Genomic DNA, 72,089 nt, shown 5'->3' with positions numbered 1-72,089 from the left:
TTATAGCCACGCACCCAGCACGCCCCCCGATCGCCTGAAACACTGTGGGCAGAGATCGCTTGTGCTACAGCTGCGCGGCATGGTAATCGCTCGCAGTCTCGCAAGCAAGCGTGTCGTTTTAGCTCGGCCTAAGGAAGCGAGAATCAACCACCATTCAAAGACCAGTATATGCGCTCTCTTTTGGTGTTGAGATTGTTCTTGGGCTTTGCAGAAGTATTGCTTCAGTACAAACTGTGACCCCACTTTGCATTTCAGATCGAAGTAATGCACGATTATCAAGAGAAAAGGAACTCTGTGCAATTTTTTATTTCGGAGAGTGAGGACAGCCTGGATGTACTTAAAGGGTATTTATTTTATGCTTATAATTTGTTCTCCGGTCGAGGTACTTCTGGGACGTATAAGATGAAATACAGATATACAGTACATAATGTATTTAAAGCATTTAGAAGAGGGGGTTTTGATAGCTTTTCTTTTTCTTTTCAATCAAATATGATTTAAAATATTTATGCTTGTCTTTGTTTTAACTTCACACTGCCATGAGTACAATTTTGCCCAGTTAAGGGTTCAACTTTTATATTTTTATGGTACATTTTAATAGCTTCTCCCACAACTGTGCTTGCTTTTTAGTTGTCCTGTTCGGTAATATTGTTGGGGCTGCTTAATCTTTGGATTTGAATTTCAATTAAATCTGTATATTTTATGTTTTTATTCCAGACATGTCATCCATGAGCTAATAGAAACTGAAAGGATTTATGTAGAAGAGCTGTATACTGTTCTGTTGGTAAGAACGTGTAATTAAAGCTCCTCTGCACCTTGCAGACTAGCCACACCCTGTGCGGACAAACTGTCTTTATTCCCCTTCTTCTAGAGCAGGAGTGGCCAACTCCAGTTCTCAAGGGCCACCAGCAGGTAAGGTTTAAAGGTTATCCCTGCTTCAGCACAGGTGGCTCAATCAGTGGCTTTGTCAAAGACTGAGCCACTGATTGATCCACCTGTGCTGAAGCAGGGCTATCTTTAAAACCTGACCTGTTGGTGTCTGTCCTGGAACCAGATTGCACATTTTCCCTGTTCTGAGTCTGCTAACACTCCTCAGTGTATTGTTGCAACAAATGTAACTTTCTTGTTGGCTTCTCAGCCAGTTGCCATGGCAGCCCCCCCTGCATTTCTCAGTAAGATGGTCTGCTCCTTCATTCCCCTGCTAGTTGGCACTGTCTAATTGTATTTCCTGTTCGTCCAGACCAGCATGCTTTCCTTTTAGATCCAGCAGCCATCGTTGTTGCCCAAAAAGAAACACTTCAGCAAATAAGAAGATTCCCTTGCTTGATATAAGGGATTGGGTTACGCTACCTGCCTCTACTCACTTGCCACAGTGAGCTTGAGTCAGAACAGTGGCCCTTGAGGACTAGAGTTGGCCACTCCTCTTCTAAATTGTGGGGGTAGGGACCCTCCTTCCTTAAGTCTCAGTTTGCCTTAACCGTACTCTTGTCATACACTGTCATTGTCCTTCCTCCCACATGTTACTACACTGTGGAATATGTGTGCGCCATACAAATAAAAGATAATACTGTAGTCTGCCCAATAACCTGTGCTATTTTCCACTTCCACGTCGATCTGCTTTATTTTCTCCGCCGATCCATGCTCACATTCCTCGGTCACACGGTGATTAGGCTTTTCTCATTGTGCTCCCTTTTTTGGGAAGGGATCCTGCGTGTGCACCTCTGTGAAATACATTCTATTCACGTGTTGTTTGTTCTTGGTGTTGTACACTGTACTAAGAATAGTTAGCATATTGGTGATTGTTTAGAAAGGACTTTAGGTATACAGTATATAACTTGACTGGCACATTTGCTTAGTTTGTAGTCCTGTATTGATAATATTTGTTATCTATGTTGATCATTTTTACACTAACCTGAAATAGAAAATATCCGCCTTCTATGTATCAGATGTTTAAATACTTGCCAAAAAGATTTAAAGTCGCAGTGTTCCCATATTTTATCAGCCACCATAAAGTATCGTGTGCAAGGCTCCCTGGACTAGAGGTTTCACCGGGGCCTCCGATGCTGGCAGCCTTGCAAGCCACTCCCTCATTTTTTTCCTCCCCCCTTCCTTTGCACATTTCCTTGCTCTCTAACCGCCCTCTATTTATCTCCCCTTATTACACTCGCCCGTCTCTTGCACTCACCTCCCCCATGTATTTGTCCCCATCTGTCGCTCACTCCCCCATCTCTCTCACTCTTCTCCTCTCTCTCCCCCTCCCTCTCTTACATTCCCTCTCTATCACTCAATCCCCCCCACTCTTACAATCCCTCTTTGTCACTCAATTCCTCCCTCTCTCACTTACACCCTCCAGTTTCTTTCATTCTCTCATCCGCACTCTCACTCTCTCGCTCGCTCGCTCTCTCCCCCCTCATCACTCACCCTCTTCACCCCTCCTCGTTTTCTCCCCCTTCCTTGTTTGCTGCCCCACTCCTCACTTGCTCCCCTCCTCCCGTTCTCTCCCCCCACCTTGTTTGCTCCCCCTCCTCGCTCTCTCCCCCCTCCTCGCTCAGTCTCTCCCCCTCCTTGATCACTCTGTCTCCCCCCTCCTTGCTCACTCTTCCCCCCTCCTCGCTCACTCCCCGTCCTCGCTCACTATTTCCCCTCTCCTCGCTCTCTCTCCCCCCTCCTTGCTCACTCTATCCCCTTCTTTGCTCACTCTCTCCCCTCCCCGCTCACTCTCTCTCTCCTTTCCTCGCTCACTCTCTCTATCCTTGCTCCTTGCTCATTCTCTCTCCTCATCCTCGCTCTCTCTCCCCCCTCCTTGCGCTCTCTCTCTCCCCCCTCCTTGCGCTCTCTCTCTCCCCCTCCTCGCGCTCTCTCTCCCCCCCCTCGCGCTCTCTCTCTCTCCCCCCTCCTTGCGCTCTCTCTCCCCCTTTTCGCTCTCTCTCCCTCCCCCCTCCTTGCTCACTCTCCTCCTCACAAGCTTTCGAACCTCATGAGGTTACGTGTTGGTCCAATAAAAGGTATCATACTCGCTGTCCCTCCTTTGTTGCTACGTGGAATGGCACAAACTATGTAACATTTGCATAATTACAGTTGCATAGGCTGTAATATGCAGTGTTCTCATTTCAGGGGTGGTGGAGCTGAGCCTGCTCAGTTCTTTAAGGCTACCAGCTTGCTGATTTTTAAGATTTTAGTGACTTACACAAACCTAACTAATTATCCCTGCCTTAATTGTCACTAGGTAATTAGATATGCATAGCTCTAAACACCTGATCTATTTGTACAGTAGACTATGAGGGCTGAACGCTGGCACACCAGCATTAGAGGAATGGCTTAGGCAGGGAGAAGGAGCGGCTCAGTGAGTAATGACACTGACTGTAAACAATGAAGCTGAGTTTGTATCAGGGGAACCTAGTTAAATTCCTGGTGTCGGCTCCTTGTGACCTTGGGCAAGTCACTTTATCACAGGCACCAAAAACATAGATTGTAATCTCCTCTGTGCAGGGGCTGTGTCTGTAACATTCCTATGTGCTGCGTACCGCGCGCTATACTGTAATTGTGACGCGCTTTGAGTCCCATTGGGAGCAAAGCATTATATGAAATAAAGTTATTATTATTATTAATGCCTATAACAATCCTTAACTGTAATGCTTTCTCTTTTGGAGATACAAAGCATGACTATATACGCTATACTGTAATTGTGACGCGCTTTGAGTCCCATTGGGAGCAAAGCATTATATGAAATAAAGTTATTATTATTATTAATGCCTATAACAATCCTTAACTGTAATGCTTTCTCTTTTGGAGATACAAAGCATGACTATATAATCCATCCATTATTTTTCAACAAGATCCGCATTTTCCCTGTGGGATGCTGAAATGCACATAATAAATCAAAAGAATGATTTTGAAGAACAATGAGCAGAAGTACGTCGAGCTTGTCTCCGTGTATGTGACACAGGCTTTGCTGTGCGGCTGCTTGATCGTAACAGGTTATTTACTCTGTGGAAATATACTTTATCTTTCAATTCTGCTTGTTTATTTTGTGTCACAGAGCAATGGCTTTGAATTAACCTTTTGCAGTGTGTTACTTTTAATCTCCGTTGAAATGGATTTCCCGTGGCTAATGTATCAGGTTAAACGCGTTGGGGTTTTCATCTACAGGGATACCGATCTGAAATGATGAACCCAGCGATGACCCGTTTCATGCCACCCTCACTGAGAAAGACAAAGAACATTCTGTTTGGGAACATGCCAGAGATATATGAATTCCACAACAAGTAAGGGATCACCTACAAATATTAATCTGTGACAATAATATGAAGGGGAAAACAGATCCATACTACAAAGCTTATGAGCTCTGAAGGGCTTGGTACAAACATTTATCAGCACCATTGTTCTTTGTTTTGTTAACATTCTATTTGTTCCTCCTCTTGGCCATATCTGATAATGGCTGCATAGAAAAATATGAGGCTAGTTGGCTATTGATGTTATAGACAATTGTATATGTAGGAGGTCATTTTAAATTCATCAAGAACATTACAATGGTTGTAGTATAATATATATTCAATTAATGTATTGTTTCACTTGCCTACCCCAGGTAAGAGTTCATGCAAATATGATGTGAACATATAATTCTGAAGTTACAAACAGTAGGCTCATGTTTTGTCTTTACACAGAGTTTTTCTACTAAACCTTGAAGGCTGCATTGGAGCACCAGAAAAAGTTGGCTTTTGTTTCCTAGAAAGGGTATGTATGTATATCTTTATTTATAAAGTGCCTACAGTGAACTTGGTGCTTTACAAAGAGACAATACAGTACGGGGAATTATAATAATAATAATATAATAGGTGCAACAAAATCAGACAATCGGAAAGAAAATCCCTGCCCCGGAGAACTTGCAATTAATAAGTGGAATATTGGGAGAGTTACAGAGACGGAGGTGAGGGAATAAGTGCAGTAGATGGCAGTGCTTGGCCACAATGGTTGGTAGGAGCGACTATGACTATGTGGGATAGTAGCCATTAGTATAGGCCAGCGGTGCACAAAGTGGGGATGCAGGATTTTTTTGGGGGGGCGCGGACGCTTGCAGGGACCCCGCGCTCTTCCCTGAGGCATTAAAATTATATGCCGGGGGATCGCGTGAGGCCTCTGCAACAAACTTACCGGGGTTTAGACTCGGCGTGACATGTCGCCATGGCAAATGACGCCGCGGTGTCAAGCAGAGTAACGTCACACGACCGTTTCCATGGTAACGGGGTCACGTGATTTGACGCCGCCGAGGGGGTGACAAAGCGAAGGGGAGCAGGCAGGGGGGCGCAGCGCCAAAAGTTTGCGCTGCCCTAGTATAGACTATAGGAATGTTTCATTTAAGAGATGAGTTTTAAGGTTTGTCTTAAAGGTGGGGAGAGTGGGTGCTTGGCGTATTTATAGTGTGAGGGAGATCCACAGGTAAGGGGCAGTGAGGGAAAAGGGTTTAAGGCGAGAGAGAGCAGTGGAGGTGAAAGGGGAGGAAAGGAGACAGTTATGGGCAGAGTGCAGGAGATGAGCAGGGGCATGAGTAGGGTAGATAAAAACATGTTCTCCATTGTTTATGTTTTGTTAACAAAAAAAACCACTCCCATTTCAAGTCTATAATTCTAGCATTTGACTTTGTGCCTTTGATTTCCAGAGAGAAGATTTTCAGATGTATGAGCAGTATTGTCAGAATAAACCGCGGTCAGATTCTCTCTGGAGGCAGTTTTCAGACAGTGCATTTTTTCAGGTATAACTGCAGCTACAGAACATTAACCATAGCTCATGCAGTGCAGCACAGGTGTATGCTTTTATTGTGCACAGTATTCACACAGATCATCAAAAGGCTATGCCAGGGGTTCTCAACTCCAGTCACCCACTCCCCAACAGGTCAGGTTATGCAGACAGTCCAGCTTCAGCACAGGTGGTTCAGTCAAATACTGAGCCACTGATTGAGCCACTAGTGCTGATGCAGGGGCCGATTGAGCCACCAGTGCTGAAGCAGGTATTTTCTGAAAACTTGACTTGTTGAGGGGATCTTGAGGACTGTAGTTGCGAACCTCCCGGGCTATGGGTTTCAACATATAAATAAATCGGTGAAAACCTAGTTATGTGTGATAAATATATGCCGATGGAAAGCCGTGACTGGCTATGCTCGTTACTCTTGTTGAACTTTTCAACATGTCATCATTAATATGTTTTTATCATTACTGTGCTAAAAAAAAAACTACAAATTTACAAAGCAATCTATTGAAAGAGTTCCACAGACGTAACAATTGCTGAACTTGCCAGCTGGAAAATTGCAGGAACTTGCAGTCTGGAACCTCAGGATTCTGCCGGCAGCAAAACATTCTCTGTTGGGTGTTCCAATCGTTAGAACGGACCCCCTCCCGCAGGCATCCACGGCTGTTACTGTCCCTGGGGCCGCAGCGTTTTGCTCCCCCCCCCCCCCGTGGATCTAGTAACATCTGTAAATACTGTCATTCATTTTTGTTGAATGCGTGGAAAACATCTATTGCAGAAATAACTGTGACGTAAACCAATGGAAGAGACATGCTGCCGTTCATTTAACCACAATGTGTTGCAAGCTCATCTGGCAGAAAGGGGCATGAATCAATGCAAAATGATACACATTATATTTTATCACAGTTTATTGCCATCATTTGCAGACAGTGTATCAATTATTTTGTATGCTACAACCAATTCAAAGGGTGATGGAGTGATAACATTCTGTGGAAAATTCCATCCGAACAGACCATAACAAGAGTGATGGTATGATTTTTAATAAGTGATGCTAAGCTGTAACACATAAAAACCAAAAAAGGCACACACTGATTAATAGATAAAACGAAAGAGTCACGGAATAAGCCAAAAATGTAATAGCGGTAATAATAGAACAATAGTTATCACACAAATATGGAAATGCTACACGACTATAAATGCAGAATATATGGATCTTAAAAAGCACAAGAGTAGGGGGGAGAGACACGGGGAAGGGGAGTGGGGGAAAAAACACTAAAGGAAAAACTGCAAAAAATAAACATAGAATAAGACAATGGGAGAGGGTAAGAGGGGCAACGATTCAGGGTAACAACCCTTTCCTCAGGCCCGTTCCCTTGGGTCCAACGGAACCACAAGGTACTTCCCTTAACCCTACCTCCCCCCTACAAGACACAAAGTAGCCAAATAAGAATTAGATGCAAAGTTCTGTGGGGAAGATCATGTGACCAGGCAGTCACAAGATACAATTGGTGCACTGCTAGAGAGAGGGCAGGGCTCAAAAAGGGGTGTGTCGGAGCCTGTTTCAGAAGAGGAAGGGGATGTGACTTTGTAAATGGTTGCTATATAAACAAAAAATGCTTGCTGCATTATAATACATTAAAAATGTAATTCAGAGGTTTTTTTTAAATGCTACAAGTATTTTCTCATAGTACAGAACTGATTTATTAAAAAAAAAAACACATGTAGGATATTGCTTGGTCTGCAGCTTTATAGAGGTTTTTTTAGGTACCCATCTTTATTTCCTCCACCTCTTTCTGTGTTGCAGGAATGCCAAAGAAAATTGGAGCACAAACTTGGGTTGGATTCATATTTACTCAAACCAGTACAACGTCTAACAAAATACCAGTTGTTGTTGAAGGTAAAATAGATATACCTGCTCTAGCCAATGTCTGTTGTTTTGTACATGGTGTGTTTACTCACAAGAATGTAATGCTGTGATAAATATTATTCTGATACATAATTCTACTTCTAAATCTTTATAAAAACATTTTCTAAATGCTATTGCTAACACTTGCAAAAATGTATCCGTTACTTTAAAATTGGCAGAAAATGTCTATTTTCTGGGTTCCTTAGGTAGCTACGTGAGTTTTAAAATGGGTGCACTTGTATATTGTTTATTAATATTAAATTACTTATTTTTAACAGGAGTTACTAAAGTACAGCATTAACTGTGATGGAATTCAGGAAATACAAGAAGCTCTGGTTTCTATGTTAGATTTATTAAAATCAGTAAATGACTCAATGCATCAGATTGCTATTACAGGATATAATGTAAGTATGGGCATTACTCTTTTATTTAAACTTCCCATCTAATATGAATATTTAACTAATAGAACACAGAACATCTGATCAAATGGTTGTTATATTATCTTTAATGCATGACCATTGTTAGCAAAACAAATATATTATTATTGATGGTTACTCAATATTGACAAATTTGTCAACATTTCAATTAGTGGGTATTTTAGGAAAATTGCAAGTACTGTATAGTGAAAAAAATATATATATATATATATATATATATATATATATAGTGGATGCATTTAAATTGAAACAAACCCTTGTGGCAATTTTTTCTGAACTCTGATGAATTTGCAAATCTTAACAAATGCGGAAAAAAAAGTAATTTGCACAACGAATTTGAATTTTTTGACAATTAATATGTCAATCACCTTTATATCCTTGTAACAACACCATTTAGAAGCATAGCACATTTGTACATTGCTTAATTAAAAGGCAAGTATATATGATCACACAGCAACGCATTTATTTTCAAGTGATAATCTGTGTTGCCATTTTTTTTATAGGGGGATATAAATGATCTGGGGCGGATATTAATGCAGGGCTCTTTCAGTGTATGGATCACACACAAAAAGGGCCCCACGAAAATGAAAGAGCTCGCTCGCTTCAAGCCGATGCAGAGACACCTCTTCCTATATGAAAGGGCTCTTGTTTTCTGCAAGAAAAGAGAGGAGCATGGGGACAGACGGGATAAAACTCCTTCATACAGCTTCAAGCACATTTTAAAGGTAGGGGAACTTCATACATTCAACTAAATTTACCTGTTGACTATATAAGCCAGGGATGGGCATCTCCAGTCCTCATGGGCCACCAGCAGGTCAGATTTTAAGGTATCCCTGCTTCAGCGCAGGTGGCTCAATCAAAGAGTGAGCCACTGATTGAGTTACCTGTGCTGAAGAGCCACCTGTGCTGTCTTTGATTAAGCCACCGATTGAGCCGTCTGTGCTGAAGCAGGGTTATTCTAAAAACCCAACTTGTTGGCGGCCCTTGAGGACTGGAGTTGGCCGCCCCTGATCTAAGCACTCACCAGTACCTTCGTTTGAAACTCCTACATTCCGTAATTGTGCCATTATCTGTCAAACCTAGAGACGAGTAATGGCGCGCAAAGACGGCGCTGGTTACTATCGTCCCATTGGCTTCATTACAACAACAAATATATTAAGTCCCTTTTGTTGGGATGCTTGGTTCGTTTTCTTCTTAATAAAGAAAAAGCAGTCCGTAGTACAGTACCTTAAATCGTTGTAGAAGCTGTATTGGATATACTTCATCTGATCATCAATCAGCAAGATCGTCTATCAGGGCTGGGAGCAGAGGGATTTATTTATTTATAAAAGGTGTTACCAGGAAGTAATACATAGAGAGTTACCTCTCAGTTTCAAGTATGTCCTGGGCACAGAGTTATAACAATACATGGTTACATTAAAAGAACAGAGGTTATACAGTCATTTCACGGACATTTCATGGACAGATAGAGTTGGATAATAGGGTACAGGGGATAAAAGGCTGGTGAGTTTCAAACTGAAATAGAGAAGTTTTAACATCACCAACAATCAGAAAATGACTCACACCCTTTGGCTGCCTTTTGGCTGTGCCAAAGGCTGTCTGCCTTTGGGGCAACGCAGATGTACACTGAAGGGGTTCAGATTGAATGCAGCTGCGAATACAAAGTTCTTTGTCCTCCTGGCTCATTAACATTCCAGTGGGTGGAGTTGATGTTCCACCAAGTACAAGCAAATATTAACCCTTAGCACGCTTGTCCTGTGCAGAGGGGAGCAGCTCTTGGGGAGCCCCACCAGGCGTCACAAGATAGCGGCAATCCCTGCAGCTTTGGCAGCCGCTGCTACCTCTGGTAAAGGCCTCAGGTACTCGGCGTCTGTATATGGGCAATCTGCCCTATTGATCCAAATAGTGGGTACTTCGCATCCAGTTACTTGTAGTATATAATTTCACAGACTTCCAAGGGACATTTAAGGCCTGCGAGCTGCTGTAAAGTACACATATGCAGAAAGTTCCAAGCAGCACACTGCCAGAGAGAGATGAAAACGGCTTACATAGCAGTGGCGGAGGCTAAGAAATCCATCAGGATTTTTAATCTGGTTTCACTCAAGACTGAGCCCCTGTGAGCCTTCATCCTTTACTGCTGCCTGATACAGATACATAATAATGAAGTACAGTTACTTTAACAACTGTTATTCGCAACAAATAAATAAGAAACCACTCCTTAAATTGTAATTTCCAATCCTGGCGTTGGCCCGGCAGCCGGGTTTACTCTGGTGGAGATCATTCACTCTACTCCAAAGTGGCTATATGGTCAATGGGGTTTTTGGGGGGGTTCGGAAAGCGCCCAAATGGGCACGCCGGTATATATAGAAATACCCCCTTGATGGTAACAGGAAACTTTTATCCTGGCTGGGAGTTCAACTTTACTAGTTCTGCTATATGTCAGGGAAGAGGGTAATCTTTGACTTATTACAAAGATCACAAAGTATATATCATACTCTGTTTCTTGGTAGATGAACGCTGTGGGCATCACCGAAAATGTGAAAGGAGATAATCGCAAGTTTGAAATTTGGTATAGTGGACGAGAAGAGGTTTACGTTGTACAGGTTTGTTCTTCCTGATGTTTTTTTTTCATCATGTTGTCCTAAAAAGCCCCGGAAACACAGCATTTTTGCTGTGTTTTCTATTACAAGCTGTTAGGTGCATATTGGTCTGTGATTTTCACATCCAATTCAATATGGTGACAAGTAGAATAGTGAGGAGCTCATGCATTAAATTGAAGTTATTACATGGTTAACTGTGCATTACCTGACTTCTTACCATATTGAATATGGGCTTCAGTTTGTTCTAGTGTTGAATCATCTTGTACAGGAAAAATAATGGGGTGAACTTGAAGAGGAACATACATAAACAATATTAGTAAGTATGCCTATTTTTCAGGCTCAGACAGCAGAGCAGAAGATAGCCTGGTTAAATGAAATCAGAAAGATTTTAACCAAGCAGCGGGAACTTATGAAAGGTATACCGACAACCCCTTCATTGTGGCACTTGCGTAAGAAAGACAGTGTGAGTCTATGAATGCTAAACACGTGTGTATCATTTTGCAGTTGGGAAGCAGCAACAGAATCCGTTCTCAGATCCGCTTCTGCTGTCACCACAGATGACTGGGGGGTAAGTGATTTGTACCCGTTGGTTTAAAGCAACATTCTGCCCAACACATAACTGGTATTATAATCTGTAATCTGTGGTGGCCTTTCCGCAAACCGCTTTGTCGACAGTGATTTCATTGTTGAGGTTTAGCATTTCAGAGGTAATTTGGATATGTAAAGTAAATTAGCATATATCCCAGCTATCTCGCATGTCTCTCCACATGTGTAAAGGAGTGTTTGGGGTGGTAGATAACCATCTTGGAATTCTTTGCCCTCCCCTCCCCCTTTTCCCCTCCCCCTTTCCCCGCCCCCTTTCCCCTCCCCCTTTCCCCTCCCCCTTTTCCCGCCCCCTTTCCCCTCCCCCTTTCCCCTCCCCCTTTTCCCCCCTCGTCCCCTCCCCTCCCCATATAGTTAGGTCCGGGGGAACCAGACTTTTTTCGCAAAAAGTTGAACTTGCGAGGAAACTGCATTTTTGCAGCGGATTTGAACTTTGGCAAATAGTTTGCCCAGTTCCAGATATATCAACACATTGCTAATTGTGAACCAAGCTACCAAGACAGCATTGGATATATTCAGCAAGTGGTTCTAAGCCATAAAACACGTTACATCCCGTTCACTTTAATGGGCCATAAAATGCTCTATTGCTTAGCACCATTTAGTAAACATCACACCAAGACCCATATTTTCTCTAGATAGTTATGCCAAAGATACCTTCTGGCACCAGAACAAGTTCAAGGTAATAGACCATAAGGTAACCTCCTGTGTCAGAAGGTAATGGGCCCCATCGCTTAAATCAGAAGGTGCCATAGCACAAAAGGGTTAATCCACAGCTCCCAAATACAGTAATACATTTTTTACTTTAAATTACCTGTGTTTTGTTATTAAAGAGCGTGTTTGTTTTTGAATTCATTTTTTTTAAAAACATGGCTTTTATTGTATGAGAGTTCCCTTGTGTGAAGAGATGAGGCTGTGCTTTACTGTGTGACGTCAGGAGCATATATTATAGGTTGTTATTAATAGCTACTATATACTGTAATACAGGTGTACAGATGTTAACACATTTGTGACTGGAATTCCTACTCCAGATATGTTTTCGGGTTTGATTTCTTCATTGTAATCATATTATTGCTGCTGTGAGTGATATTTAGCTTTTACATATAAAAAAATAATTAATGTGTTTTGTAGAAAGCAGCCGAGAACGTCCGTAAGTTCTGAAGAAAACGATTCTGAAAACACCAGTCCTGTTTTGCTGGAAACTTTGAATCTCTCGCCTCAGCACAAACCTCACAGAGGTATGTGTGACTTTCATAGCACACAGGTAGCAGATTAAGATCCGGTTTCAAAACCGCTGATCACACTGTTACATCTATGGACCTTTGCAAGTTATCTCTCCGAGGCAAATCTAATAACTTGTTCTGGAACCCAATTATTACATTTGGAAGCCGGTGCGTGTAATTATCATGTTGAACAGTCGTGTTTCCATCTCAATGACGGGAAAAGTTAGCCTTGATCATTAGTCTAATTGCAACTCTACACTGTGTGACAACACGCATGTCACAATACTGGACCAAACTAAACATTCTCTTTAGATCATGTGGCGGGGATATTAAACTGTTAAGTACATACAGATATGGGAATATTTTATTGCTCCTGCTGCTGTGTTATTTATTATTTATTTATAAAATGTGTTACCAGGAAGTATTACATTGATAGTTACCTCTCGTTTTCAAGTATGTCCTGGGCACAGAGTTAAGATGATAAATAATACATGGTTACAAATACAGTTACATAGGTGAGCAGGGTATACATTATATACAAGACATAGCATGCACAGTTAGAGATAATATATATGATAGGCGTATGTAACAGTTACAGACCAGATTAAAATGTGAGACCGCTTTAGTTTTGAAAGAACTTAGACTGGTGGCGGCTGTGAGAGTCTCCGGTAGATTGTTCCAGTTTTGGGGTACACGGTATTATGTAGAATATGTTAAGCGCTGAGTCCACTGTGGGTGCTATATAAAGACAAACACATTCAGTGTTATATGTGGTATTAGCAGAAACAAGGAAGTCTGCTACATCTGTAGAATTATTGTCTCTGTTCTGAGATGTTCATATACTTCATATTCTATATTATATTATATACTATTCTATGAATACAGGTTGGCCTGGTATGTCACAATCTGTAGAAATCTGTGAAGGATTCGAAGGCTGGTCGAGTAGTCACTACTCCTGTCCTTGTTCGGACACCGAAGAGGAAGACATGCTCCAGCTGGTTAGTACTCGAGTAATTACTGAATATACATGTAGGCATATGGTTTTGAATGGACAATGAGTACACCCAGTATCACCAGTAGCTAATAAAACGTGCACTGATGAAAGACAACGTATTAATACGCCCTATATTGTTGTTGCACATTTTTTGCAGTCTCCGGGTAAATACAAAGCACTGGCCGATTGCAAGAAAAGGGGCTCTGATGATTTACTGGTGAAAAATGGCGATGTGATTGAGCTTTTGCACGAAGATGGTGAGGGACAGTGGTAGGTTTTATTATTTTTTTTTTGTTTAACCTTTTAATTCATTTATATTGATTTCTTAAGATGCAATGTATTAGTACACAAAATTAACTTGAGTAAGGGGGACGTTATTCTACCTTTTGCGTTATTGGATTTCAGAGCCCCGCTGTTCTCATGAGAATTTTCCTTTTGTTGGGAATTATTGTATCTTCTGTTTTTAAAGGTCCAACAATACAGAAGCAACCTAATTATTTCATATTCTTGTTAAAGTAGCCGTTCGTGTTCTGGTAAAAAAAAAAAAAACTCTATTGGGGGCTTATTCTACATATGTAGCAAGACTTAACATCTTCGGTGTCGCCGTCACGTGACCGCGGTGGTCTCGCCACTGAAGGATAAACGCTGCGGGGGTGTCCTATTCAGAAGCATGAGACGCTGTCCTCAGCACTGCAGCTTTTTGCTTGTTAGTCCGCAGTGCTGGGGACAGTAACTGTTACTACATCTGTATATCCACCAAAGCGGACGATCGGGCCATTTTTGACCCAAATTTCCCATTGAAGTCAATAGGGAATTTCAACCGAAAATGGCCAGATTGTCCGCTTTGGCAGACCTAGAATAAGCCCCCAAGTGATTTGGAATAAGAGATCATTAGGAACAACTTCAGACCTTAGTAGCAGTAATCATTATGGTTGCCCAATTCTATTTTTGCATCTCCATCCTCTAGAGAGGACAACCTCCGGCACATTTACGCTTCAATAATTACAAATCTTGGGATAGATCATTTATCATCGGACTCCTGATGAATCCTCCCAGGATGTGGAGGGCAGTGTGACTGGTAATATTCACGTCGTGTAGCTAAAGCTTGTGTTTGTATGATTAAAGGCTGGTTAAGAATTTAAACCGAAAAAAGGAAGGCTGGATTCATGGGAACAACTTGCAGATTATCATTGGTGAATGCAGGATCCGGACAGCCAAAATATCAGGTACAAAAAGTCCTGCCGTCTACATAGTGGTTTGCGGGTCTTTGCCTCAGACAACATAGAAACTAATGGCTGAAGGCCAGGAGTTGAATTGACTTCCATATGGTTACAATGGGCTAACATTGGTTGTTGCTGGGTTCATCCACTTCAAAAGCCATTATGTTTCCACCACTATATTATGATATACACAATAACGAATGGAAACTTTGCTCTACCTGGATTATTTTCTTTCGTTTTGTGTATGTACTTGTTTTTCTGTACATTGAACAAGATTATATTTTAATTAATGAGCTATTAAAAGGGATGTTATACAATAGGAAACAGAAGAGTCACTCCGCGCTGGTGCTGTCTTAAAGGAATATTAGCCCTCTTGCTGCCGTCTGCCTTAAGGGGACTCCACACCCCCTGAAAATGTGAGCTCCTGGAAGGGAGCGCACAGATAAGAGAAAACAGCAGGCAGAATGGTGCACTGAGTGGCAAGTACTTTATTAAAACCCCGGGGGTAGGCAATAAGGGGATAATAGCAATGGTACACAAAAACACTGAATAACAATAAGAAGATACTAAAACAGAGGACCTCCTGACGAAGCACTATAGTACGTGCGAAACGCGTAGGGGTTACGTGAAGCTGCCCCTGTGTCCCTGGGGAGGTTGTGTTGGAGAGCGCGGGTGTCCCTGCTGTTTTAAAAGTTAGCAGATCGAGTATGGACCCTATTGTCATACCAGCAGTGAGATTGCCTGCCCCCTCCACCTCCTCTTTGTTTTAGCATCTTCTTATTGTTATTCATTGTTTTTGTGTACCATTGCTATTATCTCCTTATTCCCTACCCCCGGGATGTTATACAATGTCAACAATATAACACACCCACAAACACCAAATATTGTTTAATTAGTGGATCCAGTAATAATTACAGCATCTATTGTTTTAAAACAGCAGTCCAAGCTGCCAATTGTTTTTAAATTTGATTACCCCCCCCCCCCAGCTTTTCTATGTTCATTAATACAATCCACACAATGATAAGTAATTAGCTATGTTACCGATTGATCCGTTCTCCTGTAATCGATCGGCAAAGATTTATCTTGCGGGTTCATTAAATGACTGCAGAAGAGTATTCTGTATCAGAAGAGGAAGGGGATGTGACGTTGTAAATTATTGCTATAGAAACAAAAAAGACTTGTTGCATTATAATATGTTAAAAATGTCATTTTTTTTTTTAATGCTACAAGTATGTTCTCATAGTACAGAACTGATTTATTAAAAACAAACACATGTAGGATATTGCTTGGTCTGCAGCTTTTAAAGGGGTGCTCCAACTTCAAAGGGATTACTTTCTCTGTCTCTCATTTTTCAAGTGTTGTACACCATTATACTATATTCCTGCTTCAAACAATTGGATAACGCTTTGCATATGTAGAATATATCGCTCCACTAAAACCCAACACATCACATACAATGACTCTGGAAACATCTATTTCTCAAGACTGCACGTGTATAGAAAGTATTGCTTTCAAGGGCTTACTTGCACTGTAAATCAATCTACACAATTGTTGCCTCTTCCCCCGAAAGACTAATAATACAATCAGTACTTTGAAAGATAAGATTGCTTTGGGTTTCGGTATGCCAAAGCATATTATCACACATATCTTATTGCTCTGATATTTCTGGCTAAAGCAGGAGCGGGGTAGGGGAGAAGTGATAAAGGGAGTGGGAGGGAGGATCTTTGCCATTTTTACAACGTTGTGGTTCTCTTTGCAGCCTTCTTGTATTCAATAATTCAGCAACCTGTTGGACACAGCCGGTTGCAAATGCTTTACGAAAACTTTTCAATACAAACGTTCATAAAATTCATATAATGCAATATACTATAGCTACGGAAACTCTAACCTTAAAAATTATTTGAGATGTTTATTTTTGGAATATAGCAGAGACTATGCAGAGGAAAGCATAGTATGTTATTGTTTAGCAGTGCAACTAGCCCTGAGTAAACTACAGAACATTTACAGTTAATATGGACTCCCTTCTCTAAAAAATCTCATTTATCATGAGCTTTGAAAAGATTAGAGATAGTGAACAACTGCAAATAAATTACTATGTACATACAATGTTATATGTATATCTGGACGTGCTGTTTACTTTCTAGTGCTGACCATGACTTTTCAGTATCCTTGGCACCAATGATCAAAATATTAACTCAAGTTTCGGAATCGCCCTACTGCTAGTCCTAAGGAACCGTTTAATTACCAGTGCTTTGCCATTTTTTGTAGAATATTTGCTCAGTTCAACTGCTTTTTATTACTTCAGTAGATCAAGCAGTAATCCACATATTAACAAATGGGAGAAACGCTAGTACCCACATTGATATTTACTGTATAAATGTCTAGCTCAGTGACAATTTGACGATACACATGCATACTAATTACATTAATTACATGCACTACTACAGGGTGGCCATCTGCAGTCCTCAAGGGCCACCAACCGGTCAAGTTTTCAGGTTATCCCTAAATCCGCCCAGGTGGCTCAGTCATAATGTGTCAGCCATTGATTGAGTTACCTGTGCCGAAGCAGGGATATCCTAAAAACTTGTCCAGGTGGTGGCCCTTGAGGACTGGAGTTGGCCAACCCTGCTTCTACTAGAAGATGAAATGAGAGGAAGAATGGTCAGAACTATAATATCCACAACCATAGTCATAATCAAAAGGGCATTCTGGGAAGATGTTGTGCAAGGAAATAATACCTTATTACTGTTCTTGATTACTCTTCTAGATACTGAACTGTGTAACACAAGGAAACTAAGTTCTCCTTAGAAGGACGTGCGGAGCTGACAAAGAACTTTCCAAAGAGAACCTTTGGACATTGAATTCAGAGAAGCTGTTTCCATTAAATGTCACCCAATTAAACCATCTGTGGCAATCTTTCATAGAGCAGATCCCGACATTTTTCATAACCTCATGGGACACTTTTAACGTCATTTTATAAGAGGGACACATCGGACGGCTTCATATTTTCCATATTTCATGGCATTCATTTTTTTTTCATCTTGGATAATGAAATGTTTTTAAATAGATGTAAATATACGTATTGACATTCCAGATGGTTCACTCCAGTTCGAATATCTGTTTTACTGTTTGCGAGTAAAACATTCATACTTGAATCATCAAGACTGTGTATACTTGTCGATGAGAAGCCTCATGGTCGGGTGGTTTGAATTTGGCCACGTTTATATGAACTGAATTTCGGCGAGACGCTGGATGACTTTGAACATTTGTAAAGATATTGCTACTACCTGCATTTTCTGGTGTAATGTGAAGCATTGCAATAAAAGTCTTCATCAGTCTTTCTTTGCCATTTCAATCCATGTTTTTCTATTTATGGGCATGTTTAAGTTAATGTTCATTGTAATGGAAGATTTGGTAACTTAGAGTTAACCTACTTACATTCTAGTTGTGAGCAAGCACTCAACGAATAAAAATAAGGAAAAAAACATAAAAAGAGAGAGAAGTGTTGGAAGTTTACATTACGTTCTCTAGTGCTAGAAGTGATTTAAATGAATTGTAATACTAAAGTGTGTGCCATAATTGTAATCTTGTAGTTTACAAGTGCATTTAATTTAATTTTGTCAGTAACTGCCTAAGAAGTATACATGGCGATTTGTATTAAAGACTATCAAATAGGTGTGCCATTTTGGTGAACTGTTGCAAAAGATGTCCTTTTCAAGTTTGAAAATCATTTATTTTGCTAATTATTAAAGGTACAGATCCCTTTACACATGGCCCCGCACCCCCAAACCCTTTTCTTAACATGTATGGGAAGTAGAGAGGCCCCAGAGCGATTTCTAGCTCTGGGACCCCCTAGTTTCCCCGAGATACTCATCACTGAAGGCAGCTCTGGTACCGTCCCCTCCAAGGGAGACACATGGAGGTTTAAATCTACTGTGTTACGTGGGCCAATAAGAAGCCACAATGTCAATTATAGAGGCTTCCTATTGGCCAGCATAACACAGGGGATTTAAATAACCAGGAAGTACCAGCGACACCTTTCCTGGTAAGTATCTCTGGTGACATCTTCTTCACATCCATTTAAACAAACAAGCAAACAAAAATGGGACTGCTCCTTGAAGGCCTAGATTTACTAAACGTTGATATATTTATATCACAGTGCGTTAGTGGTAAACAAAAAGAGTTATTTATACAGCCAAATTCACTAGGGCTTTAACGCTTAAATAACACAAGGATAACTCTAAATCTTTTTCTAATTAGCATGCATATTAGTATGCATCGCCTAATTACATATGGAAGAGTGTTCAATGTAATGACTGTAGCACAAATACGAATGGAAATGTATACAGATGAAGAACTAACAAATTATTATCTATTCACATGCTACTCATGTGCTACTCACATGCTACTCAAACCTGGCGATAATGGACTACCGCCAAAAATGTTGCCAGTTTTTATCACTAATCTCAGGCTGGCTTTAGGCCTCTGGTAAATAAAACATCTGTACTGAAAACTGTAGGAAGGTCACTGTAAATAGTCCCTTGATATGTCTATCTTATAATGGGTTACGTCCTAAGCAGGATAAGATATAAATGGCATGTACACAAACAGTTTGAGGAGAGCTTTGAGCGAGTCCTGTGGTTCATGCCCTACCCAGCGAACATGAGGACATTTCTTCCCCTCCCATGGAATCCAGGATCGCAGCTCTGGTCAGTGACTCTCCGTTTGCCGCTGTGGAGCCCTGCTCTGCTGTTCTGTGGTTGCCCTGGTCCTTCTGTTCATCGCCTTTATCTGTTAGTAACGGAATTCCTCAGCTGTTTGATTGCCAGTGTATCCCACTGGCGTCCCTCCAATCGCAGTAGATCCAACAGAAAAGTTGAAAAAGGATCAGTGGTAATTGCGGACCTCTAAAAAGAAATAGGAACTACTTAAGGCTTTATATTTGCACACATGTATGTTGTGTGTTTGTGTGTTACTTGTAGGGTATCCCCTCTCGTAGAGCGCTGAAACACCTCCTGCACGTCTCTCTGATGTCTGCCACGTGTAGTCAGCAGAGTCAGTGGATGGAGCGTTCGTCCACGCTATCACGGGTGCAGGGGAAGAAGTCTGAACACCTTGCCACTTCCCTCCGAGGTTCGGACATGCGCAGAAGCGCCAGGCTTCAGGAGAGACGAGCCGTCAGATCACCAGCTCCTCGCGGTGGCGTGGGGGGCTAATGGCGGCAAATTCAAAGTTGCTTCAAAGAAGAAGCAGCAGCAGCACAACACGGCTTGCGGGACTCAGGACAGCTAGATAGAACGCGCAGTGATATCAGGGACCCTCCGCTCCATCCATTGACTCTGCTGACTACACGTGGCAGACATCAGAGAGACGTGCAGGAGGTGTTTCAGCGCTCTACGAGAGGGGATACTCTCAGATTATCCACTGCCTAAAACCATCCAGGCTCCGGTAAGCGGGCATTTCAGCCAGTTACAGGATATCATTGGGACCTTTACATTGTCAATTTTGTCTTATATATGTTTTTTATGATATATTAAATGTTTTAATTAGTCATCTGTGTGGTTCAGCAACATTGTTAGTCATTGTTTGTTTGTCCTGAGGGTTTTACAGTATTATACTATCTTTCCTCTTTTTTCATTTCATGTTTGATCATCGTCTGCTGAGATCATCATTGAATTCGCCATACGCCACCTGGTTGTATATACACCTTTTTCATACTTTTTATATTTCTGTTAGCACCATTGATACCATTACAGTTCCATTGCTATTATCTGACCAGGGGTCAGAGGTGTATCTAGGCTGCTTTTTATTTTTATTTTCATTTATATTTATTTTGTAGTAATATATACATATATTTTTTTTTTTTATTAGCGCTACCTATTGTGTTTTACTTGTAGGGTGTTAACCCCTTTGGTGCAGGAAGACATTCCTCTGCAATGCATTGGTATTCTCAAGCATCAAAGAGGTTAAAACATTTTCCTGCATAGGATTTTGTAAGAGATCATATTACATAACCGTTTGGTGGAAAAGTATGATATCTCCCAACCTCCACAATTGCATCGCCGATCGATGAGAACGCACTATTCCTAATTTATGAAAAAACATTATCACTGAAAACATCAGTAATTTTTACAATTATCACTGCATTCCCATTTTGGTATAACTCCAACATGTAATGCAGCTACAGTATAACTGAATTAATCTAGTCCTGTAAGTGATCAGCTTATATTTTGTAATTAGCAGTAACCAATCCCAATATCCTAAATATGCTCAATTGTGGTGAATTGTCCACTTAGTTAGAAAGGCACTATAGCTCGTTAAGTTCATGTACTTTAGTTAAGGACGCCTTATACCAAAATCAATTTTGGATTAATACAATCCTTTTTAGAGAATCAAAACTATGCTTTCTTAGAAGCCTGTAATGTATATTTCATTGCCATAACACTATGGTAAAAAAAAGTGTGATATTTCCAATTCTATGAGAGCTGTGTTGTTTTTCTACAATAGTGTGTATGTGCTGGTGTGTTTTCTCCCCCTGAAAAGGACTGCTCTACTTTGGAAGCAGGCGTCCAAGCTGACGTTTTTTTTAAAATTTATTTTTAATTTTTTCTCCTTTTATATGTGCATCAATACAATCCACACAATGATAAGTAATTAGCTAAGTCGCTGATCAATCCGTTCTCCTGTGATCGATCGGCGAAGATTCGGCTCAGGGGTTCACTAAACGCCTGTCAGTGCAGCAGAAGAGGATCAACGATGCAAAATTCTGTGGGGAAGATCATGTGACAGACAGTCACTAGATACAATTGGTGCACTGCTAGAGAGGGGGCAGGGCTCAAAAAGGGGTGTGCCAGAGCCTGTTTCAGAAGAGGAAGGGGATGTGACTTTGTTAATGGTTGCTATAGAAACAAAAAATGCTTGTTGCATTATAATACATTTAAAAATGTCATATTGGTGATTGGTTAGTGCAGATAGCGCTGGTGTGAACAATACAAATTAATATATCATATACAAGTGCAAAACTTAAGTGAATGAAGTCCCGTAACTTGAGGTCCAGATGCAGTCTAAAACGTCCTGCTAGCTGTCTGACAACCAGTTAGAATTGGTTCTGAAAAACAGACTTTATGGTGCCTGGATAATGAAGATCTTATTAAAACATGGATCTTTTCCGGTATAGATACTTCGGATTGCTTTGGGTCTGATGATGTCTTTGTAACCTCAGACATTAGGAGACAAGAAGACAACACATGCCACCATAGTGCATTACCTTTACGATAGAAAAATAGCTGCTAGTGATCAGGGATACTTACAGTAGGCAGAGGGTGCATTGAAAAATAAAATGTAATAACCAATATGGAAACAAATAAAAGATTGTTACAACAATGTGCGCATAATAAAATGTGTACTCGTGTACACTTGAACCAATTTCTTCTTTCCTCTGGCCGAGTAAAAATTGGAATCCTACTAGCAGAAAGTTACTAGGATATAAGCCTTAGTATGTGGATTCCACTGGCATCCTGGTCCCAAATTGATAGCCGGAGCTTGGTCTCAGTCTCTCCGATCAGCCGCGTGGTCCCGACTCCTCCCACTTGTCGCCGCTAAGCGCCCCAGAGTGTTGTGGCACAGCCAGGACCCCGTAGCAGGAAGCATCCGGAAGTGACGTCAGCAGGAGAGGCTTAGCGGCCTTAGTTTTCTGATAAATCAGACTTCCTTTCTTGTATCAGGATTGCAACAGAAGGACCGTAGAATGTAGCTCCCAATAATTAAGAAAGTTGATACTTGTTTATAGTATGTTAATCGACCGTGTGGTGGATAACTCATGTTCTAGAACAGGGTGGCCAACTCCAGTCCTCAAGGGCCACCAACAGGTCAGGTTTTCAGGATATCCTTTCTTTGTCAAACATTGAGGGAATGATTGAGCCCCCTGTGCTGAAGTATATCCTGAAAACCTGACCTGTTGGTGGCATTTGAGGATTGGAGTTGGCCAGTCCTGCTCTAGGCTTTCTCCTTCACAGGTGGCTGACAATACAGACACAAATGAACATGTACAAAATAACATGTAGTACATGTAAATTACCCTCTTGAGTGCCAAAGAGCCTGACAAAGCAATCATGCTGAACTGATTTTAGCTCGTCTTGTATTACCATCGTGCAATATTACTTATATGGAGATCTCGGAAGCGGATCAATATACATGGGGGTTGTGATCGCTGGTAATGTTGCAGTCAGACATAATACTGGATCTCCCTTGCAGTGAAAACATTCGTCTTTGTCACATTTTTTCTTACATTTTATTGACTGTGTCATAATTAAAGATATTTTAAATTGCCTGGCAAATGAAAGCCTTACTGTAACAACAAAAAAGCACAACAGGGGTGCTCAACTCCAGTTCTCAAGCTCCTCCCCCCACAACAGGACAGGTTTTTCAGGATATGTGAAGTGGAAAGGTAAGCGCGCGCTGGCCGTCACAGATGTCCTATGGCAATCTCTCTTCAGTGCTGCTCTCCGTCTCCCGTGATCAGCGGGGCTAGGGAACACTCACAAGCACATAAACAAAAGAATGGGGGCGCAAAAGAAGAGAAATGATCACTGAAAAGTACAAAAAATATATCAATTTATATAGGCATATATTAAAAAAGTAGTATGCACTTACAATAAAAATAGGAATAGTCGTCCGCAATCAACTGCTATCCGCAGAGGGGTTTTTCTGCCTTGATTGCGGACGTCGCGTTCGTGGAATTCACTAGCTTGATGTGTTGGATCTACATGATTTATTTCTATTTTTATTGTAAGTGTGTACTACTTTTTTAATACCGGTATATGCCTATATAAATTGATATATTTTTTGCACTTTTCAGTGATCATTTCTCTTCTTTTGCGCCCCCATTCTTTTGTTTACAGGTTTTCAGGATATCCCTGCTTTAGCATAGGTGGCACAATCAGCCCCTGCTTCAGCACAGGTGGCTCAGATTGACCGAGCCTCTGATTGAGCCACCTCTGCTGAAGCTGGGATATCCTGAAAACCTGACCTGTTGGGGGCGGGAGTTGGGCTTGAGAACTGGAGTTAAGCACCCCTGCCATAATATATGGCACATATGACTTTTGTTAGGGGACAGGTTACGCTCGTACATTGAATGACATTCGTACAGTAGATTGCAGAAATCAGCGGTGGCGTTAAAGCGTATTTAGAATATAATATTTCTCTATGACAGGGAAAGGCTGTATATTGTCATGTTTGAGCTCTGATTAAATAACATGTGAAGGTCATTTGTACTATAAAGAAATACGTGGCCTAATGACGTGGAACGGCACCTTTAAGCCTGGATACGATTGAGGGAATTAAACTGGAAAACACCACTTTGGGGACATGCAGACAATTGCTGTGGATTTGTGACTATTTCCTACGGGAGCTGTGCTGGAATTTAGGTAATTAAACGGATTTCTGTCTGAGTACTGTATGTGTACGTGACTTAATTTGCAAATGAGTATGAATACATTGTATACATTGTATGCCTCTCTATTGGTGAACATTCCGTTTCCCTGTGCCTTGTACAAAGTTACCAGCCATCTATGGGGCCTATGCAGAGAGCAGCGAATTTTACAATTGGCGAGTTTAATAAAAAGTAGCTTTTTTGGAGAGTTTTATTCTCCATATGCAGAAATGTGCGAATTCTGCTATGTTTAACATGGATGCGTGTGGCGAGTTTAAATTGGCGAGATGCGCGCTGCAGAAATGTGTTAAAAAAAATTCGCGCCTTTTTTTTCCCTTTGCAATGGCCGCGAGCGGCAGCTTCTTGCCAACTTTTTCTGGCGAGGCAAAAAGAAGACAATCGCGCCATTTTATTGGTGCGAACAGCCACTAGATGCCGTTCGCGCCTCTCTGCATAAGGATATTTTTAAAACTGGCGAGATGGAGGTTCTCGCCAGCCGCGAGGCGAGTTTTAGAAATAGAAAAAAAAAATTGGCGCGTTTTTCGTAACTCGCCATTTTCTGCTGTTTTCTGCGCGATTTTCTCCAAAAAATGGCGAGTTTTGAAATAGCGCTGCTCTCTGCATAGGCCCCCTTGTGTGTATTCTGTGGGGCAGAGCAAGGGTTCTTAACTCTAGTCCTCAAGACACCCCAACAGATCAGGTTTTAAGGCTATACCTGCTTCAGCACAGGTGGCTCAATCAGTTGAGCCACTGATTGAGCCATGTGTGCTGAAGGAGGGACTGATTAAGCCACCTGTGCTGAAGCAGGGATATCTTGAAAACCTGACCTGTTGGGGGTCTTGAGAACCGGAGTTGAGAACCTCTGGGGTAGAGTACTAGGGGAAAGGGTATTTTGGTGAAATAAAAATAATTGTAATACTGTACATGTTTTAAAATGTTTTTTTTTTTTTAAATTGAGTTGGAAGTACAGGGTCCTCAGAGTTAATGTGGATATGCAAAGTATATGCAAATCGAACAGTGTCCATTTCTCTCCCCCGCCCCCCTCTTCCCTTTGCCCATCCTCCCCCTCTCCTCGGCTCCATCTCTTCTCCCCCTCCCCCATTTATCCTCCCCTGATCTCTCCTCCCACTCGCCTCAACGCTTTCCTCCCCCTCCCTCGTACCTCTCTATCTTCCCCACTTTTCTCTCTTTTCCTCTCCTTCCTCCTCTCCTCCTCACCATCCTCTTTCTTCCTCACCCTTCTCCCCCTCTCCTCTCCACCTCGCTCCCCCTCTCCTCCTCCCTTCTCCCTCTCCACCTCCCTCCCCCCTCTCCTCCTCCCTCCCCCCTCTCCTCCTCCCTTCCCCCTCTCCTCCTCCCTTCCCCTCCTCCCTTCCCCTCCTCCCTCCCCCCTCTCCTCCTTCCTTCCCCCTCTCCTCCTCCCTTCCCCTCCTGCTTCCCCCCTCTCCTCCTCCCTCCTCTCCTCCTCCCTCCCCTGTCTCCCCCTCCCCTCTTCCTCCCACCTCCCTCCCCTCTTCCTCCCACCTCCCTCCCCCCTTCCTCCCCTCTTCCTCCCACCTCCCCTCTTCCTCCCACCCTCCCCTCTTCCTCCCACCTCCCTCCCACCCTCCCCTCATCCTCCCACCTCCCTCCCACCCTCCCCTCATCCTCCCACCTCCCTCCCACCCTCCCCTCTTCCTCCCACCTCCCTCCCACCCTCCCCTCTTCCTCCCACCTCCCTCCCACCCTCCCCTCTTCCTCCCACCTCCCTCCCACTCTCCCACCTCCTCCCACCCTCCCCTCTTCCTCCCACCTCCTCCCACCCTCCCCTCTTCCTCCCACCTCCTCCCACCCTCCCCTCTTCCTCCCACCTCCCTCCCACCCTCCCCTCTACCTCCCACCTCCCTCCCACCCTCCCCTCTACCTCCCACCTCCCTTCCACCCTCCCCTCTTCCTCCCACCCTCCCCTCTTCCTCCCACCCTCCCCTCTTCCTCCCACCTCCCTCCCTCCCACCCTCCCTCCGCTCTTCCTCCCACCTCCCTCCCCTCTTCCTCCCACCCTCCCCTCTTCCTCCCACCTCCCTCCCACCCTCCCCTCTTCCTCCCACCTCCCTCCCACCCTCCCCTCTTCCTCCCACCCTCCCCTCTTCCTCCCACCTCCCTCCCACCCTCTCCTCTTCCTCCCACCTCCCTCCCACCCTCTCCTCTTCCTCCCACCTCCCTCCCACCCTCCCCTCTTCCTCCCACCCTCCCCCTCCCACCTCCCTCCCACCCTCCCCCTCCCACCTCCCTCCCACCCTCCCCTCTTCCTCCCACCTCCCTCCCACCTCCCTCCCCTCTTCCTCCCACCCTCCCATCTTCCTCCCACCTCCCTCCCTCCCCTCTTCCTCCCACCTCCCTCCCACCCTCCCCTCTTCCTCCCACCTCCCTCCCACCCTCCCCTCTTCCTCCCACCTCCCTCCCACCCTCCCCTCTTCCTCCCACCCTCCCTCCCACCCTCCCCTCTTCCTCCCACCCTCCCTCCCACCCTCCCCTCTTCCTCCCACCCTCCCCTCTTCCTCCCACCCTCCCTCCCACCCTCCCCTCTTCCTCCCACCCTCCCTCCCACCCTCCCCTCTTCCTCCCACCCTCCCTCCCACCCTCCCCTCTTCCTCCCACCCTCCCTCCCCTCTTCCTCCCACCCTCCCCTCCCCTCTTCCTCCCACCCTCCCCTCTTCCTCCCACCCTCTTGTCTTCCTCCCACCCTTCCCTCTTCCTCCCACCTCCCTCCCACCCTCCCCTCTTCCTCCCACCCTCCCCTCTTCCTCCCACCCTCCCCTCTTCCTAGCACCCTCCCCTCCCCTCTTCCTCCCACCCTCCCCTCTTCCTCCCACCCTCCCCTCTTCCTCCCACCTCCCTCCCCTCTTCCTCCCACCTCCCTCCCACTCTCCCCTCTTCCTCCCACCTCCCTCCCACCCTCCCCTCTTCCTCCCACCTCCCTCCCACCCTCCCCTCTTCCTCCCACCTCCCTCCCACCCTCCCCTCTTCCTCCCACCCTCCCCTCTTCCACCCACCCTCCCTCCCCTCTTCCTCCCACCCTCCCCTCTTCCTCCCACCCTCCCTCCCCTCTTCCTCCCACCCTCCCTCCCCTCTTCCTCCCACCCTCCCCTCTTCCTCCCACCCTCCCCTCTTCCTCCCACCCTCCCCTCTTCCTCCCACCCTCCCCTCTTCCTCCCACCTCCCTCCCCTCTTCCTCCCACCTCCCTCCCCTCGTCCTCCCACCTCCCTCCCACCGCCTCCTCCTCCCCACCCTCTCCACCACCCTCTCCTCCCTACTTCCACCTCCCTCCCCTCTCCACCTAACTCCCCTCTCCACCTAACCCTTCCTATCTCCTCCCCCCTTTCCACCTCCCCCCTTTTCTCTCCTCCCGTCCACTGTATTTAAAGCTATATTATTTATACGGGCAGAATTGCTTTTTAACTAATAGAAACACAAGTCTTGTCCACTTTCCCAACCATGCAGAGTTATTTTATTCTCAAGAATGGTACAGACTGCGCTACCCTGACCTGACGCGTGTCATTAAATGAGATATTGTTTTATCATTAGAACATGTTGTGCTTGGAAAGAGAAGCGCCTTAAACAGACAACTCGTAATAATAAGTCATGAGAAGTATTGATAAAGGTGGTTGATGGAAAGTCAAATTAATTTTCACAAGTAACTGTACAATCATCAGGCCCTAAATCTTGAGCAGAACATACTGCGTTTAACTTGAATTATCAGATTACACTAAAATGCCATTTTCCAACAGAAACACTTAAATCTGCCACTTCCAACAGTGTCACCACATGTCCTATCATTATCAGCACAGGGTCACTCATTAATAACGTGTGAAAACCACAAGAGAACTGCACTCGTTTGAATAATTGTTAAACAGTTATCCAGAGCTCTTGCCAAGCGGGTAATCTGATAACAAACAGAACAGTTTGAATGAAGTGTTCTTATCCTTATTCTACTAAAATAAGGTAATGTCATGTTTACATACAATACCATGAGTACTGCAGAGCAGGGCACTCAACTCGTGTCCTCAAGCCCCCCGAACAGGTCAGGTTTTCAGGATATCCCAGCTTCAGCACAGGTGGCTCAATCGACTGAGACTCTGATTGAGCCACCTGCGCTGGAACAGGGACTGATTGAGCCACCTGTGCTGAAGCAGGGATGTCCTGAACACCTGACCTGTTGGGGGGGGCTTGACGACTGGAGTTGAGCACCCTGCTGTAGAGCTACAACATATATAGTGTATGTGAGAACCGCTCTATATTGTGCATGTAAGATTTCTGGCCAACTTCTACAAAGGCTGAACTAACTGCCCACATGTTACTCTCTCCTAAATCTGTCTCCGCATTTCTCCTGCTGAAATCCCTTCTCTGGCTTCCTAATAAACTCTCTATCACTTATAACATGCTCCTACTTTCCTGTAAGGCTATTCACTCCTCTGCCCCTCACATCTCAGCCCTAATGTCTCGTTATACACCTGCCCCACTCTTGCATTTGACACAAGGATGTCTTCTGCCTGACCCTTTTTGTATCTAAAGCCTTCTCCCACCTAAAACCCTTCTCTCTGACTGCCCCACACCTCTGGAATGCCCTTCCCCTCAATATCCGACTGGCACCCTCTCTCCACAATTAGGGCCTTTCTTAAAACGCACCTCTTAAAGCTGCAGTTCAGTCTTTTTTTTTTAATTAATTTTTTTACTTCAATAGTTTTATGTGTGCAATCTCTAATTACCTAAAGAACTGTATAGCTGCCAGTCAATTCGTTCTCCATGTATTGATAGGTCGCAATTTGGTGACATAATTAGTGAGGGGATCTGTTTATATTCTGCTTGTCTGTCAGTGGAAGCTCATGAATATTCATGAGCAATCCTGCACTGACTTGCTAGAGGGAGGGCAGGGCTGACAAAGGGGTGTGCCAGGGCTTGTGACAGGACAGGAAGGGGCAGTGCCTTAGCAAATGGCTGTTAAAATAGAATACAAGAAAATTGGTCTTTAAAAGTTGTTTTTTTAAAAACAGAAAATGCTAAAAGTATTTTTTCTTACTACAGAACTGATTTATTAAAAAAAACACACATGCAGGATATTGACTGAACTGCAGCTTTAAACGAAGCATATGGGTGCTGGCTGATACTATACATCTCACCTGCACTAACATTGACCCCTTTCAGACGCACTTACCAGAACACTCTCCTACTGTCTCTGTAAGTTCTCCCCACTTACCACTTAGATTGCAAGCTCTTCAGGGTAGGGACTCCTTTTCCTATTTTATATCTGAAGCGCTAATTCCCACTATGTGTTATATTATTATGTCACGTGTATTACTGCTGTAAAGCGCTATGTACCTGGATGGCACTATATAAATAAAGATATACATACATACATACATACATACATACATACATACATACATATATGTTTAAGGTTTGGACCAAAAAAGCTTATTAGTAATTACTACAGCCATCACTGGTGAAGTAAACAGCCAAAAAAGGAATCAAACATGGTAATTATTGAAATATTGAAAAAATTATACTTTTTTATTCAGAGATACACGAGTTACTTATTTAGTAAAAGCTTAATATTGATGACTAATAAACTTGTTATGTGTGAAATTGCGCAGAGAACATTTTATGTGTAACATAGTACTAAGAGTATCGGATCATTTCAGGAAAGTTATCTGATGTGTCCGAAATACATTGTTTTTACAGTTAAAATATTTAATAATGGTGTGATTTTTGGTGAATCTTCAAAAACAAGCTATTTATGGAAGTCTGTGAATTTTGAATATACACCCAACAGTCTGTTGATATCTATCCACCATTAAATAAGAGAACATGGCTCTATTAATTTATTATACAAAGATGGACATCGTATTTTTACATACAGATGCAGCGGCCATAATTTTAACAAATGACGGCGCCGTTTTCGTGTGCGCTGCTGTACTCCACGCGACATGAACGCGGCCAATCGCCCCAGGCACACGTGTTTATCGCGGTTGCTTTGTTTGAATTTCATGGATTGTGTGCAATTAAATGCAATGAAATGAATGAATTGTAATGTGCACAGTACTGTGCTCCTGTGTCAATTTCAGGTGTTTAAAAGCCAGAACACAAAAATGCCATTTTCTGCGCTCGTGCCTTAAGGCGGTACGGTTGGAAGACATCCCGCGCCATGACATGGGTATTCCGAGGTATACACCGCGTGATTTGTTAAAATAATGGCCGCTGCATCTGTACAAGAGCATAAATTCAAATGGGCCAGTTCACTGTGGGCTGTATGTTATAGGCAGGCAATAAAATACTATAAAAGCCTCCATTAACCCCTGATGGCATCACTAACGTCTGATAACAATTTAGGGCATTTTGGCAAAAGAGATAGTATAGAGATGATTACTACAATTTAGGTAGCACTACATTTCTGTTTAATAAACCCATTTCCGTCTTTAACACAGATTTTTCTGCATAACTCCTTAGTGTCTTTTTTTTTTTAGATTTCTATATTCTGTTTGCTTATTTCACTGCTGAAATGAACATTTCACAGGGGATTTACTTCCCTCGTATGTATAATGACAAATAATCCCTGTGTTGGCTAATCCATAAAAAGAAAGCAACACGCTTAATAATCCCAGCGCAGATTAGGGGAGCTTTGTTTTAGTTTGTATCCAAGTAGTAAATTTAGAAACTCTGGTGTACACGCCAAATTTGTCTTTCTGGGCACATTTTTCTCCCCAGCTAGTTATTCCCGTTAGAAACCAAACATTGTTATACTCTGTGACATGAGGTCCGCCGCTGTCTCCCTGGCATGAATCTCTAGCTTGATCTGCATATCCGGCACAAAACATGTTCACAAAGACGGAGAACCGACTGGACTTCTTGCAGGTAGCACGGTCGATGTATGGGACCATCAACTTCTGCAGGACGGTCGCCGGACGCCCCTGGAACCTCACATCTCCCCAGCCTGTGACCATGCTAACTGCTACCTTCTTCAACAGGTTCTCCGTGAAGTCCCAGTCACCAATGCAGATGGGTGTCGCGTAGCTGTTTAATTCCATAGGCTTTTCCAGCTCTATGAGAGCTATATCATTATTGTACTTATTTTGGCTGGCATTGTAAGTGGGATGGAGGATGACTTGTGAAACTTTTAGATATTGTTCGGTTCCATCGGAGACCTCTGTGTTATGTTCGCCTGTTGAAAAATAGCATCCATTATCCAAACAACGTTGCTTACGTCTACAGTATGCAGTGTTCCCACGTTTTCAGCTTGTATTTGTAAAATAGCAAGTTAAAATCCTACGCTGTGAGCATATTCCCATGTCTCAGGAACCTCTGCCCTTCCCCCTTATCTCTTAACATACAGTGCTTCCACTATATTTGTAAAATATTTTTCCAAGTATTAAAACCTGGTTAAAATCCGGTTTAAAAAACATGGAGGAAAATTAATATATAATCAACTTATTTTGGTATATGCTGGAATTGGTATGAATCGAACGTTAGTCACTGCTCTAAATTATGTTATTGAGTCTTGTTGATTGGCTCTCATCACCATCTTGTCGACCAATCATAGTGGGATATTACTTTGCTTGATTTGAGGACCTCCGATATTTATCTGTTCTGTGTTTTACAGGGACCTGCTTTAATCGCAGGGCTGCAGGACGCTCAATCGCGTAAGGCGTTGCTGCTTAACAAAATTAAGCACCCGGAAAAAATATTGAGTGGATTGATAATGGGGTGTAAATAAGTAAAAACTGTAAAAAAAAACAAACAAAAAAAAAACGGGTAATTTGAATTTGTTCGAGGGAAAAAAAAAATTGGTAAATACTGAAAACACCACTTATATAATTTAATTTTCCTCCTGCCTCTTTCCCTTGACTTCTTTTTCACTTTGTACCCTTCGATCCCGAAGCAAAATAGTCGCTTTTCTTAGCCTGACATTGTGCATGCTTTATTGCTAATCTTAAGAAATATATACAGTAAGTAGGTTTTCACCTTTAAATAACCGCAACTGTAATGCCCGTTTTCGGTTTCCTACATAGGTATAGTTCCAAAACTGTCTGTTTTCAAACTACCATATGAATGAATATCTTTATTTGTATAGCGCCATTAATGTACATAGCGCTTCACAGCAGTAATAGTTACAATCATATAAATAATAAGATATAAATAACACAAAGGGGAGACGTGCTCAGACATAAAAGTAACATTTAGGAAAGGGAGTCCCTGCTCCGAAGAGCTTACAATCTAATGGGTTGGTAGAAAGAACGTACAGAGACAGTAGGAGGGAATTCTAGTAAGTGCGTCTGCAAGGGGTCAAGGTTAATGTGTGAGGTGTTAATTATCAGGTGGAGCTACTCATATGCTTCCATAAGCAGGTGGGTCTTAAAGGTGGATAGAGAGGGTGCTAGTCGGATATTGAGGGGAAGGGCATTCCAGAGGTCTGGGGCAGGCAGTGAGAAAGGTTGAAGGTTATAGTTCATATGAATTCAACTTTATTTACACTTGTCTCTCCTTTTTATACCTGAATGAATCAATTCATCTGCCTTTGTCCATTAGTTATTGAGTAGAGTGTAAAGGTAAGAAATGAGTCAGACTTACCCACAACCACAGTGAATTCTCCACCTGTAAGAAAGCAGTGGGCTGCCGTTACTATCCATTTCTCATTTATAATTGTTCCCCCACAGAAACCTGCTCTGTTCTTATTGACCAAGTGAGCCTGTGGGTACAAACAAACCAAAATAATAAGAAAAGTTCACTTACTTAAAGCAGCAAAACATGAAATCTTATATTTTAAAAAAAATGTGTTCTGTATTATTAGACAATATTAACTGTTAAAAAAAAAACAACTTAATGCAATTTTTTTTTAGTTTTACTATGCTGAGCATCCTTTGACTTCTATAGCAGGTTCTGGCACACCTCCCCAGCAGTGCAAGATCTTTGCAACACTTTCCTGTTTGTGATCATTTGTGTCCAATGTTCCCAGCAGTTTGAGCTGCAAACTGTAACAATAGATAATGTTACCTTAGTAATTTAAGAATACATTGTAACTGCTGAGTTACACTGACTGTAGCATTGATGGAAACGGAAAGGCGGCCATTTCATTAGCCACACATGGAGGATTTTGACAGATTTATAACAGGAGCACCAAACGATTACCAGCTTAGGTAAGAATGTAGATTAGAATGATACATGTTCACAGGCTTTACATGTAGCAAAATAGAGGGGAATGTAGTATTGCTGCTTTAGATCAACATGTTTACCATGCTGTGATATTGTAAATGGCATTCACATTTAAAGAGGCAGTCAAAGTAGCTTAAAAAATATTTTTGTTGTTTTAATATATGGAGCCTTTGATTACCTTTACAGAAAACTAATTATCCAAGCAGCTGATCATTTGGTTCTCCTGTGATCAATCAGGAAAATCATGTCTCTCTGTGTTCACGAAATGGCTGCCTTTCAGTTCCAATCAATCTTTCAGTCAGTGTAACTCAGCAGCTACCATGTATTCTTATATTACTAAGGTAACATTATCTATTGTTACAGTTTGCAGCTCAAACTGCTGGGAATATTAGCAGCAAATTATCACAAACAGGAAATAGTTACCAAGATCTTGCTCTGCTGGAGAGGTGTGCCAGAACCTGCTATAGAAATCAAAGGATGCTCAATATATTAAAACTCATTAAAAATGGCATCAAGAGTTGAATTTAAAAATAAAAAAAAGGTAGTAAGTTTATATGCAGTAGCAAGACACCTTTTGAACATAGCTTCCAACATTAAGGCTAGATACTCAGCATAGTAATAGTTTCCTAGAGCGCAAACCATGACATACTCACTCAACCCTGAATCAATGCAGGTTGGTGCACTAAGGGTACAACTAGAGACAAGAACAAAGAAGAAAGCATCTCAAGGGGGAGGCAACTCCAAGACTAATTACATGCACTCGAAACCGTATTATACTTAGTATACAGAGTATTGATGATACCATGAAGGATGAAGGGGTGTGTGTAATCAGGGATGGCCAATGAGTCCTGCATGAATTGTTCAGAAGAGTGGTTGTCTAAATAAACCCTCTATGTATGGAACTGTTTGGCATATAAGAACCAAACTGGTGCAAAGCACGTACTGTAGATAAAATTGCAACGATCCTGGTTCTATGTCGAATATGAGTCACTCATCCAGAGCTGACGAGTAACTTACACAGGTATATTAAAAGGTATATCTTTAATAATGGTAAGGCTAAAAATATCAACATTGAACTAGAGAGGTGCTCATATAAACAGTGACACAAATACTTGGTATACTGCCACCAAATAATTGTCAGCATTGTAACCCAACCTCACTGTTGATAAAATAGTTTGACAATGAAAAAAATAGTGTAATTCAAACGGTTGGCGTTCTCGGTATTGTTGGGAATAAGGACACTGGTGGAAAAATGTATCAATACAGAGTGATCTAATTCGTATTGACTGTGTAACAACAGCAAAAATGTCAATCAAAGTACAGTAGCAATGCAACTGTATCTAGCCAGTTACAGGGACACTGCAGTGTCCCTGTGAAAGGTTTCTTGCCCTATTAAGAATTGCCGTTGTGCTCAAAAGTTTCATGCGTTGTAAAGAAGGCTCCTTGTCTCGTCTTACATCCCCAAAATCTTTATTGTGTTTTCACTGGCCTTTCGAAACATCTAGATGCATATTTACTAAGCAGTGCTCCACGTATTGGAAACCAATTTACAGCCCTTTCTCTTCAATAAGGGGTCTTCCAGTGGTGGAAGATGTATTGTGGCATAGCACCATTTAGTAAATATGTGCCCAAATCTATAGCATTTATTATTCTGGGATTAGGAAATGGGAATCAGATTGTAAATATTATCGGGTACCAGTTCCATATGTTTGGTCTCTGTAAAGTTGTGTTAGAGAGTTGGTAGTTAGCATCATTATTTGCAGTTTGAATTTATGAGTAGGTTGTATGAAAATGGAACTGCAAAATGAAATCCTATATTTAGAATTGTAGCCGTGTGCATTTATGCGTGATTCATTCAATATCATTCAAGACCTTTTGTTGAAAATACTTGGATATTGTATAATATGATTTTCTTCTCCTGATACAGCGCTGACAGTGTTCACAGCGCTGTATATAGAATGTTGCAGACACGAGTCCCTGCCCCAAAGAGCTTACAATCTTATGAGGGCATTTGAGGCACAGGGAGATAAAGTAACTTGCCTAAGGAGCAGACACTGAGATTCAAACCATGATCACCAGCTCTAGATGCAATGATATTACCAGTGAGCTGCTCTTTGAAATCCTTATTCTTTCCATATTCTGTAATAGTAAAGATGATGTTATAACCCATTAGAGCAGGGGTTTTCAAGTCCAGTCCTCAAGCCCCCCCCCCCCCCCCAACAGGTCAGGTTTTAAGGATATCCCAGCTTCAGCACAGGTGGCTCAATCAGTGGCTCAGTCAAAGACAGAGCCACTGATTGAGCCACCTGTGCTGAAGCAGGGATATCATTAAAACCTGACCTGTTGGGGGGTCTTGAGATCCCCTGAATGTAGGTATATATGCAATGTGTGCCCATTGGCTGAGGGTTGAAAACACAAGATCGATAGACATCCAGAAATGCTAAAACCCAACATTTCTGCACACAAACAATTTATTTAACTATTTCTAATGTGTCATGTGAATTGGGTTTTAATTACATAATATTTTGGTCCAACGTATGATAAGCTTCCCTACCAGGGCAAGGTAACCCTAAATGAGGCACGTTCTGACTTCTAATTTACGTATTTCTTACCACATTCCTCTGAGCCTGAATTCCTCCGGCTTCTCGCCTTCATCTCCAGGGAGGAAGACTCTGACCTACAGTAAAGGTTTTTTATATCTTGTCCTTAGCAGATCGCCTGGTCACTTTGACCCCCCTATGCAAGTAGAACCCCAATGTAAATGAAACATTAGAAATAGTTACAACGGTGCAGCCTTGTATGCAGCGTGATATAGGTATTAAGAATGGGTTCACAATGATTCAGCGTTGGGTTTTAGTGATTTGGGATGTGTGTTGATCTTGTGTTTCTACGCACAAAGAAATCATGCTGTTAACGGTCATTTATGTGCTAAGAATGAGGTTGAAGACTGGGCTCTAATGCTAGTCCTGCTTTGTTCAATCCCCCCTCTATAGGACCTTAAACCCTAGAGGGGGGATTTTTAATTTTTTTAAATTATTTTACATATGATTAAAACTTGGGTTCTCCGGAGCTGACCCCCATTAATTTCAGCTCTGAGAAACCCCTGCTTTCGGCAATACAGCGTAGAGGGTGCTGGTAGCCATTTGACTAGCAGGGTTCACGCAATGGCGGCGTTTCAAAGCTCCGGTGCCTTGTGGGCCAATAGGAAGTCGTGATGTCATCAGGTTCGGCTTCTTATTGGCCGGCGCGACACGGGAGCTTTGCACTTTGTTGAGATACCGGCGCCCCCTTTGGAGGTCGGTATCTCGGGAATCAGGGGGTCCCCGGAGCTGAAATGAATGAGGTTCAGCTCCGGAGACCCCCTGCTTCAATCTTGTGCAAAAACAAAAAAGGGCTAATCCAAGGAAAGAGAGTAATAGATTTGTGTTCCTGAGACACGTGACCCAAGTCTTGAACTCTGTGACTGCCCACTATTAGCCAAGCACACAAACTAAATGAACATGTGCTCCTTCCTGTGTATTTTATTGCATTTCAAAGAAATCTCTCATGATTTTATTCCCTTAAAAGTATATAACATTTAATGGATAATAGAAAGCATCAAGTTTGCAACACTATGTCAGTTTTTATTCATGTACAAATATATCCGCCCAAAGATATCGTCAACTCGATGTGACATTTCTGTATACAAAGCTTTTCTGATATATATTTGCAGAGAATCTGCAATTCCAGTAATAAAATGAAAAATACCTGTAAAAACTGTACTGACATTTTTCTTTTTTACGGTATTTTCTGCTTTTCATGGTTTAGGATTCGCGGATTACGTCAGCACCCAGTGTTGGTAAACATTTGAAATCAGTAATTATGTTACACAGTTACATAGTTACATAGTTACATAGTAGATGAGGTTGAAAAAAGACTTCCGTCCATCAAGTTCAACCTATGCTAAATTTAGACAACAGATACTTTATCCTATATCTATACTTATTGATTCAGAAGAAGGCAAACAAAAAACCCCATTAAGGGGAAAAATTAATTCCTTCCTGACTCCAAGAATTGGCAATTGGATTAATCCCTGGATCAACATCCTTCCCATGTATACATATTTGTTATATCCCTGTATACCTTTCCCATCTAAAAAGATGTCCAACCTTTTTTTGAACAAATCTATTGTATGTGCCATCACAGTCTCCATGGGTAATGAATTCCACATTTTAACTGCCCTTACTGTAAAGAACCCTTTCCTTTGTTGCTGGTGAAATGTCCTTTCCTTCAACCTAAAGGGATGGCCCGAGTCCTTTGTACTGCCCGTGGGATGAATAGTTCTTTTGAAAGCTTCTTGTATTGTCCCTGAATATATTTGTATATAGTTATCATATCCCCTCTTAGACGCCTCTTTTCTAATGTAAATAAATCTAATTTAGCTAGCCTCACCTCATAGTTAGAATGTCCATCCCCTTTATTAATTTGGTGGCTCTTCTCTGCACTCTCTCTAGTTCCATAATGTCTTTTCTTAGGATTGGTGCCCACAATTGTACTCCATATTCAAGGTGTGGTCTTACTAATGCTTTGTAAAGGGGCATAATTATGTTTACTTCCGTTCCATCCATTGCCCGTTTGATGCAAGATAAGATCTTGTTTGCCTTTGCAGCTACTGCATGACATTGGGCACTATTGCTAAGCCTGCTGTCTACAAGCACTCCTAAATCTTTCTCCATCAAGGATTCCGCCAATATATCTCCATTTAATTTGTAAGTCGCCTTTTTATTATGTGATTTGTGCGCTTACTTTACTTATTAAAGTAATCAGTACCCGGATCAACTTAAATTGACTGTAAAATCCCTAAAGTGATGAGGACATTTTGTGCAGTATTAATTCAGAAATTCCCCAGAAGCCCATATGAGTTTAACTCATATAATGTTAGTATTTTGCATCCTGTGCATATAAAGCTCTTTACAAAAAAATCAAAAAGGATGCAGTTGTTTTTAGTGTTAAAAATCATGATTTTCCCAATCTCTAGCTTCTGAGGTTACCATGGTAACGTGTAGACTGCACTGGGCTCGGGGGAGGTCTTTCTTTCACCCTCACGGACACTTAATGGTTCAAACGCTTATATCTGAATGTATTATAGTATTGGGAAGAGCTTGAAGATATATATTCAAGCAAGTACAAATGGAAAAAAATATTGATCAGCGCAGTCTGCTCCTTTAATCTATCTCCACTCTAACAGAATGCACAAGATAACAAGCAAATGTTTAAATTGTATAAGTGCCCAAGACATGAATATACTACCCTTAAAAAAAAGTATCGTATTAAAGATTTTATGACAAGCAATTGGTATTAAAAGCACGTGTTTCAAGATTTAAAGGTAACATGTGAATTGGAAAGTGCAATATTCAATCTTAGAAATATTATTTTTGTACTTTGGAAAGTGAAAGCAACATTCTTCTAAAGCAGAATCAGTGATGGGGGTTCATGCTTTTTTAATTTTGTATCTACTTTTTATTTAAAATTTTTACTCCCATATCTCAGTTCCAGGATAGTCTCTTGTATGTATATCTTTATATATATATATATATATATATATATATATATATATATATATATATATATATATATATACAGTATAGAAAGAAAAAAGAAAAAAACAGGCGCACACCTAGTGCATTAAAGTATAACAATAAGTTTATGGAACATTAAAAACAGACAAATGCCCAAACGGTAATAAAGTGCAGTTATGAGATTGGCCCTCATATGCCAGTGGTAACGACCGGATCAGCAGTAGTGTCTTCTCCTACATACACATGGCGCCGGCACGGCGTGGTCTCCTTCACCGGAAGTGACGTCCACCCAGTCTGGTGCCCCGCAAAAGGAAGTCCCTCCGGGAAACAAAGTCCTCGTCTGCCTGCCTTTGGTCACCGCACCACCAGGGGAAACAAGGATGTATCCGCTCCTCTGTTTGGCTTAACCGCTCCCAACTTGCATCAGTCTTTCTTGGTGGGAAAGTGCCTGCTCTGCATTAGCCACGCCCTATGCATTTCATCATGTGATATGACTTCATCAGGGGTTACCCATTGGTTGTGACCCCACGATATTTATAGCAAGGTGAATTTGCATACACAATTACAAAGTTAATTAGAACATTAATTGTATGTATTAACCCATTCCATGAATTCAAATTTTCATGTTGCAATAGTTGCAATGGAAGGGTTATGAGGACACCACTGAATTTGTGGAGAAATAGGTTATAGCTCATATTAATTATATATAAATATATGTTGATTTTGTATTTCAATTAGTATAATTTTTAGGACAGTAAACAAAAAAATATATAAAAATAATTATATGGAAACAACATTTGTTAATAGACTAATAAACATATTTAAATTCAAAAGTTGAATCTTTTGAATTTAAATATGTTTATTAGTCTATTAACAAATGTTGTTTCCATATAATTTACTTTGTAAAACATCTTACTGACAATTATGTAACATAGTCATAGCCATATGACTACTTTTGATTTGACCACTGTAATTAAAGATGGGTGAATCTGTTGAAATTTGGTTCACAGTTTTGTTTTTCTAATTTCGGCAAAAGAATTGTAAAAAAAAAAAAAACTCCATGAACATGGTGTAAAACTGTTTCCATTTTTGTTACTTGCGAACTAGAAAACTTTCACCTGAAAGCACTTGCGAACTTTCACATTTTTTTTACATTTTTACCTATTCAAAAGTAAAAAAAAAACAAAAACAGGCTTTTTTTTCTCCAAATGCGCAAATATTAAAAAAAATGCAGAAAATTCAATTTTCTGGCAAACTCAAATGTTGCTGAAATATTTGCCCATCTCTACCCGTAATTGATGAAAATAATAAAAAATATCGATTCACAATAAATGACATTTCACGTTTAAGAATGCAGATGTGTCACCACTAGAGGGCAGCAGCTGATGAAACTATACATACTGTATATAGTAAAAACAAAAAAGTGCCATCCCACACAAAACAAATTGTACAGCTAACCCAGGGATGGGCAACTCCAGTCCTCAAGGGCCTCCAGGTCATGTTTTCAGACTATCCCTGCTTCAGCACAGGTGGCTCAATCAGTGGCCCGGTCTCTGATTGAGCCACCTGTGCTGAAACAGGGATATCCTGAAAACCTGACCTGTTGGTGGCCCCTGGGGACTGTAGTTGCCCATCCCTGAGCTAACCAATGTTCTCACCGCTACGCTGACCAGGACAACTGCACTTTTTCCCCTCAATCTATTTTCCACCCCGTTACTCTATATATTTAGCTTTTTCCCGTTACCCAGTAATTCCTCTGACTTGATATCAGTGTTGTGCTAGCCACACTAGGAGCAAAGGGTTATGACAGCATATTGGGAAGAATAGCTGGGCTTTTGCTAAAAGACAGTTTATGACCACATATTGTCTGTTGGTATTGGTCAGATCTTGCCTTCTCCTAGAAAGCTCTTGAGCAAGAAAAGGGGACCAATGAGCCAGTAAAAAGTAGACTGGAAACCAGCTAAAACAAATAACAATTTTCCAATCTGACATTTTATATGCAGGTATATATATATATAGTATAGGTATATATATATATATATATATATATATATATATATATATATATATATATATATATATATATATATATATATATATATATATATAGCAACTGTAAATATTACTTTATGTTCATTTGCATGTCTTAGACAGGTCTGCAACCCTGTCTTTCCCCATTGTCACCCAGCATACAGCGCTTCCACTGTAGCAAGGGATTCTGGGAAATGACATACAAATGAGCACTCAGTGCCACCTTTTGTCTCAAGCTGTTTTAAACACAGCTTTTAGACAGAGGCTGGGATGAGATGCAAAGCCATTAGACCCACTCACATACATACATGTTTCAACCTTGATGGGTATCATCAGTGTGAGGTTTGTCTTAATGGCAAAGCAGGTTTGAGACTAGACTAGGTAATCACCACTGTCATTAAGGTTATGGTGGGTAAAAAAAGTGACAAAAACCCTCCACAGTAAAGCATAAAGCAACTGTAAATATTACTGTATGTTCATTTGCACACTTGCTCGACAGACCATGCAAAGAAAAAAACACAAACAAACAAAAATCATAGACAATTTAAAAAACTATTTATTAAGAGTCCTAGCTATTTAATAAATAGTTTTTTAAATTGTCGCTAGGACTCTTAATTGTTTTGTGTATATTAGTGCAGTACTGCTCACCCTACAGTGTTGCGCTATGATTTTTGTTTGTTTGTGTTTTTTTCTTTGCATGGTCTGTCGAGCAAGTGTGCAGATCCCTTGAGGAGTTCAGGACATTCCACTGACAATTTGGCGCCAGGTTTTTCTTTGTTTAGTCCATAAAAAATGTGGATAATTGATGCTGGTGTGGGGGGGGGGGGGTCTTCGGCGGCTCTCAATATGGATGAACCACATCCAAGATAACCTAAAAAAGAAAAAGAAGAGTGCGCACGCCCCATAGCATAATATTGTTGATTTAATAATAAAGAGGGGAGGGGGGGGGGGGAAGAATAACACTCACAAGAGTATAAATCAATTAAAACATTGTGTGAATAATTCACCACGTTCTGTACTGTAAACGTCCACAGTTCTTGGCTCCCTCAGGGCTGTATGGAGATGATATAATTCACAGGAGGATCGGGGTGTAAATCACCGAGAGAATTCAGCTCATGTGTGTCAGAAAAAAGCCTCCTTCACTTCAATGGCTGCCGGATCAATCGTGTGCTCCAAAGCTGCCTCGTGCGCATGCGCAGCGTCGTGATGACGTAATTGCGCAAATTGGATTCCCTGACGCATTTCGTCACCAGAGGACGACTTTTTCAAAGGACTTTTTCCTTCTCCCCCTCCCCTCTCCCTCTTCCCCTCCCCTCCTCCCCAATCCCCATCCTCTCCTTATATAGTATATTGGTCATACAATACAGCCTAACTATAAAGGATATGTTTGTATCAATTTTATTTCATTTATATTTTAGCATACAATGTTTATTATACATACATTCCCCCTTATTAGGGTTTATCCTATATGTGTCTGTCATTGGTGGAGACTTATTCTCTCTCTCTTTCTCATACTCTTGGCCTCTTTGATAAATCAATCTATTAGGGGTGTTTTTTGGTGTATATACACTTTTTTACTAAATTATTGAACAAAATGTTTCTTTTTGAACTGTCTTGGGATAGTTATATACATGTGTATGTGTATGTATTTGTGTATATTTTTGTTTAATATGTGTTCATATATAATATATTATTTTTACTTTATGGTTATTATTCATTGTTATTTTATATATATTTTATATTTTTTATATTTCTCTTATAAATCATGATGATTATTACTTTGTATGGATATACATATATATATATATATATATATATATATATATATATATATATATATATATATATATATATATATATATATATATATGCAGGTACACATGTGATTTATGAGAATTGCATTTTTTGGTGGGCTTGAACAGTTTATATATGTATTTTTTGCCTTATGTATAGTTAATGTTTATTAATCATCTATTATACTCGTCTATTTAAGGCGTTTATGTAGTGTTTAATAGGTTTATTTGAAGTTATATTTAATTAATTGATTTTCATGTATGGTGATTTTATTTCATCATACATGTATTGTTTATTTTTATATTTTTTATATATATATTATTGATAATTGGTATTTGTATTTATGAGTCTAAATGTTATTATATATATATTCCTATGTTATCTTGGTGTTTCCTTACCTCATAGCCCTATTCAATTGATGACGTGGAATATTTGTTTATGGATTTCTTAGTTGCATAGTTTATATTTTTGCACATATTTTTATTTAATTAGTATGTTCCTAATTTTCCTTATGTCCAGCCCTTTATGATCCTATGTTAGTTGTTATTTCCTATTCTTCCTGTTTTGCCTCTTATTATTAATTAGTATTGTTGAGCCAGTAATTACTATTTTACAATACTTCCTTATGGGTCCCCTTGTCTCCGTTAATATTCAATTAATTAATAGGTTAATTCACTTGTTTTTATCCTACACGGGTTGCTTAGCAACCAATCGGCTTTAAATACCAGGAACTTTGTCAATTCAGTATAAGCCCTTTGAAAAAGTCGCCCTCTGGTGACAAACGCGTCAGGGAATCCAATTTGTGCAATTACATCATCACGACGCTGCGCATGCGCACGAGGCAGCTTGGACTGAATTCTCTCGGCGATTTACACCCCGGTCGTCCTGTGAATGATATCATCTCCATACAGCCCTGAGGTAGCCAAGAACTGTGGACGTTTACAGTACAGAACCGGATGGTGGTTAATTATTCACACAATGTTTTAATTGATTTATACTCTTGTGAGTGTTATTCTTCCCCCCCCCTCCCCTCCCTTCCTTTTTTATTATTAAATCAACAGTATTATGCTATGGGGCGTGTGCTCTCTCTTCTTTTTCATATATATATATATATATATATATATATATATATATATATATATAATATACATACAAATGAACATACAGTAATATTTACAGCTGCTATATGCTTTACTGTGGAGGGTTTTTGTCAGTTTTTTACCCACCATAACCTTAATAATTGTGGTGATTACCCACTCTTAGTCTCAAACCAGCATAGCCAGCACAACCAACCTCACACTGATAATACCCATCAAGGTTGAAACATGTCTGTGAGTGGGTTTACTGGCTTTGCATCTCATCCCAGCCTCTGTTTAAAAGCTGTGTTTAAAGCAGCATGCATTGGCTTAAGGGTTGTTCATTTAATGTGAGCTTGAGACAATAGGTGGCACTGTGTGCTCATTTGCATGTCATTTCCCAGAATCCCTTGCTGCAGTGGAAGTGCTGTGTGCTGGGTGATAATGGTGAAAGACAGGGTTGCAGACCTGTCTAAGACATGCACATGAACATACAGTAATATTTACAGCTGCTATATATATAGAGTGTATATATATACACTAGCTGAGAGACCCGGCGTTGCCCGTGAGTTAAATTTCCCGCTAGGAGGGGGGGGGACACAGTGGACAGGAGGGGGGGGACAGTGGACAGGAGGGGGGGGGCAGTGGACAGGAGGGGTGGGGGGGGGGCAGTGGACAGGAGGGGTGGGGGGGGGGCAGTGGACAGGAGGGGTGGGGGGGGGCAGTGGACAGGAGGGGGGGACAGTGGACAGGAGGGGGGGGGCAGTGGACAGGAGGGGTGGGGGGGGCAGTGGACAGGAGGGGTGGGGGGGGGCAGTGGACAGGAGGGGTGGGGGGGGGGCAGTGGACAGGAGGGGGGGACAGTGGACAGGAGGGGGGGACAGTGGACAGGAGGGTGGGGGGGGACAGTGGACAGGAGGGTGGGGGGGGGGGGACAGTGTGCATGAGGGGGGGCAGTGGATAGGGGACAGTGGACAGGAGGGGGGTTGCTTAAAATTTCCAGGTCCCTCCTCTCCACTCCCCCTGTATGTTTCTCGGCTCCCCCCTCTCTCTCCGCTCCTCCCCCCCCCATGCGCAGCTCCGGTCCCCACCCTACAGTGTCTGAGACACACACAAAGTGACACACACACACACACACACACACAAACACACACACACACACACACACACACACACACACACACACACACACACACACACAGACACACACACAGTGAGACACACACACACACATACAAAGTGACACACACACACAGATATGTCACCTCTCCTTCCGGGCGCCGCCATCTTAGGCACTCGGCGCCGCGAGGGAGGAAGGGGGTCCTTCCGGGCGCCATTTTAGTCACTCGGCGCCATGAGGCAGCTGCAGGCTGCCTGCCCACTGCCTGTCCCCCCGCCACGGAGGGAGGTGAGTGAGCGCCGGGGAGGGAGGTGAGTGAGCGCCGGGGAGGGAGGTGAGTGAGCACCAGGGAGGGAGGTGAGCGCCGGGGAGGGAGGTGAATGAGCGCCGGGGAGGGAGGTGAGTGTGATGGGGGGGGGAGAGGACAGAGAGAGAGAGAGTGTGTGTGTGTGTGTGGCCAAGGGGGAAGAGAGTGGCAGTTGGGTGACGTCAGACCCACCAATCTGATTGGCCAGAGGCTGAGGACCAATCAGATTCACCCCAGCTAGTACCAACCTTTCGATTTTATATATTAAGATATATATATATATATATATATATATATATATATATATATATATGTGTATATTTCTCTCAAATCAGTCAACCAATGTACACAGCAAAGTATAGTTATATTGTATATTTTTCTGGACCCTTTGCGCCTAATGATTCAAGGACTAATCATGGCAAGTCTACAGTCTAATGTGGCATCATTAAAAAGAATTATTAATAATAACTTTATTTCATATAGCACTTTTTTCAAAGCAGTTCATATTTACAGTGTAGCGCACGGTACGCAGCGCATAGGAATTTTTACAGACAAAGTCCCTGCTCAGAGAAACTTACAATCTATATATTTGGTGTCTGAGGCACAGGGAGATAAAGTGACTTACCCAAGGTCACAAGGAGCTGACACTGGGAATTGAACTCAATGTCATTGCTTACAGTCAGTGTCTTTACTCACTTTACCCATTCCTTCTCCCCATGTTGGCTCAGCTTAAAGAAGCAAATGAATGATAATGGATTTATAGGGGTGGGGAGGAGGGAAATGTTATGTGATAAATATGTAACCATATATAAAAGACATACATTATTACAAACTGTACAGTACATGCTAACATTTGTAATAAATACATGATTCAGAATATTAAGTGCTTATATACAATACCCATTCCACATGTAGGGCGTTAAGACATAAGAGTGTGTCCCTTTGTTGATTACATAACATAGTACCTGCCATGGAAATTCACCCTTGGCACTCTCAGTTCCACCAACGATCCTGTCATCTGGACCCACGATTATAGGTACAATGTCATCAGGGTTTTCTTGTGAGCGTGAACTATTCGTTACATTTTGGCTGCTGCTAACAGTCACGCTGTACTCCTCAGGATCAAAATATGAATGGGTAACATGTTTTTTTATAGCTTCTGTTGAAGTAATTTTTCCACATGGAAAAGGAACTGTTGAAAGAAATACCAAAGATAGCATTATGTCACTAGCCAATCATCCTTTCATTTGTTATTGATGACATCAAGAGTAAAGAACTGAAACTCCTGTGAGTGTGCGAACTGGTCAAGTAGCTTAAAATGTTGTGGCCTGGTTCCTGATTTCCTTCAATTCTGAACCTGTTAGTCATTAAAGGTAAACCTCTTGCCACCTTGTTTTATAAAATGTGAACAATATTCAGGCAACAATGCAGAACAGTTTAATTCTAATAATCTTCTATAAAAGTATCGCTATAAAAAGAAAGTGGCATTTTAAAATAACAAATAGAAAATAAGGGTACACCAGGTTGTTAAATTAAAAAGTTATGCTCATATATAATATATATATATATATATATATATATATATATATATATATATATATATATATATATATATATATAATATTTACAAACAAAAGGGGTGGGGCGCAAAGAAAAGAGATCATCAGTATATAGCAAAATATATAAATGTATAAAGATGTAAAATATCAAGTACAAAGACTTACAATAAAAGTAGATCACATAGATCAAAGTACACTTTGTACACACATTGTACTTCCTTGCTCAAGATTGGACTTATATATATATATATATATATATATATATATATATATATATACACACTCACAAAATCAAAAACAAATAGTCGATACTAACGAAATGATTTGATTTGTCAAGTACGGCACCCTGTGACCTGCATACGGGACAAGGGTTAATACTCATGCCCGCAAGCACTCCCATTTTTCACCTCTGCAGAGTTCCGTCAAATGGACAATATCTCCTCTACAGGATCAAGGATCAATACACAACCCACAGGCTGCCCCACCCTTCACCTTCGCATATGAAAGATCCTGGGGTTGAATCCTGTATGATTTGGTATAACTTATAAATTATATAAAAAAAAAAAATAATAATTTATAAATTACATAATATAATAAAAATAAAATAATAATTTATACATTATTATTTTTATTTTCTTATAATTTATCATTTATACCATATTATATAGGACCTTTCATATGCTAGCTCAATTCTGTACCTCTACAACACAGGGACTGTGTGATGTCATAGACCTTAGAAAAAACTCAATATTTACATAGTGCACTGTGCACTGTGGCAATGTGCTGTAGAGGATAAATATATTTGTACTGTCTTTCTTGTCACACCAAGTCTGTGGTGTAGAGATAAAGCATTGGTACCAGTATGTGGAAAGACCTGAGTTCGATCCCTGCATGTGTATTATATAAAATGTATTAATTAATATTAATGTCCAATTCCCACATGGTGTAGGTGTGTGTATGTGTCCGTTAGCAATAAAGCATTGAATTGAATGTTTAAAAAATGTGTTTTATGTCATGTGACCCTTCTCTGTGACACCGTGCACATGGACACAGCTTATGAAGTGAGGAGATAGTTGACAGCAAAGAGGAGAGAGATCTTGAGCGCCAAAATTTAAGGCGATCCCGGTTATAACACAGTCTCATTCTGTGGACCCCAAGGACCGCGTTATAACGGGGTTCAGCTGTATGTATTTATATATATATATATCTCACAAGGATAGGCACAGCAAAAATAGGCAAACATTTATTTTATTGGCATATTTTTGCTGTTCCTGTCCTTTTGTTATTTTGTACAGTATCTTCCACTGTAGGTACTGCAATAGCAGCACCCTCTCCAGTAGGCTGGTCAATACCTTTAAGTGTGTGCCCCAATCCACACACACACGCACGCACGCACACACACACATATAATACAATATATATAATAAATATATAAATATATATTGTATGTGTGTATATTGGCCATTGGCATTGCCAATCCAAGATAGCGGTCACACTACAATGTCCAAAGGCGTAAAGGAGCGGAGGGCATCAGGGTGTGCATGAAAAAGATACCAAAAAATAGTGGGTCACACTGCAATGAACAGCCTTTTATACGGTCTACTGTGAGATATTTATCTGACCAGAAAAAATTCGACTTGACTAGAGATAGACAAATACATTCATTTCCAAACCGTTTTCTACAAATATTAGCAACAAAGTATTCCCCCAAAAATAACATGTCCCTAAACAAAGTGATTATTTCTAGAGATGTGCAAAATGTTTGCCCAAGGTCACACACCCGACAACATGTACCCTTTAAACAGGTGCAAAAAGGAAGTGACCTATGCAGAGTTTGCAAGCGATTCAGCAAGTATCAAGTCAATATGCATTGCGATTTCTCTTAATAAGGCCCATACACTGTGTTTTGCTCACTGTCTGGTGATATTCTGCTGAACGTTTGCACAATTGCCAAATCTAGGACTAATTTCGTGACATTATCAGGCCCTTGAGGCGAAACGTTTTGCAACTAAGCGAAAATGAAAAGGAAAAGCTTAACATTTTGCGAATGCACTTTACAAATTTTCACACATCTCTAGTTCTTTCTATGCCACATTTCTAAATAGTGAGGCTGTACTGCAGTTATTTAATTTATTCATGTATATAAAGCAATCAGTTTATGCAAACCACTATCGCAGCATCAATGTACGAGTGTTTTCTGATTTCTAGTTACCTGCCGGCTCACAGGTCTTGCTGTCTTCTGCCAGTATGTATCCATTCGCACAAGAACATATCACTCTTTGGGTGGGGTCATTCTTACACATATGTTGGCAACCGCCATTCTTAATAGAACATGTAAGAGGTATTTCTAAATGATATAAAGATATAATGACAGGTAATAAAACATTAGAACGGCAATGCTTAACCACACCATAAAAGTATTCAGAAAAGATTGGATTTGGAGCTGTAATAATTCTCCAATATCTTTTGGTAAACCTTCTATCAGTTGCTTCAATCGAGGATTCTGTAGGCTGATTATTATTTTAAGATAAAACAGTTTCACGCTGCATTCATTGGGGTGTCGTATCATTTATTTACTTTTACTTGGTAAAACAATGTGCAATGAAATGGTCATTATTACCCACAGAGCAGTGGGCACAGGTACCAATGGTTACAGCAGAAATTGTCTTCTCTGGGGAAGATGAGAACTGCCAACAAACGTTACCGTAGAAAGCTTTACATACTGTGATTCGATGTCTGGTTGATTAATACTTTACCTGGGCATGGAAAGTGAGACATCTTTAAATGTTCATTGTATGGAGTAGACTGCAAGAGATCTGAAAACTGGGAACCGGCATAACTTCTACAGTGGGCTGATCTGTGACTATGTGAGGTTTAACTACACTGTAAAACCATAGGTTTTACTGTGTCTGTAAATGTCCCTGTGTGCTGCGTACTGCGCACTATACTGTAATTGGGAAGTGCTTAGAGTCCCATTGGGAGAAAAACGATATATGAAATAAAGTTATTAGATTGCATATGGCCAATGAGCAGTGCATCTTATCCAGTCACCTACAGTACATCCAATTGACAACGCTATGTTAAAGTGACACATTAAAGGACACTGTCTGCGGTTCTAGAATCTCATGAAATATTATGAAGATGCAGAGTATCTAACGGCCACCGAGCATAGTGTTGCAAACTGCGACTTAAGCTGGGAAGAGGTATGGCTTGGTCTTGGCGAAAGAGTCCCTGGACCAAACCTCCCCCTTGACACGTTTTCAGGGATGTGGCCTCATTGTGGGAGAGCAGTGGTCTGAATCATGAGCTTGGAAGACGGCCAAAATAACTGGTTACCAATAATGTGTATTGAGCCCTGAGATGACTGCGAATAGAGCTGAAATTGCACTTACCTAATTCACAGTTCTTTCCCTTGTATCCCTGCTGACACCAGCATATATAAGCACTAATGTCATCTTTGCAAACTGCAGCATTTAAACATGGATTGGAATCACACTGATTTCCATCTTTAAAAAAAAAAGAAATATATAGCAACAAATCTGTACATTTTCTTTGTTTTCAGGCAGAGCATTGTGGTACCTAATAGTTACTGGTAGGGATGCTTCCTTGATTACTTACCCCAAAATTACCCACACAGGCCATATAAAAAAAATGATGATAAGGGAGAAAACTTAAACTGACTATATATTAAACTGTATCTGTGTATACAAGATGCCACATTCCATTACAATCAAACTATTATGCTTTTTACTACCCTGAAGCTATATTAAAGCAGCAATCCATCCCAGAAGCATATACCAGTTTAACACCTATGTAGATGTAGCAGACATTATGAACCTGGTTAACGTGAGTTAATGTATGTATCTATATCTATATTTATATAGCACCATCCAGGTACATAGCGCTTTACAGCAGGACATAATATTATTTATTTATTTATATAATGTGTTACCAGGCAGTAATACATTGAGAGTTACCTCTCGTTTTCAAGTATGTCCTGGGCACAGAGTTATGGTGACAAATACATGGTTACAAATACAAAGTTACATTAAGTGAAAAGAGTTATACATTATATACAAGAAATTGCATGCACAGTTAAAGATTACAGGCATACCCCGGTTTAAGGATACTCACTTTAAGTACACTTGCGAGTAAGTACATATCGCTCAATAGGATAATGGCAGCTCACGCATGCGCCTGTCAGCATGTCCTGAACAGCAATACCGGCTCCCTACCTGTACCAAAGCTGTGCGCAAGTGGGGAGACTATAGAGCCTTTTACACATGTGTTATTTACATCAGTTATGCACGTATATGACAATTGCCATACAGTTCATGCATCGATAAGTAGGAAAAAGGTAGTGCTTCACTTTAAGTACATTTTCGCTTTACATACATGCTCCGGTCCCATTGCGTACGTTAATGCGGGGTATGCCTGTATATACATTATAGGCGTATATTAGTGTTACAGACCAGATTAAAATACGAAACAACTTTAGTTTGGAAAGAACTTAGACTGCTGCTGGCTGTGAGAGTCTCCGGTAGACTGTTCCAGTTGTGAGGTGCACGGTAAGAAAAGGAGGAGCGTCCGGATACTTTGTTGAACCTTGGGACCATGAACAGTCTTTTGGAGTCAGATCTCAGATGTTAAGTGCTGCATGTGGTAGGGGTGAGGAGTCTGTTCAAATAGGTGGGTAGCATGTCCAGAAAGAAGTTGAAGGCAAGGCTGGAGAGATGAACTTTGCGCCTAGACTCAAGTGATGCCCAATCTAGTTCTTTGAGCATTTCGCAGTGATGTGTGTTGTAGTTGCATTAGAGGACAAAGTGGCATATTGAGTTGTAGAGGGTAACAAGTTTGCCCAGGTGAGTTTGGGGTGCCGTGCCATATACTATGTCCCATAGTCTATAATTGGCATCAGCATCTGCAGCGCTTTCTGACCAGCAGACTTAGGGAGGATTTGTTTTTTTAAAGTACACCTAGTTTGGCATAGGTTTTGGATATCAGGGTATCAATGTGCAACCCAAATGTTAAATGGGAGTCAAACAATAAGTCCAAATATTTGAAACTAGTAACAGGGGCTTGAATAGTATTAGAGTTGGTTCTGACCTGTAGCTTCTTCATTGGAAGCTTTAGAAATGTAGCCTTGGTCCCAAATACCATTGCTACAGTTATGTCAGTGTTTAAAACCAGTTTGTTTTGGGAAATCCAATTTTCAAGTCTCAAAAAGTCAGATTGAAGTACATGTCCAAGGTCTGTGAGGTTAGGGCAGTATGCATATAAGATTGTGTCATCTGCATACATGTGTATTGAAGTTCCCCTACAAGCTGTAGGAAGATCATTAATGAACACTGAGAAGAGTAGGAACCCCAGAACAGAGCCTTGCGGGACACAATGGGTGATATCCAAGGGGATGGAGTTAGAGCCTGAGATAGACCCATGTTGGGATCTACCTAATAGGTAGGAATGAAACCATTTTAAAGCATGCTTCCCTATTCCAGAGCACTGGAGTTTGCTAAGCAAGATAACATGATCAACAGTATCAAAAGCCTTTGCAAAATCTAGGAATATTGCACCAGTAAGTTGTACCAGATCCATTCCACACAGGATCTCATTGCAAACTTAATAATAATAATAATAATAATAATAACATTATAACACAATGAGAATACGCGCTGCAGACATAAAACAATAGGAAAAGGGAGTCCCTGCCTGAAGAGCTTACAATCTAAGTGGTAAGTGGGGAGAACTTACATAGACAGAAGGGGGGTTTTCTGGTAAGTGTCTGCAAGAGGTCAAGGTTAGTGCATATGAAATGTATAGTATCAGCCCTCGGAACTACCCATATGCTTTGTTAAAGAGGTGGGTTTTAAGAAAGGTCCTACAGTTGGAGAGAGTGGGTGCCAGTCGGATATTGAGGGGAAGGACATTCCAGACATGTGGGGTGTTCTGGTAGGTGCATCTGTAAGGGCTGAAGGTCAGTGCATAGGAGAGGTGCACTGTAGTATAGTTAATGCGCAAACTAATGAGTTTAACAACACACATGATCTCCTTAGCCATTGTTTTCAATAGCGCTGCATTACATAACACGCCCGCGTTACCGCACCACATTATGATAACGGACGCCAAAATGTCTGCTGCAGATCCACAAAGCCCCGCTAAGTGAGTGAACGTGACGTTACCCTAACACAATGTCACGTTAAGCCGAACTGCATAACTTTGAAGAACAATAGCGTAATGTTAAAGACAGTACTTTTTACTTGTACTTTCATTACGTCACAAAGTATTTAACATGTACTTTAAACCACTCAAGATTAACACTGTACGAATCTGCATCTGAAGATAGGGATTCCATAGTCCAGGGGTTCTCAACTCCAGTCCTCAAGACCCCGCAACGGGTCAGAGTTTTAAGGTGATCCCTGCTTCAGCACAGTTGGCTCAAACAGTGGTTCAGTCAAAGAGCCTTCTTCAGCACAGGTTGCTCAATCAGTGGCTCGGTCAAAGAGCCTGCTTCAGCACAGGTGGCTGAGTCGGAGACTGAGCCACTGATTGAGCCACCTGTGCTGAAGCAGGGATATCCTGAAAATCTGACCTGTTGGTGGCCCTTGAGGGCTGGAGTTGCCCACTCCTGATGTAGACGTTGTTAACTAGACAAAATAATAGTATAACAAGGTAGACCTTTGGGATGTTTTGGTTAACCTGTATAGGAGCTTAATTTACACATTAAATCTCTATTTAGTAAAACTGACATCAGTGGTTAAGCAGCACTTACTGCTGCAGTTCTTGTGCGTAAGAAAAGATGCCGGCGTTGCCAAATTTCAGTTAATTACTTGGTCAAAAGTCTTTTATTTCTGCAGCGATATCTTAATCAAACATCCCTTATCTCTTGCAATTCAATTATTACATAGACTTTTTCACATGCAAATTACTTGTTTGAAAGATTCATGTTTCTATCAAAAATGATTTATTGCAGGGTGCACTTTTGTGAACAAAGCAAAGAAACTGCGACCTCTTGTTATAATGATATGAAAGTTTTCAATTAGTTTCTCTGTTTGAAACATACACTGCTATACAGTATATACCCTATATCAGTGGTGGCCAACTTTGTTTCAGGATTTTTTGGCAGGTCACTATCTTACTTTCGTTGTCCCCCCCCCTCCTCTCCCCAAATTGTTTCCCCTACTCCTCCTTTCTCACTTAATTCCCCTCTTTCTCGCTCAATTCCATCCTCCTCCTTACACACTCACTCAATTCCCCACTCCTACTGTCTCATTCACTTAATTCTCCCTCCTCCTCTCACTTGTCCACCTCACTCAATTCCTCCCCTCCCACTCAATTCCCCCTCCTCCCCTTCCCTCTCACTCAATTTCCTCACCCCCTCCTCCCTTCTCACTATATTTCCTCTCCTCACTTCATCCCCCTTAAGCAATTCCCCCCCACCCCTCTCACTCAACCCCCCTTTCTCTCTCTCTCAAGCCCCACCTCCTCTCTCACTCAATCCCCCGTCCCCTCTCACGCAATCATCCCCCACTCTTGCACTCGATTCGTCCCCCCTCCTCCATTCACACTCACTCAATCCCCCCTGTCCGGTTCAATACTGGACACCTGGCAACCCTAGTTGGGGAGGGGTGTGTGTGTGGGGGGGGGGGGGGGCTCTGGTCCCATGGCGGAGGGGAGGGGAGGTGCAGCCCTGCGGACAGATGCAGAAGTTGGGCCTGACTTCCGTTTGGGTCCAACGTCTGGGGCGGGCGAGTGGGGTGAGGATAGCGAGCCATTTAAAAATGCCATTGCAGTCAACGCGTTGGCTCCCCCTGCCCTACATACTGTACGCTATAGGTGCAGGCAGTAAATTCCTCTCCAGTGCAGGCAAACATGTCCCGCACATAATAAAATGCTCAATATGTCCAATTAAAGAAATGATACATCCCTGTACGTTTCAAATACAGCGGTACCATTTGCCATTAAAGCAGCACAACAGGCAGGGGATCCTATAAAGGTGAAATGTCCCGGTCACGCCGGCCAATAGGAAGTCGCACCGGATGACATCACAGCTTCCTTTTGGCCCGTGTTTCATTTAAACGCCGCCATTGTGTTAGGCACTCAGTTTCTCAGACCTGCATGGGGGATAATAAGTGCGCATCTTGTAGCCTGACCGAAATCGTTATTATAGTAAATATTGATGCCCGCTGTCCCCGGCATGATGGAGAAGACTCGGATGAAGACGAGGATCAGTGCACATGCACACCCTATTATTGTTTTATTTCTCCAATTAAGTGTTTCCAATTCATTTATGGCAGAGGTTCACTGTCCCATTGCTTCATTTCTAACACAGCGGGGGTTATTCCTTAAACGGTGATAGTGCCGATCAGGGCACAATATCACGCAAACTCCTATTGACCTCAATTGGAGTTTCTGTGCAATCGAGCCCCAGTCGGCACTAGAGATGGGCGAATCCGCTCAAATCCGGAATCCCAGATTATCGCGGTGTAAAATCCGCAAACCGGCTTTGGGTGGCTCAATCCGCGCGGATGCCTCAAAATCCGTCATTAGACACAACCCGTGCACGGATTTGTAGAATCCAATCCGCGGATTCCGCAATCCGTTGGCGAAATTCTTCAGAATCCGCCAACGGATTGCTAAATCCACGGATTGGATTCTACAAATCCGTCCACGGGTTTGCGGAATCCGCGGAGCGTGTTGGTAATAATTATAAAAAAAAATACTCCAAACTCCAAAATCGCCCTTTTTCAGATTGATCTGTGGAAATCCGCGGACCAAAGGAACGGGCCAATCCGCCGCGGATCCAAATCCGCCCCCCAAAATTCGGCCATCTCTAATTGTCACTTTCACAGTTTAACAAATGTCACCCTATGTATTGTTTTTTAATAATGTGGTCTCTCATAGTTACACACAAAATATTGTGCAGCGTACGCCATATAATTTTCCATTACAATCAATTTCTGTGAGTTGAACCACATTCTATTATACAGTATATACAGTATAGTCATTGATCTTTACTTTGGGAACTGCAACCTCATCTTTATTGCTTCTAATAGTTGTCTGCTGCAGGGACGGTGTAGCATAGTAACAATCAGAAGCAGGGCTATTTTTATGGGGTTTAGTGCCAGATCCGGAATTCTTTTAAGAGATCAACAAGAAACGTTACATCGTGACAACGAAACGGTTAGGAATAGAGCGGCAAAACCAATCTACCGCATATCTTTCTTTTAACGCTGAATTATTTATTGTCGTTTGGATATCAATGAAGTTTTCTCTGCATAGGGTCCCTGCATATTTCAATAAATACAAACAATTATAACCAACATCAGTTGTTCCCTACAAAAACACCCCCCGCTTAGAAGTATTGGGAGAAAATATAGGAATATGGACTTTATTTTGCAGGTTTTCTTTGCTGTACTGTAGGGCAGGGGTGTTCAACGCCGGTCCTGAATATCCCCCAACAGGTCAGGTTTTAATTTATTTATTTATAAAATATTTTACCAGGAAGTAATACATTGAGAGTTACCTCTCGTTTTCAAGTATGTCCTGGGATATGGTGTACAGTGTACACGGTATGGTGAGCGCAAAGACAAGAACAGAAATGCACAATCAATAGTTGTCTCAATAGACTCAGTTGGAGGAAAGGGAGGGTGGGGACCGGGGAAGGGGAGCGACTGGGGAGCGGTGGATTTTATTCTATTTAATCCAGGCAGCGCCCCAGTCCAATTTCTCCATATCAGGTTTTAAGGATATGTCAGATTCATCAGAGGTGCCTCAATCGGTCCCTGCTTCAGCACCGGTGGCTCCAGAGGTCCCTGCTTCAGCACAGATGGCGCAATCACTCGCCAAGCCACTGATTGAGCCATGTGTGCTGAAGCAGGGATATCCTGAAAACCTGACCTGTTGGGGGGGGGGGGGGGAGAGGGGGTCTTGAGGACCAGAGAGAAGCACCCCTGCTGTAGGTAACCATATTTGTGTGCAGCAGAACCAGAGGTAGTATATGTGAGCTAGATGGTGTCACTTGGTTGCTGCCAGCTCCTCGTTGTCAGGATCTTAGCAACGTAGCAATGATAAGGATGAGTAATGACACACTTACTTTATATATACATTTCCGTGGCATCCTTATTATAAGTATAAATCCCATCTGATCTTCACAGTAAGTTTGATAAATTTGGCATCAGTAGAAATCTTTCCCTTAATTGAATAAATATCTGTGACACATGCAATGCTGGCTCTTTCTGCCAGCTATTTATTTTCATAACAATGCAGGGAAAAACCATGAGTAGTACACACCAAAAAAACAAGATTAAGGGGGATATTAAGATGACACAATGTGAGCCACAAAGGAGCACAACATATCGCTTGTGATCATTTGTGCTGGCAGCAAATGTGTGAAACTTAGTTGAGCCTTTGACATTAATCTCTTGAACAAAGATCTTAACACTAGCTCAGACATGGAGGATTTAAATGACTTAGGGGCAAATTTACTGAGCTCTGTTAAATCAGAGAAGATAATGATGTTACCTAAACCAGGAACGGAAAGCATGTTCCCTGAGTTAATGCTGTATCCACAAGGCTAGTCCTTTGCAAAAATAATGTGACGCTGCTAGGCTCATTGGCATTCGGGAAACATCATGATAATTCAGGATATTTTGTGTTACATTAAAATAACGTGACATTGCTCCTTTTGGTCTTGGACACGTAAGCACGGCCATTTTACCGTGACCAAATCTCCGCCGGCGTGTAGCCGCCACTCACCTCGCTGCCAGGACATCTAGCTGCCGGCCGCTTCACCTCCAAGGTAAGCCTCTAACCTTACCCCGTAACCCCAATCCCCAACCCTAAAACCTTTTTCCCCTTACTGTAAGCCCTTACCTTAATCCCCTACCCTAAAAACCTTAACCCCTTTCCTAAAACCCCTATCCTTAACCCCCTTACTGCTAAAACCCCGTAAATGAAATGACATTATTGTTGAAAGGGACGGTGACTGGGGGTCAAGCGGCAAAACACAGACAGAGACTTGGTTGCGGAAAACCAAGGAAAAAATGTGCGACTCCATTCCCTACACTACATAGGCTCTGAATAAAGACGGCAAAACGGTAAAAATCAGTTTCCCAGAATTTCCCGAAGCTTTCCATTCAAAATCCATTCCGCGGCGTAAAATCCATCGCCGGATTGTTCCAGTCTCAATTCGTGCAGATTAATTAAAAAAAAAACGCCATTAGATACAATCCACTGACAGATTTGTAGAATCCAATCCGCGGATTTTATTGTCGGTTATCAAAAAAAAATCCAAAAAAGGTGAATCAATCTTTTTGAGATTTATGTGTGAACCAAAGGAGCCGGTGGCCAATCGGGGGTGGATCTAAATCTGCCCAAAACATTCGCCCATCGCTAGCTCTGAACCTTTAATTTAATATAGAAGTTAGATATTTTCTACATGTATACAATGTAAATAACATACTCGCTAGAGACAGGCGAATCCGCTGAAATCCGTTTCCCCGGTGTAAAATCCGAATACAGATTTGACCGGTTTCAATCCACGCGGATTCATCAAAATCCGCCATTGGATTTAACCAGTTGACGGATTTTTAGAATTCAATCCACGGATTCAGCAACTCATTGGCGCATTTTTAAGAATCTGCGAATTGGGTCTACGAATCCGCCCACGGGTTGTGGAATCCGCGGAGTGTATTGGTAATAAAAATCCGCAGAAACGAATCGCCCTGTTTGGGATTGATCCGCGGATCAAGGGAACTGGACGATCTGCTGCGGATCCAAATTCGCCAAAACAATTTGCCCATCACCTATACTCACTGAATGTAAACATACACATTTTTATATCAAGTAACTTTAATCTGTAGGCATTCATCAAACACTTAAGAAAAATACAGTACTGGAATAAATCTTTTATCGTATCTAGTTTAATTTATCAATCTCTTACCAATATACTGCTTCCAAAATTCATCCTAAAGAGAGAAAAAAATTACATTAATAAACATTCAATTGCTTTTCACAAACTATATGAAATGCTGTATAAATGTATAACCACCAAATAACCCTTTACCTTTAAAATATATATATATATATATATATATGTTGCATGTAGTCATCAAATTCAGGGGTCGATTCTATATACTCTGAATCAGCTGTTTTCTGATGAAAATCCCCATTGATTTAGGAGTATATATAATTTACCCCTCAATTTGAATCCTGTGGACATTGCATTTTGTGATGCATAATGATATTTAGTGATAGTAACAATTGGCCTGATCTAACACACACTACATGAACTTATTCTTATAAGTAAACTTCTCCAATCTCCTTGATGTTACAGAGGCCCCTGCGCTCTGTCCCGGCAATCAGCTTCAGTGTTGACGGGAAAAGCGCAGTGAGACATCATGACATCATTTCACGCCGCGTTGCCATGGCAACGAGACGCCGTGTGACGTTGCTGCATAATTTGACTCTACAGAAAGAAGGTGGAGGCAGCAGCAGGTAAGGAACTTCCCATCGGGCCTGACAGGCCCAAATTTTGACGCCTTAGGCCTGGGCCTATCGGGACTGATAGGAAATTCGCCACTGCGCAGAGCCTCGGTAACCGCTGGTCTCGGTGCGATGGCACCGCCATCAACTCGGCCTTGATTTACTTAACCCTTGGCGTGAGAGAGGGGCCGTGACACAACCCCGCCGGCCCTTCACGATGACATCATCGCGGTGTCACTGATGACGAAATGGAAGGGGGAGGAGCCCATCTCTTATGTTTCTCAATCAGCTAGATCCTGTTCAACGCTCCCTTACAATATGAGTAACTAGCACATGACGTAACTATTACTCTATGGGGCCTCTGGAGTGACCGAACCTGATGGTGTAGTAGCTACTGTACATCAAGGGGCCCCCAAAGGGTTCATAAGGACATTAAATAGGTGGTTGGAAATAGATTTGGGGTCTAAAAGATCAATCTAATTTCTCACGTTTTTTCAAACTTTTTGGTAAATTCCTCCATCTTTAGAGGGGGGAACAGAAAGGCATATAAAAGTATTATTTTTTTTAAATGAGGACATATTATTATTGAATAAATGTATAACGGGGTCTGTGTAAACACTACACAGTTCTTCCCTTGCTTCCTATTCTTTCCTATAGCTTCTGCATCAGAAAGTAAAATAACAAGTGTAATGTTTGGCTTCTTCGATGCCGGGTTCTGTATCTGACGAGGTTTGCAATGGATTAAACACAGAGGCTTAAAGGGCCCACAAATGTGAAGAAAAAGTATTGTAGAAAATTAACACAGATTTCTAAGGGGTATATGCAGCATGTGCCAGTATGGGTTATCGCACCCAGTCTGGCGTTAATTCCTATTCATCAGTGGGAGATAACACCGGAGCAGGTACGATAACCCATACCGGCACGTGATGCACATCCCCCTATATTCTCTACATAACGTTACACACTCCTACGGTACTGATGTACCTACTGATTACCTGCTACACCTTCTGATTCACCTACTGATGTACCTACTGCACCTACTACATGTACTGATGTACCTACTGCACCTACTACATGTACTGATGTACCTACTACACCTACTGGTTACTTGCTACACCTATTGCACCTACTGATGTGCCTACTACATGTACTGATGTACCTACTACACCTACTGGTTACTTGCTACACCTATTGCATCTACTGATGTGCCTACTACATGTACTGATGTACCTACTACACCTACTGGTTACTTGCTACACCTACTGCAACTACTGATGTGCCTACTACACCAATTGATGTATCTACTGATTACCTGCTACCCCTATTGATGTACCAACTGCACCTACTGATTTAACTACTACACCTACTAATGTACCTACAACATGTACTGATGTATCTACTGATTACCTGCTACCCCTATTGATGTACCAACTGCACCTACTGCTGCACCTACTGATGTACCTAGTACATCTACTGATGTCATGTACCAAGTACACCTACTGATGTACCTACACCTACTACACCTACTAATGTACCTACACCTACTACACCTACTAATGTACCTACTACATGTACTGATGTACCTACTGATTACCTGCTACATCTACTAATGTTCCTACTACATGTACTGATGTATCAACTGATATGCCTACTACACCACACGGATGTACCTACTAGTGTACCTGCTGCACCTACTGATGTACCTGCGGATGTACCTACCAAACCTACCAATGTAACTACTAATATACCTACTGCACCTACTGATGTACCTACTATACGTACTTATGTACCTACGGTAGCTACTGATGTACCTACTATACGAACTTATGTACGCAGAGCAAAATTCTCTCCGTTTCTAAAATAAAACAATTTGAAAGACATTATCGTATGTGCAATATAGGAAGGGGGTTGCTGTTCCCAAACTACTGCATTATTAATTCAGTTATTAAACAAGAATGCCAAGGGGATTTATTATGTATTGACCCATTTCCAGTATGATACACATCCCATGTCCGTTAAAGCTGCAGCTCTTCTTACCCAGTCGTACAGGGACATTATATATTTATATACTTTATACATTATTCTTTTCCAGGTTACTAATTTTCACAGGGGTGTAACTACACTACTGCAAAACCTTGCAATGCAGGGGGGCCCGAGAGTTAGGGGCCCCCCCGGTTTACCAGTATTGGAAGTTGGGCCCAACCTCTGTGTCAGGCAGATGGGGCTTTTGTTTGCTACAGGACCCTCACACCAAGGCGACCCCCTCCCCCCTCCCCCCCAGAGGCCCAGGTGGCCTCAGCTGCCCACTGACGTGGGACCCGAGGCCTCGATCTCGTCCCACATTTCCCACAAGGCAAGATAAGAGGGGGAAGGGGATTGACTGAAAGAGAGGGGGACTGACAGAGAGGAAGGGGGATTGAGTGTGAGAGTTAGAGAGGGGGGTGAGTTAGTGAGGAGGGGAGAGAATCAGAGAAGGGGAGAGTGAGAGAGAGGAGGGGCAGAGTGAGAGAGGAGGGAAGGAGAGTTAGAGAGGAGGGGAGGAGAGTGAGAGAGGAGGGCAGGGGAAGAGAGTAAGAGAGGAGGGGGGATGTGAGAGAGGAGGGGTGAGAGAGGAGGCGTGAGAGAGGAGGGGGGAGAGGAGGCGAGGGGATGAGTGAGAGATGAGGGGAGGGGGGGAGTGAGAGAGGAGGGGGGAGAGTAAGAGAAGAGGGGAGGGACGTGAGAGAGGAGGGGGGATGGTCAGAGGAGGGGGGGAGAGTGAAAGAGGAGTGGGAGAGTGAGAGAGGAGGGGAGGGGAAGAGAGTGAGATGGGAGGGGAGGGGAAGAGAGTGAGAGGGGAGGGGAGGGGAAGAGAGTGAGAGAGGAGGGGGGAAGTGAGAGAGGAGGGGGAGTGAGAGAGGAGGGGGGAGAGAGGAGGCGAGGGGATGAGTGAGAGATGAGGGGAGGGGGGGAGTGAGAGAGGAGGGGGGAGAGTAAGAGAAGAGGAGAGGTAGGTGAGAGAGGAGGGGGGATGGTAAGAGGAGGGGGAGAGTGAGAGAGGAGGGGGGGAAGAGAGAGAGAGGAGGGGAGGGGAAGAGAGTGAGAGGGGAGGGGAGGGGAAGAGAGTGAGAGAGGAGGGGGGAAGTGAGAGAGGAGGGGGAGTGAGAGAGGAGGCGTGAGAGAGGAGGGGGGAGAGTAAGAGAAGAGGGGAGGTAGGTGAGAGAGGAGGGGGGATGGTCAGAGGAGGGGGGAGAGTGAAAGAGGAGGGGGAGAGTGAGAGAGGAGGGGGGGAAGAGAGAGAGAGGAGGGGAGGGGAAGAGAGTGAGAGGGGAGGGGAAGAGAGTGAGAGAGGAGGGGGGAAGTGAGAGAGGAGGGGGAGTGAGAGAGGAGAAGATGTTAGAGAGAGGGGGGAGAGGAGGGGAGGAGTGAGAGGGGGGCCTTTAAAAAACTGTTGCAGTAGGCCCACAAATTGTAGTTACCCCACTGCGATTGATGCTTGTTGTGGGCAGGGAAGTGCAAAACTTTAATATGAGGTCACGGACCAGGCGAACATTTAAGTCATGCAAACAGCCACGTCTGAGTCAGAGTTTACAAGCAATTTGCCAAGAATTAATGTGATCACAAACAATATATAAGTACTAGTTGGCAAAATTCTCTAAAATCACTAGATTCACTTCTCTAAAATTGAAAGCTTCGCTCTATGCAGAGACTTTGGGTGCACATCCTGTTTCATTCACTGACCTGGAATATTTCGCTGAAACATACTAATTGTGTTGCAATATTAGCCCTTTGAGGCTTGGCGAAACATTTTGCAGGAAATCGAATTCGTAAAGAAAAACTCAAAATGTCACAAATGCATTTTGCACAGTTACACACATCTCTGGTTTCGGGTTTGAGTTTCACAATTAATTGAGAATGCAGATTTAAATCTTATTAAACACATACATCAAGTAGTACAATACATTCAGTAGTACTGTAGGTTAGTCCACTTTCTGCCAGGGTCTCGTTTATAAACCCAGGCAGTTCATCTTCTTCCTCCTTCATTGTAACTGGTTCGTGTGTTTAACAGTACTATACTTACAGTTTTCTGATTATTCTCAAAGACTTCCCGTGCCTCCTCATAGCTGCACCGCTCTTCTATACATTCTCGTTCGAGATTCCCAGCGACAAACTCCTCCAAACGACCTGCGTTGTGTCTCTTTTGTCTCAGCAAAATACTGCTTGCAGATTTGTCAGAGAGGAAGACTGCAATTGAAAAGGAAACGTAATTCAACGCATGCATTGGAATATCGGAAGGCTGATTTTCTGAAATGACCTGGACATTTCTCCCTTTCCACATCATCCAATAGCAAACTCAAAGAATCAACGATGGTCTGATCATGTATGTATGTATGTATGTATGTATGTATATATATCTTTATTTATATAGAGCTATCCAGATACATAGCACTTTGCAGCAGTAATACAAGTGACATAATAATATAACACATAATGAGAATAAGCGTTTCAGACATAAAACAATAGGAAAAGGAGCCCCTGCCCCGAAGAGCTTACAATCTAAGTGATCATGTATCTAATCAGTGGAGTGGCCCCATTTGTCCATTTTTAATATTTAGAATCTGGATTACCAGCATCAAACTGAATGATGAAGAAAGTTACACAAACGAATGTTGAATGAATACAGCCTATTTAAACCATTGTCCACTGGAATGTCCAGTAATAAATTGCTGAAGCAACATAATATTGCTTTGAATTTTTGCAGTAAAAGGGTAACATAGCGCTGCTACTTTATATCTTTAAAACATCGTTCTTGAAAATATAATGAGGGAATGAAAACTTCCACCCACTTTCAAACACAAAAACTCTGACCTTCCTTATTGCAAAGACATTTGCATATAATATCCCCAATTCATTATATTTTAACATTTGCATTTAATTCACAGCTTTCTCTGGCAGGGAAGTGTTCATCCAAATCCTCCCTGCTTTCCCACGTATAAAACAGTAATTTTAACGGCCATTACTTGGGAACAGGACAGAACAGCAGGCGAGCGAGGTAAAAAAATAAAATGAAAACAGTACAAAACAGCGCCTTTCTGGCCGTGCATCGTCCCTTAGTACAATGCAGACAGGTGGGTAGGAAACATTGTTATCAGTTCCCCATACAGTATTATTTCCAAACGCTGGCTTTGTTTTCCTAAAAAGGACCCATTTCTGACATAATTAGGAAGTACAAACCTGTCCTTTCTGCACTGCAAACATAATCCAGGAGATAAAGTATGAGAACGGTAGGAATGGCCGCCATCTTGTTTCTCTGAATGGTCTTAACTGGCAAATTATGTAAGCTTTAAAACAAGATCAATAATTCCAAAGTACAAATGCTGTCTATTTACTTTGGTTGCCTGTTTAAATGTTGTTAGATTGCAGAGACAGCTCCAGCGTTGTTGCACCATATTTTTCATTTGAAAAACAGTGTTAGTTGAGAATTCTGGTAATATTTTGGTGTAGCTAAACCCCCTGTACTAATAGATACTGTATCTCAGATACACATTTATTGTTGCACAAAACATATAGATCTTTCTGAAATGTGGGTGACCCAATGGAACATCTCTACCAAGCGTTAGAATGGTAATGCAATATCGCTAAACAATGTATGTGTGGATGTCTTTATTTACAGTATATAGCGCCATTAATGTACATAGCGTTTCATAGCAGTAATGCACGTGACAATCATATAAATAACAAATAATACAAATAACACATGACCAAGAAGGCGCGAGCTTCCCCCCCCCCCTCTCCTATGAACCCTCTACATAAAGACATACAAATAACAAGAGGACACATATATGGAGGTAAAAGGCCGCGGCTTATTTATTAACACAAATGGGGATAGCGTACCACCTGTCCGCGCCAGAATGCTCAGAGCTGTGCAACGCAAAGGGGGCACCCGGAAGTACGTCCCGGTGACCTGCCCCCTCGCTTCAAACCCCCCGATAACCAGCCCCGAGCCACTTCTGGGGGATAAGCACCTACCCCCCCCCCAACTGCCGCCGCGACAAAGCAATTGGTCCACTGACCCCTCCATCATAATCTTTTCTTCCTTGTCTCGAATATATACTCTTATTTATCTGCAAAATAAGAAATGTTAACACGGAAACAAATTTTTTTTTTTTTTTTTTTTTAAACTTAAGTCAAAAGGGATGGGTGGGTGGGAATTTTACAGTTGAACGCCAAGGAACAAGTGACAGTTGCTTATTCCTTGGGTCTATTTAAAAAACTAACCGTCCCAACTGCCTTCTCCGATCGCACACGCGACCAACAGCCTAGCTGGGGGGGGGGGGGGGCGCACCTCCCGGTCAATAGCTGTAGCCACCCATGCGGGCTAGGCCAGCTCTATAATGGGAATAAGTGCTTCAGACATAAAAGTAACATTTAGGAAAATGAGTCCCTGCTCCGAGGAGCTTACAATCTAATTGGTAGGCAGGAAGAGTGTACAGAGACAGTAGGAGGGTGTTCTGGTAAGTGCGTCTGCAAGGGGCCAAGGTTTATGTATGAGGTGTATAGTATCAGCCACAGAGCTACTCATCTGCTTCGTTAAGCAGATGTGTTTGAAGGTGGGTCTTAAAAGGTGGATAGAGAGGGTGCTGGTCGGGTATTGAGTGGAAGGGCATTCCAGAGGTGTGGGGCAGTCAGTGAGAAAGGTTTAAGGCTGGAGAGGGCTTTAGATACAAAGGGGGTAGAGAGAAGACATCCTTGAGCAGAACGCAAGAGTCGGGATGGTGCATAGCGACAAATGATTATATAACTTGTCTGCTAGAGTCTGTCCCATTTAACAACAAGGTTTTCATGAGCACCAACTTGGCATTTTTTATGCTGTTAAAAAGGAAAGAAAAGTGGCCCACAGAAATGAGATAATAAAGAAATAGAATACTTCTCTTCTAATTTCCCACTGGCGCACAAATAACCACTTTTTATATCACTTTCTAACACTAAACAAGGAACTGTGTATGTGCAAAATGAAACAGACGAAGAATTCCCACCTCTAGGATATGAACTTTAATATTGCAGCTATTGATTTACTCCGCCCAACTTCAATGACAAGTCTAAGAAAAAGATGCTTTCTGTTCTTTAAAACATACCTTACTATATTCCTTGGATCTACTGTATTCTGCAACTTAACGTAAAGCGGCAATCCAAGTGCTTTTGTAAACATGTTGTTTTTTTACACAGGATTGAAGCAGGGGGGTCTGAGAGCTATTAGTAGGTCATTCAACCTGTTAACGCCAATGTTTAACCAATGCTTAAAGCAACAGTCCAAGCTGCCATGATTTTTTACATTTGATTTTTTTCCCTTTAATGTGTGCATCAATACAATACACACGATTGGTGCACTGCTAGAGAGAGGGCAGGGCTCGAAAAGGGGTGTGCCAGAGCCTGTTTAAAAAGAGGAAGGGGATGTGACATTGTAAATGGTTACTATAGGAACAAAAACATGCTTGTTACATTATTATACATTAAAAATGTAATTCAGAGTTGTTTTTTTTAAAATAATGCGACAAGTATTTTCTCATAGTACAGAATGGATTTCTTAAAAAAAATAAAAAATGAAGTAGAATATTGCTTGGTCTGCAGCTTTAAAGGGGGTTTTAATACTGGGTTGAATTCCAAGTTCCCCCAAATGAATGTCATTAGGGAGTTTTTAGTAGTTAGGATCCTATTTATATTGAGATCATTTCCAAAACTGGAGTGAGTGGGCTATCGTGGGCAGGCTGTTTTGCTGCTTGAGTTGGATCCTGGTGGAAGCCACATTAGATTTTCGAATGGTATTGATTTGCTTAGTGCGGCTTCAAGAGATACCCAGCGGCTGAGATTTTTGTCCAATTTTGCCATCTTGTGCCGCCTTATAATAAGAAATTAAGAGTGCTACAGGAAGTTTGAGCGCAAACCCAAATCAATTATTAGTGTGAAAAACACAATATATAAGTGATATAAAAACAAATTAAGGTCACCAAGGAAAGATGCAGCTGGCGTTTAGGAGTTTCACAATACCTCAAAGGACGTCATAAAAAGTAAACATAGCGCAAAGGAACTCCCCTCGGATGATAAAGTGATGATCAAAACAGGAAACTGGTAAGATGCAGCAGGTAGTCTCAGTATAGTGTATAAGGGAGAGAAAAAGAAAAATATAGTGCAACACAATTTATTACAAAAAAAATAAAAAATCAGTAGAACAAGGAGCTCATTAAACTCACATGCTCCCAAAGTAAAACTGGCCATTTGACCACTCTGGGTCCTGTAGTGCTGGCAAGCATCACGCTGAATAGTAGACCGACCGGCGTTCACCACAGTGTTACTTCTGTGTTCGAGTGGCAGATGATGTCACAAAGCTTCTACACCAATCAGCCCTGCTGAGTTGTTGCTGAATAGCTTTCTGTGCGATCAGAGGTCCTGCGTTGTGCCTACGGCGTGCCTGCCCGGATTCGTGCCGAGACAGTGGTTAAGGAGAGCAACCCTGGAACCTGATTGGTGGAGAGGCTCCGTGATGTCATCCGACACTAGAGTCCTTCTGGGCTTACCGGGTCCAGGGTCATCGTTGATGGAATGCCTAAGGGGTGTAGGAACGGTGATCCATCCACAGGGTCCTTGATGGCGAAGAGTGACCCATTCTTTACAACCAAGAGCTTGAATGGATATGTCCAGTGGTACCGGATTCCTTTCTCCCTAAGAACCAATGGGAAAACATTTAGACTACGCCATCTGGAGACGGTCTCCAGGGTCAGGTCTTTGTAGATTTGAAGTTGAATATTTACAAAGGCCAGGTCATTACTGCCCCTCACTGCAGTAAAGTAGGCCTATTTTATCTTGAAATAGTGGAAGCTTGTGATCGCATCTCTGGGGTGGTCTCCCACCTGTGGTTTGGGCCTCATTGCTCTGTGACATCTGAACGAGAGAGGGTGCTTCTTCGGTTTTATCCGGAAGGATTGATGTCAGCCATTTTGAGATGAACTCCTCCAGTTCGAGAGTCATTTCAGGGCTACCCCTTATTCTTAAGTTGTTCCTCCGGTCTCTATTTTCTGAATCCTCTTGCCTCTCTGCTAGGTGCTCCTTTTGTGATTGTAAGCATGTGTGAGACTCTGATCCATCTTGGCTTGTGCCTTTATGGATTCCCCCGCTCCCCTTATTTTTGGAGAATACTTTATGGGTCCGTCTACTTTCTTTTCCAAAATGGCCATTCTCTCCCCCAGGCATAAGACATCCTTTCTGATTTCTTGAGGGCCGGCTGCAATTCCGAGTGCAGGAGTGCTTTAATTCTCCCATATAGGTCGTCTATATCTCTCTTCGTGGAGTTTTGGCCTCGATTCTTTAATTCCCCTTCCGATTCTAAGCTTGAGTCCTCTTTGTCTCAGGGTCCGCGGCCTGGGAAGTGTGGGAGCTCTCGCGCCTTCGGTAGAACTCTCCTAAGATGGCGTTTCGTTATATTTATTTTTTAAGTTAATATTTGTTTTGGTGCCATCTCTGCAGTTTGATGCGTTGATGCCTTCTCATTTTTGGAAGGGATTTATGATTTTAAAGTGTACTATTCTTGCTTTAACGCCTGATGTGCCACAGAGCTCATGTGCTAAGCTTCATACGCTCAGGACACTGCACATGCGCCTCAACATTGATGAGTTTAATCCAGACTTTGGGTTTTTATATAGACGGAGAACATCAGTTAAACTTTCCAATGAATGGTAACCAGAAGCAGTGTCACAAAGCTGAAAGATGGTGCACTCCAGGCTCTGAAGCACCTTTGCATGGAACATTTCATCTCCTTTTGATTTACACAGCTAACATTGTTCATGTTGACATAGCTGGTAGGGTTTCCAAGGAACCATTATTAGATTTCCATTGCAGATAAAGGTGGCAAGATGAGCTGAGACGTGTAATGTGTTTACGATGATGTCGTTTGAATGCAAAGTGGCAGAGAACAATAGCAATAACTCATAGTTCTATTGATAAAAAATGCAAATGAGGGACAAAACAATTTTCTGGTCTAGCATCAGTTGGTACAGCATGTGTTTCTATTTAGGTGACTAATAAAACACACACAAAAGCCCTTACAAAATACTATACTACAGTTTAATTATCATATCACAGAGCAGGAGGAAATCATTATAATTAGAAAATGTTGGGGTTCTATATGCCGCTTTGGGAATTAAATTCCCTTTGTCCATATGCTGATTACAAAGACTTGAAACGGTCATTTAGCAATGTCTGGAGAGTTTCACATTGTCTAACATTGCATATTCTGCATCATTTTTTTAGTTGCATTTCTAATGTATTGAGATGTCCTGGAAAATAGTAGATGTAGATGTTTTGCATATTACAATATCTTTTGTTGCTCCAGTATGAGAAGGTTTTGTACATTATGTTGAATATCTACTCTCAAATTAATTATATTCAAGTTCAGAATCACAATACAGAAATATTGCGACGTTGAAACATTCATCCTTTTCATTGCTCCCAGCAACTAACGCTATAACACTGATGTAATTCCTGCATTTGTTTTTCACACGCTTAATTACAGTATCTCTTTCCATCCGCTACCTACCGTATACCTATACTGTAGAGATGTGCGAAATTGTTGTACGCGTTGGTGATCTTTGCAAATGTCACCCTTTTGGGTTTGGCGAAAAGTTTGGTTTGATGTAAAAGTACGCCAGAAGGTCGCTCAATGCTACGACATTTAGCATTGCACGTTCGATTCATTTTGATTACTTCTGCTATTTTGTCGTTTAAAAATGCGAAACAGCAAATTTTGATCAAGTTGGGTTGTTTCCTCAGAACTATTGGTGCCAAAATATTGAGCTAAATTATTGTGGGTTTTTCCTACTTTTTGGAAAGTTCTATCGAAACAGCGGTAAAGTAAATCTCGGCAGGTACGCACTAGTCTACTGTTTGGAACAAATTAGAATTTCGAAAGACACGTTCAATCTGCTACTGATCCCCCTATTATAGAAACTGTGCACATACTGCCTGGTGTCAGTGCAGAGGTGAGCTCCAAACAAAATCTTCTCCAGCACAAGGAGGTATCTTCACAGGAAGGAATAGGGGGGTCTACGTTTTTGTAAACCCATAATTGTACGTTCCTTAGTATACACATTTTAAAGTTTTCTATAAAACCCTTGATAATATGCCTTGTTCTGAAATGCTGCAATAAATGCTGCAAGTTCCGGTGGGCAAAATACGAGCCTGAACGATCCAAACGGCAGCTCAGCTAGGTGAGCCCGATTCCGAGAATGAGCAAAGGCAAAACCTTGTTTCTACCCGAGACTCTGGGTAAATGCCGCAGGAGGAGACGAGACCGCAAAGGAAATGGAGTTTGTCATATCCTTTTCTATTTATTTTAAGCTTTCCCGTTAGATTATTTTTACTTTTCTACTGGTTTTTATCAATGTATACATATTATAAGCATCCTAAACCTAAACCAAATTCAGTTTCAGCCAGTACCAAACACAACATTATTTTCAGAACCAATATTTAAACACATTTGTTTTGAAATCAAAACAGGAGTAAAAGTGGCAAATTATATATATATATATACTAGCTGAGAGACCCGGCGTTGCCCGGGACGTAAATGCGTAATAGGTAGTATTATTTATAAATCGTGGAACTATTTTGGAACTATTTGTTGTAAAGGTTGGATAATAATGTTGAAAAGAAAGATGGAATAAAATGTAATACGATGTTGTATAAAAATGGTTTATTGTAAACACACCACAGTACAATGTATATTTTGGTGACATAAGTGATGTGAGGCGTGTGTCCTGCTAGGGTGTGAGGCGGCGGGGTGTTGTGGCGAGTGCGGGTGACAGCTGGTCAGTGATATTGTTGCGTAGGGGCAGGATGCGCCAGGTGTGTGTCGAGTGTGTGGGGTGGGTGAGAGGCGGCGGGTGTGTGTCGAGTGTGGCAGGTCTGTTTAGTGCGTGCGGCGGCTGTGTGGCGCGGGGATGTGAGCGGTGGGCGGGTGAAAGGCAGAAGTGTGGGAGGGCGGACGAAAGGCGTTGAAGGAGGGGAGGTGAGGTCGGAGGGGTGGTGGGGGGTGGTGAGGGGAGGTGAAGGGGGGCGGAGGGGAGGTGAGGATGGGTGGTGAGGGATGGTGAGGGGGAGGTGAAGGGGGGGCGGAGGGGGGTGAGGGGAGGTGAAGGGGGAGAGGTGAAGGGGGGGTGACGGGAGGTGGAGGGGGTTGCCGGGAGGTGAAGGGAGGGGGGGGGGGTGACAGGAGGCGAAGGGGGGGTGGTGACAGGAGGTGAAGGGAGGAAGGGGGAGTGTGGAGGAGAGGAAGGGGGAAGAGGGAGGTGGGGGAGGAGGGGAAGGGGGGAGGTGGGGAGGGGTGAAGGGGGAAAAGGGGTAAAGGTGGGGGAGGGGGAAAGGGGGTAAAGGTGGGGGAGGGGAAAAGGGGGGAAAGGTGGGGGAGGGGGGAAAGAGGGGTGGAGGGGGGAAGGGGGTGGAGGGGGGGAAAGGGGTGGAGGGGGGGAAGGGGGTGGAGGGGGGAAGGGGGTGGAGGGGGGGAAGAGGGGAGAGGGGGGATGGGGAAAGGGGGAGGTGGAGGAGGGGAAGTGAGGAGGGGAAAGGGGGAGGTGGAGGAGGGGAAGTGAGGAGGGTAAGGGGGGAGGTGAGGAGGGTAAGGGGGAGGTGGAGGAGGGGAAGGGGGGGGGAGGTGGAGGAGGGGAAGGGGGGGGGGGAGGTGGAGGAGGGGAGGGGGGGGGGAGGTGGAGGGAGGGGAAGGGGGGGGGGGAGGTGGAGGAGGGGGGAGGTGGAGGAGGGGAAGGGGGGGGGAGGTGGAGGAGGGAAGGGGGGGGGAGGTGGAGG

At 42.3% G+C, this 72,089-nt stretch overlaps 2 protein-coding genes across 3 annotated transcripts in view; one reads left to right on the top strand and one right to left on the bottom strand.

The window, feature by feature from the left end:
- Positions 1 to 18,050, top strand: part of MCF2 (MCF.2 cell line derived transforming sequence) — a 64,256-nt gene extending 46,206 nt beyond the window's left edge. Inside the window, exons 15-30 of one of the 2 annotated variants that reach the window (XR_012788403.1) lie at positions 256 to 344; positions 715 to 781; positions 4,147 to 4,262; positions 4,662 to 4,731; positions 5,654 to 5,746; positions 7,544 to 7,636; positions 7,924 to 8,049; positions 8,586 to 8,807; positions 10,593 to 10,685; positions 11,020 to 11,098; positions 11,187 to 11,250; positions 12,414 to 12,520; positions 13,391 to 13,503; positions 13,657 to 13,756; positions 14,625 to 14,725; positions 17,487 to 18,050. Coding sequence is in view for 1 of the 2 variants with exons in the window: in XM_075573249.1 (XP_075429364.1) it covers positions 256 to 344; positions 715 to 781; positions 4,147 to 4,262; positions 4,662 to 4,731; positions 5,654 to 5,746; positions 7,544 to 7,636; positions 7,924 to 8,049; positions 8,586 to 8,807; positions 10,593 to 10,685; positions 11,020 to 11,098; positions 11,187 to 11,250; positions 12,414 to 12,520; positions 13,391 to 13,503; positions 13,657 to 13,769; positions 14,625 to 14,725; positions 17,487 to 17,527 (1,587 nt within the window). In the remaining variant the exon portion in view is untranslated. Of the gene's footprint in view, positions 1 to 255; positions 345 to 714; positions 782 to 4,146; positions 4,263 to 4,661; positions 4,732 to 5,653; positions 5,747 to 7,543; positions 7,637 to 7,923; positions 8,050 to 8,585; positions 8,808 to 10,592; positions 10,686 to 11,019; positions 11,099 to 11,186; positions 11,251 to 12,413; positions 12,521 to 13,390; positions 13,504 to 13,656; positions 13,770 to 14,624; positions 14,726 to 17,486 lie in introns of both variants that reach the window. The other variant, XM_075573249.1, reaches the window with a different exon arrangement.
- An 11,617-nt stretch (positions 18,051 to 29,667) lies between these two features.
- Positions 29,668 to 64,601, bottom strand: F9 (coagulation factor IX). The gene is made up of 8 exons (XM_075573248.1): positions 64,476 to 64,601; positions 63,322 to 63,485; positions 58,720 to 58,744; positions 50,171 to 50,284; positions 48,991 to 49,125; positions 46,185 to 46,411; positions 32,752 to 32,869; positions 29,668 to 31,345 (listed from the first exon to the last, which is right to left on the bottom strand). The coding sequence occupies exons 1-8, from the start codon at positions 64,540 to 64,542 to the stop codon at positions 30,795 to 30,797; spliced, it is 1,401 nt and encodes a 466-aa protein (XP_075429363.1). The 5' UTR covers positions 64,543 to 64,601; the 3' UTR covers positions 29,668 to 30,794.
- Positions 64,602 to 72,089: the final 7,488 nt, after the last annotated feature.

The sequence above is a fragment of the Ascaphus truei genome, chromosome 16 (assembly GCF_040206685.1).
Source record: "Ascaphus truei isolate aAscTru1 chromosome 16, aAscTru1.hap1, whole genome shotgun sequence".
Taxonomy (NCBI): domain Eukaryota; kingdom Metazoa; phylum Chordata; class Amphibia; order Anura; family Ascaphidae; genus Ascaphus; species Ascaphus truei.
Note: the sequence above shows the minus strand (reverse complement) of the source record. Positions and strands in the feature narration are given on the sequence as shown.

Bases quoted from the DNA above. Each gene is read 5' to 3' on its own strand.
- F9 (XM_075573248.1), bottom strand. From the start codon at position 64,542: ATGGCGGCCATTCCTACCGTTCTCATACTTTATCTCCTGGATTATGTT. The intron at 63,486-64,475 runs GTTTGTACTTCC...TTTCAATTGCAG, and splicing joins TTGCAGTGCAGAAAGGACAG to TCTTCCTCTCTGACAAATCT. The intron at 58,745-63,321 runs GTAAGTATAGTA...TTCTCTCTTTAG, and splicing joins TTGAGAATAATCAGAAAACT to GATGAATTTTGGAAGCAGTA.